General features: G+C 40.2%; 1 protein-coding gene and 2 long non-coding RNA genes across 3 annotated transcripts; 2 read left to right on the forward strand and 1 right to left on the reverse strand.

Annotated features, from left to right (window-relative positions):
• Positions 1-28,980: 28,980 nt before the first annotated feature.
• On the forward strand, positions 28,981-32,705 carry LOC138979940 (uncharacterized). The gene is made up of 2 exons (XR_011460184.1): positions 28,981-30,430; positions 31,377-32,705. It is a non-coding gene; the product is annotated as an uncharacterized lncRNA (long non-coding RNA).
• Positions 32,706-36,272: 3,567 nt separating this feature from the next.
• LOC138979496 (uncharacterized) lies at positions 36,273-48,870 on the forward strand. Its single transcript, XM_070352207.1, has 10 exons — positions 36,273-36,436; positions 37,974-38,178; positions 39,028-39,089; positions 40,862-40,921; positions 43,051-43,162; positions 43,834-43,881; positions 44,259-44,357; positions 44,987-45,031; positions 45,651-45,915; positions 47,552-48,870. Exons 1-10 carry the CDS (start codon positions 36,273-36,275, stop codon positions 47,755-47,757), a joined length of 1,266 nt encoding a protein of 421 aa, XP_070208308.1. The 3' UTR covers positions 47,758-48,870.
• A 14,279-nt stretch (positions 48,871-63,149) lies between these two features.
• Positions 63,150-66,509, reverse strand: LOC138979941 (uncharacterized). Its single transcript, XR_011460185.1, has 3 exons — positions 66,251-66,509; positions 64,096-64,206; positions 63,150-63,214 (listed from the first exon to the last, which is right to left on the reverse strand). It is a non-coding gene; the product is annotated as an uncharacterized lncRNA (long non-coding RNA).
• Positions 66,510-67,571: the final 1,062 nt, after the last annotated feature.

The following is a 67,571-nucleotide window of genomic DNA, read 5'->3' on the forward strand; positions in this document are numbered from 1 at the left end:
GGGAGGGAAAATATTTTACAGTACGGCTACTAACCACAGTAAAGGACAAGTGATTCTCGTACGTAAACATTTTCCATATGAAGTGAACTGCACCCTAAGCACTCAACGCATTGTTGCGATTGAAGTTCATCTGGAGGAGAATAATTTGCACATTGTTAATGTATATGGTCCTAAGGCTGAAGATGAAAAAGCTGCATTTTTTCGTGATGTCTATATTTGTAAAGAAAACTCTAATAACGAGATAATCTGCGGGGATTTCAACTGTGTGCTGGATAATAATTTAGATATTATTAGTGGTAGAAAACATAATGCTAAAGACGTTGAGCTATTTAATAAGACGGTAATTGATTCCAATTTAAATGATGTCTGGAGACTTTCACACGCAGAAGAGAAAGATTTCACATGGTCAACAAAATTTCCATTTATAGCAAGGAGATTAGATTATATGCTTGCCTCCGACTTTGCTCTAAATAAATGTTATGAGTGTGAAAATATCTCGATGGCACACACCGATCACCGACTAATTCGACTGAAGTACTGCATCTCCCCAGTAGAAAGAGGACCCTCCTTTTGGAAATTCAACGACAATCATCTTAATGACCCTGATTTTGTTATAAAAATGAACAGTTTAATTGAGAACTATGTTATCGAAACCGATAATATGGATCCGCAAATAAGATGGGACCTATGTAAAATTAAAATCAGAGAATTTTGTATTGCTTATGGTAAAGAAAAGAAAAGAAAATTAATTTCCGAACGCTCCCTGCTTACGAAAGAGCTTAATGAAACGGACAAAAAACTGGCTTCCAGCCCTTATGATGTACACCTTATGACTCACAGAGGCCAAGTTAAACAAAATCTAGAACTCCACGAATTAAATGAGGCAAAAAGCGCCCAAAAGCGATCAAAGGAAAAATATATTGCTGAAGGAGAAAAGAACACAAGATATTTTCTTGGGCTTGAAAAAATGCGAGCCAACATGAAGATCATGGATAAACTGCAAACTGCAGAAGGTAACACAGTCACCGCCCAAAGCGATATCCTACAAGAACAAGTTAAATTCTACAAAAACGTTTTTAAGAAAACCGATGATTTCTCAGAGGCACAGGCTAATACTTTTTTAGGAGAAGCTGATATCCCACAACTGACACGAGAACAAACTGAAGCGTTAGAAAACCCAGTAACTGAACAAGAACTTCTTAAAGCGTTAAAAAGAATGAAAAATGGTTCTTCACCGGGATGTGACGGAGTGACTACAAGTTTTATTAAATTCTTTTGGTCGAGAATAAGAGAGCTACTAGTAGGCTCGATTCAAAGATCCTTTCATGTAGGAGAAATGTCTCCCTCACAAAAAAGAGCTATTATAACCTTAATCCATAAAGGAAAAGACCTCACAAGAGATAACTTGTGTAACTGGAGACCCATCTCCCTTACAAATACAGACTATAAATTATTAGCAAAATGCCTTGCGCTCAGGATGTCGAATGTTATAAGTGATTTGATCTCAGAGGATCAAGTGGGATTCATTAAGGGTAGAAAAGCTAGTAATATTATCCGATTAATAGATGACGTAATTGAACATATGAATAATGAAAATAAACCCGGTATTTTATTGGCCCTAGATTATACACGTGCATTTGACTCTATCTCCAAGGAATTCATGCTATGGGCCTTCAGAAAATTCGGATTTGGCGAGAATTTTACGCATTGGGTTAAAGTTCTCACAAATGAGACCGAAAGTAGTATTAACTACCTTGGCTGGATTTCCGAACCATTCCCGATTGAGACAGGAATTCGCCAAGGCTGCCCGTTTTCGCCAATGGCCTTCATTCTCGGACTGGAAATTCTTGCAATAAAGATTAGAAACGATCCAAGCATACACGGACTTCGATTACCTCGCTCCCAGATAGAGACTAACAACTCAATTGATATGATAAAATTAGCAATGTACGCTGACGACATTAGCATGCTATTACAAGGAAAACAAGATCTGGAAAATGCAATGAAGCTTGTCACTGATTTCACGAAAATATCACAACTAAAAATTAATAAAAACAAAACGGAAGCAATGTGGCTAGGATCTCAAAAGGACAGCAGAGAACATCTCTGTGACTTAAAATGGAAAAAACAACTAAAGATTTTAGGTATAATCTTTAAAAATGATGTCACTGCATCAGACATAAATGAGAATTGGTCGGTAAGAATCGAAAAAATAGAAAGAATAATAAGCATATGGTCTAAAAGAAACCTTAGTATCACAGGCAAATTATGTATTGTAAAAAGTTTCTTGATTTCACAATTTGTATACCCAATGCAAGCTTTAAGTGCTCCAGCCACTATCCTACAGAAAGTAAATACAATCTTATTTCGATTTTTATGGAAAAAGAAGTACACAAATACGCGAGCCTTTGAAAAGGTAAAAAGATGTGTAATGTGCAACGTAGGGGAGAATGGAGGTTGTAATATGATAAACATAATAGATATGCAAGCCTCCTTTATGATGACATGGATAACTCAGTTAAAAATAGACACATCTGCCAAATGGAAATTAATACCAACCTACATCTTTAATGAAGTTGGAACAAACCTTTGCTGCCTCAATGCTACTGCCAATCCAAAAACATTTTTAGGACTCGAAAAAGTCAAATCTAAATTCTGGAAATCATGTCTAATTAAATGGCTTGAATTCAGAAATATATACCTGTCCAATACTGAATTCAAATATACCTGTCTCTGGAATAGCAAAGAGATAATGTACAGAAACAGACCTCTGTTCTTCAAGAGATGGACAAATGCATACATAAATTACGTCCAAGATATATGGACAGACGAGGGATTATTACCACTTGCACGTATTGCAGAAAAAATCGGGGACTACCCTGCTCTGCTGTTTGATTATAATGCAATGCGAACCGCGCTCATTGCGCAATCAATGCGAGCTGACAATAACCAAACTCAAGAAGCGACTGTCTCTCTAGAACCTCAATCTCTTAAAAACTGGACTCCCAAAAAATTTAGATCACTACTTACCAAACAAAAAGCAAATACTCCTTGCTCAATACATTTTTGGATGAATAAATATAACTATAAAATAGAAGGAAATAATTGGATGATAGCAAACAACTGCACCAAGGAAGAGCGACTAAGGCTACTTCACTGGAAGATATTGCATAATATCTACCCCACTAATATCTTACTACACAAAATGAAAAAACGTGAAAACAATCGCTGTAGTCTGTGTGAAGATATTGATTTCATTGAACATTTTTTCTTTAAATGCCCAAGAATATCACTTTTTTGGAAGAACGTAGAAAAGCAAATTTATATAAAAACAGGTTCACAGATAAAATTAAAAGAAACTGACGTTTTATTTGGTTTCCAACCGAACAAGCAACAGGACCAAACTATAAGAAATATTAACTTTATTCTGCTTGTTGCAAAAATGTCAATAAGTATATACAAATACGGAGAAGGCTTTGACCCAAATTGTATATTTGAAAGAGAGCTCTCCATTCGGCTTTTTGACTGAGAAACCCAGTACTATCATGCTATTGTAAATGACTCGTTGCAAATGTCAATGTATTAACTAAGGTGAACCAATGATGAAAACAATTATGACGAACAGCAAAATATATCATTATTATTAATTCATTTAAACACAAGCATGGTAATAGAGAGAGAGAGAGTGAGGAAGGGAGAGTGAGGGAGGGAGAGAGAGGAGAGAGAGAGAGAGGGAGAGAGAGAGAGAGATTGAGGGAGGAAGAGAGAGAGAGAGAGGGGGCAAGGGGAGGGTGCGAGAGAGAGAGAGGTAGAGAAAGAGCGGAGGGAGGGGTGGGAGAGAGTGAGCGAGAAAGAGAGATTTTCGAAGATTGTCCATGTTAAACGAAAGAATGATATTATTGCTATTTAAAAACCTATCTGTTTATGTTTAAACTGTTCAGCATAGCTCACAGTATCAGAGAGAGAGAGAGAGAATGGTAGGGTTTATGTTTAAACTGTTCAGCATCGCTCACAGTATCAGAGAGAGAGAGAGTGGCAGGGAGGGTGAGAGAGACAGGGAAGGGGAGAGGGGGAGAGAGAGAGAGAGGACGATTAAAGATAGAGAGAGGGAGAGAGGGGAGGGGAGGGAGAGAGAGGATGGGGAGAGAGGATAGAGAAAGAGAGAAAGTGTGCAAATGCCAGTTGACGGAGAGAATTATAGCTAAATTATAATTGATTGAAAATATTGTACATTTTCGAAGATTGTCCATGTTAAACGAAAGAATGATATTATTATTATTTATAACCCATTCTGTTTACGTTTAAACTGTTCAGCTTCGCTCACAGTATCATACTCGTAGCGAGTCATATTGTAACTGAGGTTCAAAAAAGAGGAGAGAAGAGAGAAAAAAAAAAAAAAAACAAAAAAAAACTAGTCTCTATAGGCCACACACACACACACACACACACACACACGCACGCACGTGCACGCACATGCACGCACACACACACACACACACACGCACGCACGCACACACACACACACACACACCACACACACACACACACACACACAAACACATGAGCTAGCTCTCTCGCTATCTCTCTCTCTCACTCACTCTCTTCTGTTCAGTCATTTTGTCATGCAAGTTACACTATTACTTACTCGCGAATGATCCAGGCATCAGGCAAATCAGAAGCATTGCGAAAACCTTGATTGACACTGCCATCTTGTGGTTGTTCTGGAGAGAAAAAAGTTTGTATTGTTCACATTGAAGATTTGATGGTTTTGATTCTCCTATCAGCATCATAAGCTGTAGCTACAGCAGCAACAACAACAACAACAACAACAACAACAACAACGACAACAACAACAATATCAACAACAACAACAAGTAAAGTAAATTGTGAATGAAACGTGTTCATGTGCGTTCTGAACAGTAAAACAAACTTCATTAGTAACACACCAACTATTCAATATATTTCTAGATATTAATAAGCTGGGTTTTCTAGTTTTTTTGTTTTGTAAAATGTACGTGCAATAAGAATATCCCAATTAGGAGGAATAATGCAGTTCTATTGTCAAAACTATTATTATTGTACACGTACAAGTAAACACTTGTGTTCGCCGTATAAAGAACATTGTTTGAACATAAAAGTTATTCCACTTGTCTTCAATTACATTTTTCAGTCTCATCAAATCAAGGTGTAACAGCACAATGTCAAGACATTTGGAATGCATTCATAATATTACACAAAAAAATTAAAGTTTTACAAACAAAAAATACAAAAACAAAAAACCACAAGGAATTGAAAATGAAGCATTTTCTTAAATAGAACATTGTCGTAACAACAGCATAAAATGACGAAAATCAAATATTTACACGAACAGAATGAGTGAATGGTCGAAAACGCTGATATAATGGCGATTCATACTCACAGACTTGTTGACGATCTTGAGAAGACACAATATTGGAGCGAAGAAGCTGAGTTAAGCAGGGCCGGACCCAGGGGGGGGGGGTTCCAGGGGTTCCGGAACCCCACCCCTGGAAAAAGCATGTACCTTGCTTTGAGTGTTTGGTTTTTTTTAAATAAATTTTGTGTGTGTCTCTAACAAATTTTATTCAATGTGAAATCCGATGAGAAAAAGGTAACCCCCCCCCACCCACTCACATTGACAGGCCTTAACCCTCAAAACAAGGCCCAGTATGCACCAGATTGCACAGATTTTAACCGTTTTTCAAAAATGTTCCGGGGGAGCATGCCCCCGGACCCCCTAGTTCGCGCGCCTGCTTTGCAGGCGCGCGCTTGTGGCTTAGCCACTTCGCTGATTTGCCCCCCCCCCCCCCAAAAAAAAAGGAGGAACCTCCCCCTTACAACTCATTTGGTCCGGCCCTGTTAAGTGATAATCGGAACAGATTGACTGCTAACGTTTACTGTATTCAGTGACGATCCTTCCTGTTCATGCTTTATATGCTGAGTTTTCAGAACATTCTTCATGTTTTCAGGCAACGGAAGACGTCACACATCTCACAAATGACAGTTTATGTGACTTCGTGAATCATAACGAGTCAATTTTTGAACCAACGAAACCCCTACTAGTCGGATAAAAGAAATGGATACATACACGCACGCAGACGCGCAGACGCACACACGCACGCACGCACGCACGCACGCACGCACGCACGCACACACGCACACACACACACACACACACAAGCAAGCAAGCACACTACATTAATAGTATCTTTCTGTCTATTTTCTCTCTCTCTCTCTCTCTCTCTCTCTCTCTCTCTCTCTCTCTCTCTCTCTCTCTCTCTCTCTCTCTTTTCAGCATACATATTTTTATTGCAAAAATGTACCAGTTGACCTCTTAATTCAGTCTGTTCTTTTAGCCGCTTATGCTTTATAAAATCTAGCAGGACAACTTCGAAAATAAGTTGAGTCAATGCGTACAGTACAAAATAAAGAGGGATAACACTGATATCACACATGTCTTTGATGGCTACAGTCTGATTTATATGTTTAGTCTTGAATAAGCGCCTTATAACCAAAACAAAACACTCACCATCACTAACCCCACCTCCTCTCCCCTCCTCACAAGCACAGAGTAAAACACACACACACACACACACACACACACACACACACACACACACACACACACACACACACACACACACACATACACACAAGTAATACTTAGAAAAGCGACTGATCGTGTTTGCAGATAAATTTATATTATTTTGCAACCAACTTCAGAAAACTACAGAAAAATGCTTCGGTAACCATGAAATACGATCTGGTAACCATGGAATACGCAGCGTATTCCCCTCCTCCGACGCTGCTAAATATAATCTAGCGCGAAGGACTACTATAAGCATTATGCTTGTTGTTGTTTACTCAATATGCGTTTTTTGTAAATAATGCACAAACGTTGAATAAAACAGTTTAAACCAAGGACTACGTCGAGTGAAGGAGTGTGGGGGATGGGCGTGGAAGACATAGGGGGATGTATTGGGTTGCGGTCGATTTTCTACGGCAGATATTTTGCCAGAAACTCTTCTACTTTATGGTTTGTTGTTCAAGAATTTCCCGCTGCTGCTAGCCTGAATTCGGTAAAACGCGTGCTCTTGCCCAAGCATAGTGTGATGTTGCCGACGCCATTCTCTAAGTCATCGACCCTTTGCTGCAGATGCAGCAGGAGTTCATTTGGCAAGGTATTGTGTGCCGCTCTCAAGTCGTACACATCGTTCTGGAAGCTCTCTTGGTTACCCAGGATTGTTTCTGTGTCAGTCTTCAGCTCGTCCTGTGCGGTCTGTAGCATAATTATAAGGCTGTGGAGTTCTTCCTTCTTGGTTTCCGCTGCAGCGACGATGGCTTTAGTGTTGGCAGCTTGCTTCTGCTTGAGGTTGTGCACTTGGTTGAGGATGGCCTGCTCGGTGCTCTTTATCTGATCCTGGTTGGTTTGAATGGTCTCCTGGTTTGACTTGATATTCGCCAGCGTTATGGCCTTCGCGGCAGCGTCTACTACCAGATCGTCGACGGATCTTTCAAGTCCTGCTTGCGCATCGCTCACTCCTGTTATCGTGGACGAGACAACGTTCGCACTTGTCTGCAGGTTTGCCTGTCCAACTTTCAGAATGTCAAGAATTCCTTTGACCAATGTCTGTCCATCCTCTAGACCTCCCAGCTTCGTGTGTATGTCGGCTTGTCCAGACTTCAAATCATCCTGTCCAGACTTCAATGCGTGGCCCCCGTTTTCCAAATACGTCTGCCCATCAGACAGCGACTGCAGGCCTAGTTTGAGGGCGCCCTGTCCAGCCTTCAAATCACTCTGTCTGATGCTCAAGCCGCTAACATCGTCTTGGAGAGTCTTCTGGTTCTGGAGGGCAACGGCTAAGGTGGTGCTAATGGCGCCTTGTCCTCCCAGCAGGAGATCGTTCTTGTCGAGCAGGGTATTCTGGGAGTCCTTGATCTCATGGATGCCGTTTCTGATAACGGTCTGACCCTTCACCACACTGGTGCACGAGTGGTTCAGCTCCTTTATGATAGACGTCTTAGCTGTGGAAGACAAGAAGGGTAAGGCAAACATAAGAAAAGGTTCAAGGTAAATTATGGTAAACTAAGAGTCAGGTTTGGTAAGGTAAGAATAAGTACGGTGGAGTAAAAATAAAGAGCCGTGAAGCAAAAGTAAGGTACAGTTAAGTAAGATAAAATATAGCAAAGTAAGAGTAAGGTATGGTTAAGTAAGAGTAAGGTGCGATTTCGTTAAAGTAAGGCACAGTAAAGAAAGAGCGATGTACAGGTAAGTAAGATCAAATATGGTAAACTAAGAGTAAGGTATGGTGGAGTAAGAGTTAGACACGGCTAACTCATTGTCTCCCAGGTACGGATATATCCGTACCCATTCATATGGTTCTATCTGACCTGGAACGGATATATCCGTCCACAGAGTCACTTCAGTCGCTTCCTGTAACGTCGATCTAACGCCTGCATTACAATTCTGAGTGACCTGCTGCAGCACAGCTGGTCTCGGCTAAAACAAACTTGGTCAACATAGGTGAAGTAAGAGTAAGTTATGGTAAGGTAAGAGTAAATAACGGTTAAGTTAGAGTAAGATAAGGTCAAATATGAGTAAGGTACGGTAAAGTAAGAGTTAGTTATGGTTACGTAATATCAGGTATGGTAAAGTAGGAGTAAAGAAAGTTAAGGCAAGATTAAGGAACGGTTATGTAAGCGTAAAGCACTGTCAAGAAAAAGTAAAGTATAGTCAATTAAGAGTAATTAAGCTAGGATCAATGTACGGTAGGGTTATAATAGGGTACGGTTCAGTAAGAATAGGGTTCTATAAATAAAGTTCGGACAGATAAAAGTAAGGCACGATAATTTGTTGTTCTTGTTGTTGAAGTACACTGCCAAGATGTCACATTTAGTCATTATTTTTGACAACACATATTCCCGTAGAATGGGAATCGAGACGATTTGTTCAATCAAAATTCCGTTGATTTTTGTGTCAAACAATTTTTTGACCCAGACCGGACTATGGGGTCGTGAAAGCATCAAAGCAGTCTCCGTTGCTGTCATCGCGGTCTTACGGTTGCATCCACAATCAAATATTCCCCGTGGTGATACAGCAGCAAACCATTCTCTCTGTTGCCAGCACAGGAAAGCGTTCTCTCGGTCTGTTGCCAGCACAGCAAAGCATTCCCTCTGTTGCCACTACAGCAAAGTATTTTCCTGTTGCCACCACAGCAAAGCATTCTCTTAGTTGCAACCATAGCAAAACGTTTTCTTAGTTGCCATCCAAACAAAGCCTTTTCTATGTTGCAAAATGAATTTTGCGAACGACAAGAAGATGTTGCCACCACAGCAAAGCATTGTCACCGTTGTCACCACAGCACAGAGTTTTCTTAGTTGTCATCAAAGCAAAGCATTCACTCTGTTGCCACAGTTGTTCGAGATAACACGTCATACTTGTCTGTGACGTCAAAGGTAACTTCTTCGTCGCTTTTCTTCCAGTTTAAAAATGTACAGAGCTGCCATCATGTTTGCGAGTTCCGTAAAGTTTTGGAATATTCCTTTTTTTACATTTTGTCAAGTTTTGACTAAATGTTCTAACATAGAGGGGGAATCGAGATGAGGGTCGTGACGTATGTATGTGTGTGTGTGTGTGGTGTGTGTGTGTGTGTGTGTGTGTGTGTGTGTGTGCGTGCGTGCGTGCGTGCGTGCGTGCGTGCGTGCGTGCGTGCGTGTGTACACCGATTCAGAGAAAACTGCCTGACCGATCTTCATGAAACTTTACATGAGAGTTTCTGAATATGATATCCCCACACAGGTTTTTTAATTTTCTTTTTTATACATGTCTTTGATGATGTCATATCCGCCTTTTTGTGAAAGTTGAGGCAGCACTGTCACGCTCTCATTTTTCAACCAAATTGGTTGAAAGTCTGGTCAAGTAATCTTCGACAATGCCCGGACTTTGGTATTGCATATAAGCATGGAGGCTTAAACATTATTTAATGAGTTGGCTCATTAAAGTTGTCATTAAATCAAATTTTTGCAAACAGATTTGAAATTTATTTCATCATATTTGTTATCAAATTCTGAATCTAAAAATATATGCATATGTCATGTTTACTCTTAAACAATTAATGAAAAAAGGTTAATTAGTACTGCAATGATGATTTAAGAAATCGATCCAAAAATGATTTAATCTTATTCTTTATCATTTCCTAATTCTAAAATCATATAGATATGATATTTTGTATTCAAAACAAGCTCAGAAAGTAAACAAGAATATAACAAGTCGCGTAAGGCGAAAATACAATATTTAGTCAAGTAGCTGTCGAACTCACAGAATGAAACTGAACGCAATGCCATTTTTCAGCAAGACCGTATACTCGTAGCATCGTCAGTCCACCGCTCATGGCAAAGGCAGTGAAATTGACAAGAAGAGCGGGGTAGTAGTTGCGCTAAGAAGGATAGCACGCTTTTCTGTACCTCTCTTTGTTTTAACTTTCTGAGCGTGTTTTTAATCCAAACATATCATATCTATATGTTTTTGGAATCAGGAACCGACAAGGAATAAGATGAAAGTGTTTATAAATTGATTTCGACAATTTAATTTTGATAATAATTTTTATATATTTAATTTTCAGAGCTTGTTTTTAATCCAAATATAACATATTTATATGTTTTTGGAATCAGAAAATGATGAAGAATAAGATGAACGTAAATTTGGATCGTTTTATAAATTTTTATTTTTTTTTACAATTTTCAGATTTTTAATGACCAAAGTCATTAATTAATTTTTAAGCCACCAAGCTGAAATGCAATACCGAAGTCCGGGCTTTGTCGAAGATTACTTGACCAAACTTTCAACCAATTTGGTTGAAAAATGAGGGCGTGACAGTGCCGCCTCAACTTTCACGAAAAGCCGGATATGACGTCATCAAAGACATTTATCAAAAAAATGAAAAAAATGTTCGGGAATTGCATACCCAGGAACTCTCATGTCAAATTTCATAAAGATCGGTCCAGTAGTTTAGTCTGAATCGCTCTACACACACACACAGACACACACAGACACACAGACACACAGACACACACACACACACACACACACACACACACACACACGCGCACATACACCACGACCCTCGTCTCGATTCCCCCCTCTACGTTAAAACATTTAGTCAAAACTTGACTAAATGTAAAAAGAAAAAACCCACTTCCTATTTACTGTGAATAGAAGATAAAACAAGTCGCGTAAGGCGAAAATACAATATTTAGTCAAGTAGCTGTGGAACTCACAGAATGAAAGTGAACGCAATGTAATTTTTCAGCAAGACCGTATACTCGTAGCATCGTCAGTCCACCGCTCATGGCAAAGGCAGTGAAATTGACAAGAAGAGCGGGGTAGTAGTTGCGCTAAGAAGGATAGCACGCTTTTCTGTACCTCTCTTTGTTTTAACTTTCTGAGCGTGTTTTCAATCCAAACATATCATATCTATATGTTTTTGGAATCAGGAACCGACAAGGAATAAGATGAAAGTGTTTTTAAATTGATTTGGACAATTTAATTTTGATAATAATTTTTATATATTTAATTTTCAGAGCTTGTTTTTAATCCGAATATAACATATTTATATGTTTTTGGAATCAGCAAATGATGGAGAATAAGATAAACGTAAATTTGGATCGTTTTATAAATTTTTATTTTTTTTTACAATTTTCAGATTTTTAATGACCAAAGTCATTAATTAATTTTTAAGCCACCAAGCTGAAATGCAATACCGAACCCCGGGCTTTGTCGAAGATTACTTGACCAAAATTTCAACCAATTTGGTTGAAAAATGAGGGCGTGACAGTGCCGCCTCAACTTTCACGAAAAGCCGGATATGACGTCATCAAAGACATTTATCAAAAAAATGAAAAAAACGTTCGGGGATTTCATACCCAGGAACTCTCATGTCAAATTTCATAAAGATCGGTCCAGTAGTTTAGTCTGAATCGCTCTACACACACACACACACAAGCACGCACACACACACGCACATACACCACGACCCTCGTTTCGATTCCCCCTCGATGTTAAAATATTTAGTCAAAACTTGACTAAATATAAAGAGAGAGAGAGAGAGAGAGAGAGAGACAGAGAGAGAGAGAGACTTAATGCATGCAATGCATCAGAAGTGATTTCCCACAAAAATTAACACATGTACCTGTCTCGATACACAAGCGCAAATGGCTTTTTTACATGACACATCAAAACCAGAAACATTCACAAATAATTATCACAATAAAGTCTTGATGATCATGCTTCTGTTACCTGAATACAAATCTGATAATAGAGATTGAGATAGAAAGTGCTTGTTATGCATTACCGTAAAATCCCTAGCAAACGCCCCCCCCCCCCCCCCCCCTCTGCATTTCGGGTACAAGTAAGGGGTGGGCGTTTGCTAGGTATACACCCCTTTGCAAGATAAAGTGTCATCACATTTTCACAAGAAAAAAAAAGTGATACAACATGTGATTTATGCAACTTTAATGAAAAATAAACACACCGTTTGTTTACAGAAATAAAGGTCAACGTTCTGTGATAGAAAAAAAGAAGAAGAAAAAACCGGCGAATCCTCGAACAGTGTGCACAAATCGTAGATAAAGGAGGCCGAATGACTTAAAACAAATTATTTTTAAAGCAAAAAAGGGGTGGGCGTTTGCTAGGTAGTGACCTCTCTGCACAACTTTTCGCCAAAAGTGGGGGGTGGGCGTTTGCTAGGGATTTTACGGTAGTAGCGAATGGTCATAGAATATAACATTTAAAGCTGGTTCATAAAAAAAAAGACCAATGAAGAAGGATGCTCCCCTCAACAACAACAACAACAACAACAACAAACACTCTCTCCATTAAAGGGATACTATTTATCTGACCGTTTAAGGTGAGTTTCTTGCGAATTTTGTCTAATTTGAAAAATGTGGGGAATCCATTGTAGCGTAAGTTAGACACAAATAGCACGGTTTGCTCAAAAAAGCACCACGAGTATGTCAACAAATTAAATGAAAGTGAGTGAGAATTTGTCTAATTTGAAATGTTTGGGGAATCCATTGTAGCGTAATTTAGACGCACAAGGCACGATTTGCACGAAAAAGCACCACGAGTATGTCAACAAATTAAATGAAAGTGAGTGAGAATTTGTCTAATTTGAAATGTTTGGGGAATCCATTGTACTGTAATTTAGACGCACAAGGCACGATTTGCTCGAAAAAGCACCACGAGTATGTCAACAAATTAAATAAAAGTCAGTGAGACAACTTATATTTGTTCAGTATACTGGTTCTTGCAGAATGAAGACAGTCTTGCTGCATGGTAGGGCCTACCATTTATGTCTAACCCTGAACCTCATTGCATACCGTTCAAGGCAATCTGAGAGGGTTTTTACTCAGATATTATCCCTTTAACACGTTAAGTGGTGAAAATAGCATTTTTACACGACGCACTCAAACAAGCTCTATGACGTAGTTTCTCTTTTTTGTGTTCTTCAATTCACATTAACAGGAAGTTATTGCAAAAACCAATTACTGAATAGATATTGGTGTCCGTCTGTGTGTGTGTGTGTGTGTGTGTGTGTGTGTGTGTGTGTGTGTGTGTGTGTGTGTGTGTGTGTGTGTGTGTGTGTGTGTGTGTGTGTGTGTGTGTGTGTGTGAGAGAGAGAGAGAGACAGACAGACAGACAGACAGACAGACAGACAGACAGACAGACAGACAGACAGACAGACAGACAGACAAATAACGATTTCTAAATGACACTTACAGCGAGTTCTCTTACAAAAGCAACATACTTACCATGTTTCGATCCACATATCAAGAGGTGGTAAAGGGATTTTTACATGACGTATTTAAACGAGACCTCTCACAAGTCACTATCTCAACAAAACTTGTGTGACCTGAATACGAACCATTTACGAGAAAGCTAGCTACGTTTGTCGTATGATTGTGCACCGTAAGCGACAACCGCAAAGAGTTTTCCTTCCACACACACACACACACATACACACACACACACACACACACACATACACACACACACATGCACACACCGCATTTCAACCAAGATAAAGTCATGAGACTAATTAACAGTTTTATCGACCTACTGTCACGTTTAGCCAATTTGCTACGAGCAGCCTAAATCACCAAGAACGACTGCACACGTCAGCATCTTTTGATTACACAACATCAGCTTTTATCCTACATACGTGAGAGAGACACCCGTGAGATAATAATCGTTCAAATCACACGTACGTGTGTATATCATGTAAATGGGGTCATGTCAAGCAAGTCTGGCAGGGACCTGTTTTTCCACTGCTTATGATGCCAAAGTCACCGAGACAAACGTCATTATAGAAACAAAAATTGCGCTCGCTAATTAGCCTCGATGAATCTTTAGAACTAACACGTCACGCCACACTTTCAGAGTGACGTTTCTTTGCTTTGACATAATAGATTGCACGAGGCTTTAGAAGAGATCGAGGTTCCAAAACAAGCGTCTTCAATTTAGCTGCCTCGACTGCAAGACATTTTCAGTAAAATACACGTAAGTACAGTATATGTAGGATAAACAGAATACTACATGGTTTGCTGTTTCGTACCAGATTTACACTCGTTGCTTTTTCAAATAGTGAACAGCTCGTTTTCGCTCGTAGTTCAATATTTAAAAAAAAAACTCGTGTAAATCTGGTACGACACAGCAAGCCATGTAGTATTCTCTATTATACCAAGCTTGCATTTTCTGAAAGCGGCGTATGGCTGCCTAAATGGCGGGCTTAAAACGGTCATACACGTACAAACTGTGGGAGTTTCAGCCCATGAACGAAAAGGAAGAATGGAGAAATGGCAGTGGTGGCGATGGTCGTGGTGGTGGTGGTGTCGTTGTTGTCGTTGCTCTTGTTGTTGTTGTTGTTGTTGTTGCTGTTACTGTTTCTGTTGCTGTTGCTGTACCTGTTCTTGTTCTTGTTATAGCTGATGTTGCAGCTGCTGCCACAAAAATCACTCAATTAGCACCGTAATGGAACATTTATATTGCAAATCACTAAATGTGTATCTATTTTACAGCACAGCGAATGTCCTCAGAGCTATCAAAGGTCCAATTCGCCAGAACGTTTTCCAAAATTGGCTCCTCAGATAGTACACCTTTAAGTGAACACTTTATACCTTCGCGGCAAGAAGTGCTGACGATTTAGATGAGTGCATTCCCGAAACACATCAATTGTGCGAGTGTTACATTTCCCTAACAAGACAATAACAGATTGTGATTCTGTCCCTCCGCGGCCCGAGTGAAAGCTTACTCACTTGGAAAATACAGCGACAGCAGGTGATAATGTAGTTGCTCTTGTTTTATATCGCTGCAGATAATGATGGTGGTGGTATTATTGTTGCCCTGGTTGTGTTTTTTGTTTTTGCTTGTTGTCGTCCTCTTCTTCGTAGCCATTGTTGTTGAATTTGCTGTTTGAGCAGGTATGATTTTTATACAAAAAAATATCCCTGACTATTGACTTTCACAACAAAGATAACACGCAAATTGGAGTATCTTTTGATAGACTTATGTCAATACTTTACTGAATGATTCTGTAACTGTGTCTGTTTGTGGAAAGCGTATCTCAAAAGCTACTGTTTGGATGTTTATGAACTCACATATTTGAGGGCATTTGCTTGTGCTTGCCTTCATTAATGACGTAAATGTTGCGTTAAAAAAAGTCGAGACGGCACTGTGGCGACCACATTGTTTAAAGCTATTTCTATGAAATGTCGACCAAGGCTTCAGATTTCAATTCAGGTTGACAACTTTTGTATTCAAAATGTCATTCAAAGATATTTTTTGTTATGCATTTTCTTTCGTTTGTTTCCCAGATTCACAAAAGTAACTTCCTGAATCCAAAAATATATCTTTATGTTGTGTTTTGTTGAAAATACATGATGAGATTTATGAAATAGAAACCGCACATAACATTTGGGTAATCGGTTACGTCGTATTTCTCTCTTTTTTAATTTTTTATTGTATCGCTTTATGTGATGGAGTCGTTTCTTTAAAAAATAAAAAAAAAAGGTTTAGGGGTCACTGTCGCCACCGCATTTTTAAAGATGGTTCATCGAAATATCTTTGGCTCGGTTAGGACCAAGGGATTGCTTTTCAGTTTCCTACTTTGAATATTTGTCAAGAGAACTGTCATTCTAATTTATGTCCGATATTGTTCTATCTCGTAAAGGAGATTAAAATGGTATAACTGTATTTGAAACACAACAAACTAGCAAAACACACCAAAAAAAGCAAAGGTAACAAAATGACAGACTGGTTTGAAAAAAAAATTGACGTCATAAAAGGATACGTCTATTTCAGCTGGCGTGATGAAGAATGTGGATGCAATGCTATCGGAAGGACAAGAAAAGTTACTGACCCACGTACGGGAAAGCGTAATAGGAAAGGGCAGCACCTTCATTGGCCCTTTCGGAAGCAGGCAAGGTAGATATTGTTTGCATATTATACCAGTCATATGATCTAATTATAATGTAGTTCCATGTTATGGGACGGCACCTCTATCTCTACTATATATAAAAGTGTGTGTGTGTGTGTGTGTGTGTGTGTGTGTCTGTGTGTCTGTCTGTCTGTCTGTGGTCGCCACATCTCTGAGATGGCAAGAGGCAGGAACAAAATAGTGTGCGTAGCCCATATAGTGCAAGACCAGTCCAGTGCCTACTGTTCACCTGTAGCAAGCACATAATGCCAGCGATATTAGAGACTCTCTATTGCTCCTATGAGGGGGAGAAATAAAGACAGAAAAATGAACTGGACAGTTCCGGAAAGTTCTAGAAGCTAACTCTTTCTTTATGTTGTTATCCAAACAGTGGGGTAAAGCTGATAATAATGAGAAAGCGAGCGTCTTAAATTGCTTTGGGGCTCCGCTTACACCCGGGCGAAGCCGGACTTAACTGCTAGTTACGATATAAGAACAAGTCCTAAGTTAGACGATATTTTGAAACAACTATGTTGGGAGTCAATGGACAGTGGACACATTTTTCGACAAAGGGGCAAATTATGCCACTGAGTCAGTTGAAGTGCTTTATACGTTTGGCCATTGGTCACGCGCACTGGGCAAGATGCACGTGGTCGGTGATAACTGATGGCAAGCGACCGATATCTGCAGGCTGATTCCGTTGATCACCTTGATCACACTTCATATGACTCAATATAGCTATTCTGATGGACACGTGGGGGAATTCGGGGGCTGTGATTGGATGGTCTCTTCCGATCATCAAAGCATAATGCTACGGAAGTCAGCCATTTTTGCCAATATCCAAAAGCATATTGGCAATAACAAAGACGCATGGTTCCGGTTTACCCATCTGTACCACACGATGTTTTAATCGACAACAGCACACACTGACAACTTGAAATTCTTCTCGGGAATGCTTTTCAGCTTTACAAATGTCGATAGCATACCCTTTTCTGCTAACTTCCCGATGAAACAGGACTAAATCCTTTCTGTCCCTAAACACCACAAAATGCCCAAATTCGAAAGATGTAGTTCAAACAGGGGAGTAAAACGGAACAGCCGTTTTTGTGTGCCTGTGTCAGTTGCCGACTGACACATCTTTCGCATTCGGCTTTTCTTATCTCGTAACGCCACACTAAATACCCCACTTCCCCTCTGAAGTATTGATGTACAACCCATGGCACTAACATTCATGTAGTCGTTTATAACTGAGGTTGAAAAATTCGCTTCATGACGAGACAAGTATAAATGCCATTCACCCAAACTGGAAACTTCGCTGCCGTCTGCTCGCGATTAGCTGTTCTCTTCTCCTTCCCTTGTTGCATCCTAGTTCTTCAGTTGTTTCTAGTTTTCCGTTTATGTTGTGTTTTGGTCTTCTTCACAAGTAGTTTTGTTCAAAATTTTAAAAAATCAAACTTCTTTTTGTTGTATTCGAATGAACTAATAAAAAGCTGTTTAACAGCTGTGTTGTCAAATCGAGTTTTTTTCCAAAGTCAGTGTGGCGCCTGCGCAAAACTAATGCGCATAAGAAACGGGGTCTGCTATCAAAACCTGAGATCAACGCATCGACGCAAAAACTGTCATTTTGTAAGTTTGGAACAACAAATCAAGGTCAGAACAGCTATATAATCGCTATTGTGTTTTCAGCGTAGCAATAGGGTCCAATATTTAGACTCAAACAAGTATATTGCGACTCGTCTTCGACTCGTCGGCATTATACTTGTCTCGTCTAAATATCGGACCCTATTGCTACGCTGAAAACACAATAGCTGTTAGTCATATGTGCCCCATTGTTTGTAAAGAGAGACAACACGTCCACAGCCCATCACTTCCAAATAATTATGGTATACGTTGAACTGCTTTTAACACACACAAAAATTGTTGCTTCTCTAGAGCCTCTCTGTAATTGCAAAAGTTTTTCGCGCTTACGATTCTTTTGCATAAATAGCTTATCACGTCGCAAAACATTGTGAAAGTTGCGAGAAGTGTCCACCCTTGTGTATACATGTTTTTATACTAATGTATAGTAATGTTTAGTAATGTATACTAATGTATAGTAATGTATACTATTGTATACTCATGTATTCAATGCACACTTTTTGTTCTGAAATGCAGTAGGCTAATGGCCTCTTTGGTATAACGATTGTTGACATGCTTGTCGTTGTTTTATTCAGTTTTGTAAATCAAGTTACTCATATATTTTAATATGCTATGTTATCTGTGCGCGTGTGTGTGTGTGTGTGTGTGTGTGTGTGTGTGTGTGTGTGTGTGTGTGTGTGTGTGTGTGTGTGTGTGTGTGTGTGTTCAGTTGTCTACCTCGACTACATAGCGTCAGGAAGGTACGTAAAATGTCTTATTTCTAAAGACATATTAAACGCCCCCCTCCCCCAACACCCACACTCACTTGTTTACCAAGTAGCATAAAATACGGTACCATCGCAAACAAAATGGCTATGAAAATGGCCGGAAAAGCTCAAGAAGAAGAAGAGTTTTATAGAAAGTTCACGACAAATGAACACAGGTACATATATGCTTCAATCAAAATAAATCAAATCAAATCAAACTTTATTATCTCACATAGAGAAATAACAGTGGTGGTACATGTAACATAGAAACAAACGAAACACTACAACATTAGCATTATATTTAAATATATGTACTAAGTAATAACATTGTTATCCAGTATTGTTTAATGTATGTTCAACCCATTTCTCGAGATCGACGCCGTACGTTACAAATGGTTCTCATGCATTCAACTTAGTGATCGACATTGTTATAGGGCCCTGGCGTTCATAGAAGACTACATTCGAGAAGAGGTTCTGCCCTGGTACGGGAACACACACACCTCTACATCAGTGGCGTCGAGGAAGACGTCATCATTGCGGGAAAATGCCAGGTGAGCAGATACAGGTGGAAAAGACGATTTTCGGCAATAACTCTGGTGTGTATGGGTTGGGTTGTGACGGCAATAACTCTGGTGTGTATGGGTTGGGTTGTGACGGCAATAACTCTGGTGTGTATGGGTTGGGTTGTGACGGCAATAACTCTGGTTTGTATGGGTTGGGTTGTGACGGCAATAACTCTGGTTTGTTTGGGTTGGGTTGTGACGGCAATAACTCTGGTGTGTATGGGTTGGGTTGTGACGGCAATAACTCTGGTGTGTATGGGTTGGGTTGTGACGGCAATAACTCTGGTGTGTATGGGTTGGGTTGTGACGGCAATAACTCTGGTTTGTTTGGGTTGGGTTGTGACGGCAATAACTCTGGTGTGTATGGGTTGGGTTGTGACGGCAATAACTCTGGTGTGTATGGGTTGGGTTGTGACGGCAATAACTCTGGTTTGTTTGGGTTGGGTTGTGACGGCAATAACTCTGGTGTGTATGGGTTGGGTTGTGACGGCAATAACTCTGGTGTGTATGGGTTGGGTTGTGACGGCAATAACTCTGGTTTGTTTGGGTTGGGTTGTGACGGCAATAACTCTGGTGTGTATGGGTTGGGTTGTGACGGCAATAACTCTGGTGTGTATGGGTTGGGTTGTGACGGCAATAACTCTGGTTTGTATGGGTTGGGTTGTGACGGCAATAACTCTGGTGTGTATGGGTTGGGTTGTGACGGCAATAACTCTGGTTTGTATGGGTTGGGTTGTGACGGCAATAACTCTGGTGTGTATGGGTTGGGTTGTGACGGCAATAACTCTGGTGTGTATGGGTTGGGTTGTGACGGCAATAACTCTGGTTTGTATGGGTTGGGTTGTGACGGCAATAACTCTGGTGTGTATGGGTTGGGTTGTGACGGCAATAACTCTGGTGTGTATGGGTTGGGTTGTGACGGCAATAACTCTGGTTTGTATGGGTTGGGTTGTGACGGCAATAACTCTGGTGTGTATGGGTTGGGTTGTGACGGCAATAACTCTGGTTTGTATGGGCTGGGTTGTGACGGCAATAACTCTGGTTTGTATGGGTTGGGTTGTGACGGCAATAACTCTGGTTTGTTTGGGTTGGGTTGTGACGGCAATAACTCTGGTGTGTATGGGTTGGGTTGTGACGGCAATAACTCTGGTTTGTATGGGCTGGGTTGTGACGGCAATAACTCTGGTGTGTATGGGTTGGGTTGTGACGGCAATAACTCTGGTTTGTATGGGTTGGGTTGTGACGGCAATAACTCTGGTGTGTATGGGTTGGGTTGTGACGGCAATAACTCTGGTTTGTATGGGTTGGGTTGTGACGGCAATAACTCTGGTTTGTATGGGTTGGGTTGTGACGGCAATAACTCTGGTGTGTATGGGTTGGGTTGTGACGGCAATAACTCTGGTGTGTATGGGTTGGGTTGTGAAAGAGTTAATACTCTTGCTTTTAGTCCCCACGTGATATCATAGGCTAGTAACTAGCAAGGGGTGTGACAGAAACACGTGGACAAGGAGCACGTGTTGAAAGCTTGCCTCACTAAACGCAACAGTACTTACTCTTTCACGAAAGACTGCGGGCCATTATGTACCGACGTACCAGAAACGTAGAGCTACTATAAATAGCTTACACTCAACGCAGGGAGACAACTCCGACAATGCAGAGCAGCTGCCGTTAAGGGGGACTACTGCGTCATCCTGTCACATTCATATCATACTGAAGTTGACTTTGATCTCTGTCTCTTAGAAATGTTATCCGAGAAGCAGTGAACGCAACAAACGATGACGTCGTCATCTTCACCGGAAACGGAAGTACGGGTGCAGTCAACAAGCTTATTCACGCCCTTGACCTCGAGGAGCCGCCTGTGAGTATAATTAGAAAATCACACATTTAGCCTTAAATGATATAATTAGAAAATCAATCCTTAAAGGATAAATGTTGGCCTTGTTGAGCAAAGCTGTGTTGAGGGTTCCCACTGAAGTATGATAATAATAATCATAATTGTTAGTAAGTACTGGTGTCACATGACTGATGTGAACCAGTTGATTGGCTAATGGCGATGCGCTTAAATCTGTTAGCGCACTCTTGGAGTGCGCTAACTTTTCCACAGAGCGTATTCTTACGCCCTTTGCCAAAGCGAGACTGCACTCTCATCCTCAGAATTAATTAATGGCATGTAGCTTATATTCTCCACTTTACCAAAAAATAACCATACATTTCCTGCGGCTCAAAGCAGAAGTGTTATTTTGACAGATCGCAGGCGCCTGTGCCACAGTTAAGCCCACTGATCTAAAAATAGAAGCGGCTGTATCTCTTCCACAAAATGGTCTCTTCTCGTTTTGACTTGCAAAGATTCTTCTCATATGCCGTGTTAGTGGCATGTACCTTATCAACCACATTACTAAATGATGAGTTAGTGTAAAATTCCCAGCGGCAAACAGAAAACACAAGTGTTATTCCGATAACGTACCAGCTAGACCAGCATTTGAAAGTCGACTCTGTTATAGTAGACTACGCTGAAATACGACTGCATCAGTTCAGTAAATGAATGGTTTCCGAATTATTATTTCAAGGCAACAACAATCGGAATCGAAAACGTGTAGGGTTAAGAACGTTCTTACCATGTATAAAACTTATTACCAGCCTGCCTCATGCGTGCAGACGAGCAATTATTGTTGTTTTTGAAATGAGACTGCAGTGCAGTGGTTCGATTGCCCAAGCCCCCAGGAAAATAAACATGTTGAGCAAATGTGAACAAACAAACGATGGGGACATAATACGTGTAGGGTTCACAGCATTCTTACGGTTCATATATAGTACCAGTCTCCCCGATGAGTGAAGATGCAACACGAGAAACATACCACATTTACTTTGAAAATGTGCTAACCGTGGCCTTGGAGTCAATTCAAGGGGCAACACTCTGGACAGTCAATCTGTCGAAGCTCGATGAAGGTTTCGAATCGCAAATAACTAAGAGCACAGTCCTTTCTCCGAGTTTAAATGAGGTCTCTATGAAAGATCATCACTTTTTAGCGTAACGCTACACTGGAATTTACCAACAGAAATTAAAACAAGAGTTTGCGTGTGACGAAAGCACGACACACTTGAGACAGCTCACACAAAAGTAGATCTGACACAAACCTGACCACACAGTTACGCCTATCCAAATCATCAGTTCAGGACTAAAATGAACGGTTTTCGCATATTTCAAGACAACTACGATGTAAACAGAATACGCGAAGGCTTCAAAACATTCTTACCATGTAATCATAGCACCAACCTCCCAGATGAATGCAGGTGCATTGCGAGAAATAACATGCCAACTTTATTTTTTTTGCGAATGAGGGAACGAACGTGTCACTTTGAGTCGTTTGACATCAGGGGACGCAACTGAGTTGCTTGGGGGTCGTTACTTTTTTTGGGAACACAGAACATTTTGGTACATGTTGTTTTTTATACCAATACAATACATAAGTGAAACTGTATGCTAACGGGTACATTTCCCACAACTGTAACTCATACTGTTAGTTGCTACTCGATGAAACGGTACAGAGGGTAATCAAATCGTAAAATGAATGGTCGGCGATGAAACCGTCAATACCCCCGAAATGTGCAAAGCCGACACACACACAAAAGTAGATCTAACGCGACCTGTCCACAATTGATCCAAACGCTGGCAGAAAAATGTGCCTTTTCAAACTTTCTAATCTATTGTCGTTACTAACAATATCGTTATTGAAACAATCACAGTGCACTAAGAGATTTATAGAGCAAATCTTGAAAATAATTATTGAACTCAGCGCTTTGCGCTTCGTTCAATAATGAATTTTCTCGATTTGCTCTATAAATCTCTAAGTGCACTGTGATGTCTCGATAACTTAAATAATAATAATAATAATGAGAGCTTATATAGTGCGAACCACAGTAAAACTATGCTCTCCGCGCTTCACATATTAACTATGAATAAAACCATACTATTTAAACATCAAATACATAAACATCCTACCCTCCCTCCTAGTTCATACTCAGCTGATTCATTCTTAATTTGGGGCGGGGATATAGCTCAGTTGGTAGCGCGCTGGATTTGTATTCAGTTGGCCGCTGTCAGCGTGAGTTCGATCCCAGGTTCGGCGGAAATTTATTTCAGAGTCAACTTTGTGTGCAGACTCTCTTCGGTGTCCGAACTCACCCCCGTGTACACTACATTGGGTGTGCACGTTAAAGATCCCACGATTGACAAAAGGGTCTTTCCTGGCAAAATTGCTTTGGCACAGTTAATAATTGTCTACCTATACCCGTGTGACTTGGAATAATAGGCCGTGAAAGGTAAATATGCGCCGAAATGGCTGCAATTACTGGCCGTATAAAATTTCATCTCACACGGCATCACTGCTGAGCGCCTAGAACTGTACCCACGGAATATGCGCGATATAAGCCTCATTGATTGATTGATAATTTTGTTTTGTTTGTTTGTTTGTTTGTTTTCTTTTTGTTTCTATAACATGATTCAAAACAAAAAAAAGGAAGTCTTTCATTTGCATTTTTTGGCCGACAAAGATGAAAGACCAGATGAGCAAAATTCTCAGATGGCAACGTGCTCAAAAGATCAACACTCAATCAATCAATCAATCAATATGAGGCTTATATCGCGCGTATTCCGTGGGTACAGTTCTAAGCGCAGGGATTTTTATTTTATATTTATCTATTTATTTTTATTTTATTTTTTTTATTTTCTAATTTGTATGCAATTTATATCGCGCACATATTCAAGGCGCAGGGATTTATTTATGCCGTGTGAGATGGAATTTTTTATACACAATACTTCACGCATTCACATCGGCCAGCAGATCGCAGCCATTTCGGCGCATATCCTACTTTTCACGGCCTATTATTCCAAGTCACACGGGTATTTTGGTGGACATTTTTATCTATGCCTATACAATTTTGCCAGGAAAGATCTTTTTGTCAATCGTGGAATCTTTAACGTGCACACCCCAATGTAGTGTACACGAAGGGACCTCGGTTTTTCGTCTCATCCGAAAGACTAGACACTCACACAATGGATAAACGGCATTGGTAAAGAGGGGTAGCAGTGCGGCTGCCAGCATAGAAAGGTATATGAGAACTGTGTAACCACTTGAACGTAACTGTTGACGGTTTAGGTCAAGTGGACAAGTATCAAAGAGAATTTGCGGTCCATAACGAGCACTATGTTTTCAGCATAGAACATGTATAGGACAGGCGTTATATGCTTACACCGGTGTGAAATGTGTTCTTGCTTTTCAGGTTGTATTCATTGGTCCCTATGAGCACCACTCCAACATACTACCATGGAGGGAGTTGGGCGCCGATGTAAGATAAGACATAAGACATAAGATAAGACATAATATTTTATTTCAACCACGTGCATTACACAGGATTATATCTTGGTTTGAGTTCATTCAATACATAGTACATTCAAAGACAACAAACAAACAGAGTGCTAACAGAACTGCATACACACACTCACTTACACACACACACACACACACACAGAGACACATACAGACACACACACAGACACACACACACACACACACACACACACACACACACACACTACATTATACCGCGTTCACATCTTGTCCACTTCACAAAAAATACTCTTATAAGCGTATAATTATTGTTAAATCTACTTTGTGATGGTATGGTATTCTATATCACGCTTTGTTGTGATTTGCTTTGTTGCGATATGCTATGCGGTGAATACTAGGATATGCTTTTCTGTGTGTGTTTATTTAAAGAAAATTTGAGAAATATAATGAATGTTAGGAAAGAAAGGATCGACGTAAAGAAATAATTATTCATGAAACCCTTTAATTGAACATCCTTTACGTTATGCTATGAATTGCTATTTAATTCTGCGCTGAGATTGTGCCAAGCTGTACGTATGCCTATTATGGCTTCGCTGTGTTGGCGTAAACAACATACATGTCTGTGCCATGCTGTGCTACGCTGCGATGGCGTAAAAATGTCTGTGCTACGCTGCGCTCTGCTATCTATGCTCTGCTCCATACTATGTGTTTCTATTATGTGGTTTTTTATGTGTTGCTATTATGTGGTATGTTATGTTATGCCATGTCATGCTAGATTAATATGTTGCATTATGTTCTGCCAAAATGATCGTATGGCACGCTATGCTTTGATTTGTTGTGCTATGCTGCGCTGTGTGTTGCTGTGTACAGCAGAACCCCTCTATCACGACCACCTGCCAACAACGACCATCACAAAGGATCCCCGACGGCCGTTTCCTGTATAATTCACCTTTCCATAGCGACCAGTTTTCTCTAGTGACAACTTTTGGTTTCCGGGGAATATGATATGCAATGGTTGACCATTCTATATTGTGCTATTTTAAGCCTAGTTTTTCTACATGTATATGTCGTGCCGAATTCACGTAATTGCCGATTCCGCGTAATGGGGAAAATGTTTGCCCATTTCGCGGAATCAGCAAAACGCTGCCCAATACGTGAAATCGGCAGCGTTTTGCGGAAATCGCAAAAAGGCTTCTAAAATTTGCCCATTTTGCGAAATCGGCAGCCACTTTTTGGTTTTAAAGTTCTCAAATGCCTGGGATATCATCACACTTAGACAACTATATACTCGAATGGATAGATATTGCAATAATCGATAAGTTATGGCAAGTTATTGCAGAAAGTGTTGTTTTCGTGCATTTCCGGAGTTATGCTCGACACAGACCAACATGACCATAAAAAACAAAGAAGGGAGGTAAAGCAATGTTATTGCAATGTTCTGGTGACACAAAAAGTAACAGACTGGCTGTCGCTTTTGCGAAATGGGCAAATTTTAGAAGCCTTTCCGAATTTTCCGCAAAACGCTGCCGATTTCACGTAATGGGCAGCGTTTTGCCGATTACGCGAAATGGGCAAAAATGTTGCCGATTCCGCGAATTCGGCAATTCCGTGAATTCGGCACGACATATACATTTTGAGAACATACACGTGACGCTATCATTCGTGTTGTGGCTTTTTTTGTAGTAACGTAACCGAACTGTAAAACAAATAACAGATGCTCGTGTATGAGTGTTGTAGTTTATCCATTCATCGAACTGTTTCAGGTGATACGGATACAAACAACATCAGATGGACATGTAGATCTGCTGCAACTTGATGACCTTCTCAAAGTAAGGGTGAACATAATTTATTCACGATAGATGTATGCACAAAAGGAACATTAAATAAAAACAAACAAACAAGCAAACAAACACAGCAATAAATGAACAAAAAAGTGTCACCGAAAGGAAATATAATACGTTATTTGTCATTTTGGCAAGAAATGTGCTGGTTCCAAGACCCGTCCTTTTTAGGTTTGTACGTCGCAGGACCCCCTCCATGACTTTCTGGTACGTTGTTTTTGCTTCCATACAGTTAATACAGCTCAGGCCGATAATCGATATTCGTTCGTTCGGCCTTGCCATTATCATTCTGCAAAATAATGGTAACGCTTGCATTAACGTTGTTATATGATTGTCTACCATAATTCACCATTATTATTTTGACATTATTTCAAACTTGTTATATTACAATCGTCCGCCAAATTTCATTTGCTTTCAAGAGTATGCTCACAAGCCTAGCTTGCTGTGCTCCATGTTCCTTATTTGATGTATGCGGCAATATTCTAATGAAATTTACTGAATAAACTTGTTTAAACCAAATGATAACGCTTCAAAGATGTTCTGTTGTGTGCATGTAGGCGTGGTCTAAAGAGAAAAGACAGATGATTGGTTCATTCAGTGCCGCGTCAAACGTGACGGGCATTTTGAGTGACGTAGACGCCATCACAGTGTGTCTGCACAAATATGGCGCCGTGGCATTGTGGGATTGCGCCACTTCCGCTCCCTACACAACTTTGGATATGAATCCTGACGTGAAAGGGTACGTCATCATTTATGTTTCAGTAACAGCTGCACCAATACAATAACTTGAAATGATATTAAATGCATTCTTAATTGGAAATTACAATTAAACGCGGTCGCAAAGTATCACAGGCTATAGAGTATTTATGACACTAAGTTCAGAGAAATTCATGGGTAGACTGAAGTTACGCTGCAAACAGTGAAAAGCCCACTAAGAATGTAGCTGCATTAGCAATCGTTTCACAATTCAAATTTTTTTGTATATGCAACTTTGCTATTAGATTAGCTTGGGCAAATACAATTAAGCAGTATGACAAATTAACATATCTTATAAACATTCTAGCAAACATTATTGTCAGTCTTGACCTAAATTCGATCAGTTTAGCTTTAAATTGATGTAATTAGCAGGTTTGAGAAGATAAAAAACAAAACAAAAACTTAAAACAGTTTAATTGAAAGACTCATTAAGGAAGGGTAGGCAAAAACGGTAGTTACGGTTGCTGACAACTGCTGAAAATAAAAACGTTGCACAATATTTCTTTTCTCAGAGAGGCTGCTAAGTTTGTCCACAAAGACGCCATGTTCATCTCACCACACAAGTTTGTTGGCGGGGTTGGCACACCAGGTATAGATTAGGCCAAATCAAAATATATGTTGGTTTAGGGTAACCCGACCGACCCTATTTTTTCTCGCCGACCTTAAAACCTTTTTTTAATTTCTAAAAAAAACAACAACTTTTGGAACATTTTGCGAACCATACCGAGACTAAGGGAAAAAAAAACCTCCTTTACAATCGACTGGATTAAAAAAAAAAATAATAATAAAAAGCCGACCTACCGACTCTATCTTTTTTGGTCACGTTACCCTAAACCAACATATATTTTTGTTTGATCTTATTATACGTTATTTGTACTCAAACTGAAATGGATCGATACAGTCATAATTGTTACTTGTATTTTAGACCAAAATATGACATTGTTCACAGATCGAGACAGCCAATGTTCTCCGAGATTATTTCGATCTGTCGGAAGTCGCCTGTTCATTCCAATGCTTCTTATTCTCTCAGGTGCCAGGAGATTGGTTCCGTATAACTCTCGCTTACTCCATTACGCATGTCGTATGCATTTAGAGCGCTTACTTCCCTTTGGTTTTTGGCTCACGTAAGTGTAGCCTATGCGATGATAAACTTTGTCTGTCTGTGCGTGCGTGCGTGCGTGCGTATGTATGTATGTATGTGTGTATGTCTGTGGTAGAAACTTTAACATTTCCGAGTCTATGGCAAACACTGTACATAAGGAAGACGTGGAACTTGCGAAGAAAATGCGAAAAAGTGTTTGTGGGTTATCGTCCCTAGTCACATGCTGACGGCGAAAACAAAATGGCGGATCGCGTAGGTACCGATCGCGTGCGAGGTGGTGGTAAATTGTGCTCGGCTTTTTGTTGCAAGAACGCCCGTTACAAACAGAGCTGCTTCGGGAAAACTTTCCACAAGTTCCCTAAAGAAGAAAAAAGGTGGGTTGTGCAGTGATTATTTCATCAGGTTTACCTTCTTCAGAATGAGAATGCAATGGCTCGAGTCAACTCACTCAGATAAGCCAACTGTCTCTGGGCATTTTTGTCTGCTAGGATACTACAGTATTTATAGAACTAATATGCAAATGAAATATTACAAACATAGCATGGATCGGTTCATCCTGAGATTTCTGTACTAGCTGTACTATGTACGCGTGTGTCTGCGTGTGTACCTGTGCCTGTGTACACTGTACTTACGACTGTGAGTGTGAGTCAGCAGTCAGTACAAAACAACAGTTTACACTTGATGACAAACTACCCGTGGGCATATTTGCCGAAATCTTTATCAAACCTTGCTTACGGGAAAACTACAGTACAAAGGTACATCACTCATCCGTTTTGCGTTCAGGCAGAGCGTTAGATTTAGACTGAAGATCTGATTTATTTTTTGTCTTTCCTTTTTGCTTAGTTTAACAATAACATTGTTGTTTTTATTGTCAAACTAGGTGCAGAATATGGATGCAATTCACAAGGTGAGAGGACTTTGAAAAGCTGCAGCCAGCTGATGTTCAAGGTCTCAAGCTTTGTACTGATCACTTTGAGGCCAACCAGTAAAACAATCCTGCAGAGAGGATCACGTGTGTGGAATGCTGTCCCGACATTGTTTGCAGTGCCCAATCCACCACCGAAGGTTATTTATTTATTGGTTTTAGGTTTTTGCAAACCAATGAAGCACACTATTAAATGCAGGTTGAGTAATGACAAGTTTGAGGCTGATGTAAGAATTGAAAAAAAACAGCATTGTTCCCATCAAATAATGCCTGTTTGCATTTAGCGCAAAAAAATGATAAGGCCAACAAAAAAAAGTTACTTATTTTGGATCGACGTCTTGATTATGATGATATGATGAACTTATTTTGCCAAAAAACAGCCCCAAATGGCAAAAAAAGTATAGGGTCGGCGTCAACAACAAAAAAGGTGTATGTTTCTGGTCACCTGACCCTACCTATGTTTTCCCGACGACCCTAGACTTTTATTTTGCATTTTCAAAAATAAAAGGGGTATTCGAAAATCAATTGTTTTCCTGTTTTTCAACAAAATAAGTTAAAAAGATGGTTTAAAAAAAAAAAAGTTTAGAAAAAAAATCTCCACCTTTAGTCATGTTAGGCCACAAAAAAAGTCTGTTTAAGGTAACATAGGCCCCCCAAAAATAGCGTCGGTAGGTCGGCTTTTTATTTTTGTATTTTAGCCATCTGAATATTTTAATTTCATTTTTTAATGCCCCCAAAAAAGTCTAGGGCCGGTGGGAAAAAAATAGGGTCGGTCCGGATACTGTAAACAGATTATTTTTTGTTTTGCCTTACGAGAAACATACACTTTTTTGTGTGGCCTAAGACCAATGCCATGAAATTGGGAGAATTGTTTCATTGTGACTGGGTGTTGGTTGTGAGTTTGTCAGTTAAAGAGCTGTGCATTTGCAGGTTGCTAGTGGGAGGAAGCCACCATCGCAAAGGGTAGCTACAAATGAAGCCAGCACCGACCTGTCGCCTGATGCACAAATTGTTCAACCAGGTAAGAGATTTTTAACCATGAAGAACACCCTGACATCAAAAAATGTTTAAACCCATCCATTACATAGTTGATAATTGCTGTATAGGGTGACGGGCGCTGTGGCGGGGTGGTAAGACGTCGGTCTATTAACTCGGAAGGTCGAGGGTTCGAATCCCGGTCGCGGCCGCCTGGTGGGTTAAGTGTGGAGATGTTTCCGATCTCCCAGGTCAACTTATGTGCAGACCTGCTAGTGACTTATCCCCCTTGGTGTGTACACGCAAGCACAAGATCTTGTAATCCATGTCAGAGTTCGGTGGGTTTTAGAAACACAAAAATACCCCGCACGCTTCCTCTGAAAGCGGCGTATGGCTGCCTGAATGGCGGGGTAAAAACGATCATACACGTAAAATTCCACTTGTGCAAAAAAAATGAGTGCACGAGCGCAGAAGAAGAAGAAGAAGCTGTATAGGGCGGATGCATGGATGGATGAAATTGTACCTGTAGTTCCAACACGTAAAGATGGGAAACATATCCTGTTAGAGGCATGGTGTAACAAGAAACAATTAAGTGGCTCTATTCCCATCTCCCCCCCCCCTTTCCCCGTCGCGATATAAGCTTCGTGGTTGAAAACGACATTAAACACCAAATAAAGAAAGAAAGAAAGAGGCATGGTGTGTGAGGAGTTTACCTGGTACTGTTGTCCTAATCAATCAATCAATCAATATGAAGCTTATATAGCGCGTATTCCGTGGGTACAGTTCTAATGGCCTCACCCATTCAGTACCAAACAAGGTCAATTCCATCATTGTTCCACATCGTATCCATAGTTGCTAATACACTTCATTTCTGGCCTGCCTTCCTACGCTATTGTTTATTTTCATTTTGTGATTTAATTACACGTGTTTTAATTTCTTCCAGGTTGTAACTTGTTATGGTTATGTTATTTTATGTGTGTTTTCTTTTTTAGATGACATTCAGGCGATCCTGGAGGACATAGGATGTAAAGCATCAAAGTCGTCATCTTCCCCATCCCCTCGTGAAGCGGAACTTTGGCAGAAGGTCAACAAACTGAGGAGCAAGGTTTTCCGATTAGAAAAGAAAACGATGGAACCCCGTGTAAAACGAGCGAGTAAATTAGCCAAGCCTCCCAAGAAAGACTTTGTAGTAGAACAGTTGTCTCATATATTATCAGGCGAGGCGAGCTATTTTGCCATTTATGCCTGTTACATATTTACCGGTTATCTGCTGCTGTGTCCAATCCTGGCAGAGACGGGAACGCATGTTACCAAGGAGCTGAAGGAGAGTCAATGAGATGAGAGAATGTGATTAACAATTGCCAACTCTCTCCGTACAAAGAGGGTCCAAAATTGTATAAAAAAAATAGATGGTAGGCAATTCAAAATTAAAAAAAGGACTCTCGGAGCATGGACTTAATGAGTCAAAAATTAAAGAAGGCTCTATGAGCCGAAGTACATGTTTTGTCTATTGTCTTTTTTATTTTGAATTCCCTACCATCTATATTTTGATACAATTTTGGACCCTCCCTGGTGTGTTGTTTCTGATGTACCTTTTAGTCTGTTTACAGTAACATAGGCACACAAAAAGAGGGTCGGTAGGTCGGCTTTTCTTAAAAAAATTTTATAACCATCTTTTTAAATTATTTTTGCAAAAAAACAGGAACAAAATTGATTTTTTTTTCTTTTTCTTTTTTTCCAAATGCCAAAAAAAAAAGTCTAGGGTTGGTCTAGAAAAATAGGGTTGGTCGGGATACCGTAAACAGGCTATTTTGCTTTGTTTTGCCTAAGCAAAGACTAACAAACTTTCTTTAGGGTCTGACATTGTATATACTATACAATTTTTGGGGTATTAACTAAATACATGTATACAGTTTTCGATTCCTTTTATACTTTTTCACAAATTAGCCCCCCCCCCCCTTTTTTTTTGGTAGTCTGCCCTGGGGGCGGGAGGTCTCCTAATTTCGGTTTCTAGGGTCACCTTATGCTTCCCCATGAGCTGAGAACTTAATTTAAAATGAGCCTCGATTTTTTTTATTTGTATTTTGTAATTGTGCCTTTGTCCAGTCACATGATTTCACTTTGTACTTAAAAACTTGGCGCTGTCATCATTTATTGCTATTTATTGTTCAGTTGTTCAGTATTTATTGCTATTGGGCATCAGTTATTCAGTTGCCCTCTTTCGAATGAGCCATGCATGCATTATGGATGTGTTTAGCAATGTAAAAGAAGAAACAATGTGAAGCAAACATATAGCACCAAATAAAATAACCGAATCAGAATGGAAACTTCTTCAGTGTATGTGTGTGTGTGTGTGTGTGTGTGTTTGCTGTTTTAAATACCGAAAATGTGAAAATAAAGCAAGTCACAGCATGAGAAAGATCGACTGTACTAGTCATGACAAAGCAGGAGACAGCCTGGTCAGCATGTAGAAAAGGGGAATAACTCGTATTTAGCCATTCTCATTTCTAAGCATGCCCAATGAGGAAGTTATCCTTCTTCCCATTGTAGTTTCTTTGTCTATGGATAAAGCTCGCATAAGAAGATTACGTCTCGGTCAAAAGTGTTTGACGTGTGTGATAGAAACTTTAGCATTTGAAGACGTCACATTATGACGTAAGAGGGTTAGACGTCACGCGAAGGAATTACTGAAAGTCTCGGTCATTGTTATTGTGAGCGGGCCGAGACTAGTTGGCAGATCTAGTGTCTCGCTTTCTTGCACAGTTTCACCTATGCTTACTGTGTGTGTGTGTGTGTGTGTGTGTGTGTGTGTGTGTGTGTGTGTGTGTGTGTGTGTGTGTGTGTGTGTGTGTGTGTGTGTGTGTGTGTATGTGTGACGGAGTGATTGAGTTTGTGTTACTGTTTGTCGATTTCTTACGTGAGCCTTGAAGGCTTCGCCTCTTGTTATGATGGTTAAAATTGTCTCGATCTGTGTCAAATTTGATATATTTGTCAAAATAAAAATAACATTAAGTTAGAATTACAATTTAACCCCCAGAAACATGCACTCTTTTACTCAGTTTTTACTTGTACTGAAAGGCAACCCTTTTTGGGGGAATAGGTTGTTTTAATGCGTGGTTGAGCTAGTCATTTCCCGTGTGTTTTGCTGTGTTTTGGTTTGCTGCTGAATTAGTGTCTTGCACGACTCTAGTGGCTTCGAAATTAATTCATTGGAACAAAATCCAACTCTGTGTTGAAAATAATCATAATTTTGATTGTTGGTGTGTCCAAGTAAGGCGATGACCTTATCCCAAGTACAGGTCTAGTCAGATCTGAGATGCTGAGCCGTTATGTGTACACGAAAAAAGACCGGCACGGTTGGCCTAGTGGTAAGGCGTCCGCCCCGTGATCGGGAGGTCGTGGGTTCGAACCCAGGCCGGGTCATACCTAAGACTTTAAAATTGGCAATCTAGTGGCTGCTCCGCCTGGCGTCTGGCATTATGGGGTAAGAGCTAGGACTGGTTGGTCCGGTGTCAGAATAATGTGACTGGGTGAGACATGAAGCCTGTGTTGTGTGTGGCGCACGTTATATAGCACCGCCCTGATATGGCCCTTCGTGGTCGGCTGGGCGTTAAACAAACAAAACAAACACGAAAAAAGATGTGCTTAAATATAACACTTAAAGTAACTGAAGCAACAGCATCAACAGGAGCATTGTCCCTGAAAGTATTTAAATGTCTCAGGTTAAACCGACCAGAGGCGTTCTTGAATATTATTGAGGGAGACCAAGCTTTTATTATTTAAGTTATGGAGACATCCCAGTGCACTAAGGGATTTATAGAGCAAATCGAGAAAATTCATTATTGAACGAATAATAATTATTTTCAAAATTTGCTGTTTCAATAACGATATTGTCAGTACCGCCAGAGAAAAAAGAAGATTCAAAACGCACATTTTGCAACGCGCATTTGGATAGGCGTAACTGTGTGGTCAGGTTTGTGTCAGATCTACTTTTGTGTGGGCTGTCTCAAGTGTGTCGTGCTTTCGTCACACGCAAACTCTTGTTTTAATTTCTGTTGGTAAATTCCAGTGTAGCGTTAAGCTAAAAAGTGATGATCTTTCATAGAGACCTCATTTAAACTCGGAGAAAGGACTGTGCTCTTAGTTATTTGCGATTCGAAACCTTCATCGAGCTTCGACAGATTGACTGTCCAGAGTGTTGCCCCTTGAATTGACTCCAAGGCCACGGTTAGCACATTTTCAAAGTAAATGTGGTATGTTTCTCGTGTTGTATCTTCACTCATCGGGTTTGTTTGTTTGTTTGCTTAACGCCCAGCCGACCACGAAGGGCCATATCAGGGCGGTGCTGCTTTGACATATAACGTGCGCCACACACAAGACAGAAGTCGCAGCACAGGCTTCATGTCTCACCCAGTCACATTATTCTGACACCGGACCAACCAGTCCTAGCACTAACCCCATAATGCCAGACGCCAGGCGGAGCAGCCACTAGATTGCCAATTTTAAAGTCTTAGGTATGACCCGGCCGGGGTTCGAACCCACGACCTCCCGATCACGGGGCGGACGCCTTACCACTAGGCCAACCGTGCCGGTTTCACTCATCGGGGAGACTGGTACTATGTATGAACCGTAAGAATGCTGTGAACCCTACACGTATTGTTTGTTCACATTTGCTCAACATGTTAATTTGCTGCGGGGTTTATGTCGTCTGCTAGGCGGCTTGGGCAATCGAACCACTGCACTGCAGTCTCATTTAAAAAACAACAATTGCTCGTCTGCACGCATGAGGCAGGCTGGTAATAAGTTTTATACATGGTAAGAACGTTCTTAACCCTACACGTTTTCGATTCCGATTGTTGTTGCCTTGAAATAATAATTCGGAAACCATTCATTTACTGAACTGATGCAGTCGTATTTCAGTGTAGTCTACTATAACAGAGTCGACTTCCAAATGCTGGTCTAGCTGGTACGTTATCGGAATAACACTTGTGTTTTCTGTTTGCCGCTGGGAATTTTACACTAACTCATCATTTAGTAATGTGGTTAATAAGCTACATGCCACTAACACAGCATATGAGAAGAATCTTTGCAAGTCAAAACGAGAAGAGACCATTTGTGGAAGAGATACAGCCGCTTCTATTTTTAGATCAGTGGGCTTAACAGTGGCACAGGCGCCTGCGATCTGTCAGAAAAAAAACTTGTGCTTTGAGCCGCATAAAATGTATGGTTATTTTTTGGTAAAGTGGAGAATATAAGCTACATGTCATTAATTAATTCTGAGGATGAGAGTACAGTCTCGCTTTGGCAAAGGGCGTAAGAATACGCTCTGTGGAAAAGTTAGCTCACTCCAAGAGTGCGCTAACAGATTTAAGCGCATCGCCATTAAATCAACTGGTTCACATCAGTCATGTGACACCAGTACTTGCTGACAATTGTTATTATTGTTTTTATATTTGTTTGTGTCTGCACCTTTTTTTCTTGAGATTATACTACTGGTGACAATGTAGTTTCAAGAAAATGTCATGAATTGTTGATAAATGCTGTTGATGATGGTTTTCCAGGGGTACTGGTGGCCAAAAAACACCTGTTCAAGAACCCTGTTCCTCACTGCACCGGGGGAGGGACAGTGCTAGCGGTGAGTCTAGAGAATGCGTCATCACAATCATGACGTCATGTAACATAATATTTACGTCACACAACATAACATTACATGACGCCACATGACATCAAATTACATCACACACAAAAACAATGGTCAAAATCTTGATGATGATGATGATGATGATGATGATGATGATGATGATGATGATGATGATGATGATGATGATATTTAAAGTTGTATTCTGCTCCAGATAAGGATAGGTTTGACCGGCACTATCTGTCTTACAATGCAGGTACGAACAGAAGGCCACAGATACCTGCGAGAGATTGAGGTGAGGGAGGAGGGAGGGACACCCAACATTGTGGGGGCAGTCAGGGCGGGACTGGTATTCCAGCTCAAATCTCTCGTCACTGCTGACGTCATCATGGCACGGGAACACTACTTGTTCAGGTCAAGTGTGATGTAATGTGATGGTTATGTGCTGATCACGTGAAGGTGTGCCAGTTTAAATGGTTCTAACCACTGTTTGCATGTTTTTATGTTATTTACATGGTTCATTTTTCTTGCATTTTAACGTTAGTACGAAAGGGCATTACTATTCTTTGGATTGCAAGACTCCAATTAAGAATGATAGCAACGAAAACGCAACCAACACCAACCTTATCACCAAAAACAACAACACCAACAACAACAACAACAACAACAACAACAACAACAACAACAACAACAACAACAAAAATAACAACAACAGTCACATTTGTCGTTTGTCTATCTCTGCCTATTGGTAAAAATGTTTTTATATCACTGAAGCATTATATTTTTGCTTACAATGGGCACGAAAGTACAACAACAACACGTCAGGCTCATAAGAACAATACCTAACTCAGTGTAAGGCATTTCTGCAGTGAGACTACAGGGGAAGCTACTGGAAGGGTACCTATCATGTGTTAGAGAGTACACACTCTCAGACCATCGGAAATCATTGTCACGATTACGTAAGCAAAACTGCCGTTCTCTTTTCTGAGTTAGGCACTTTTCAGCAGAGGCTGCTGTTTTCATACAGAAAGACTTGTTTGGTGTGCGAAATGGTTTTTTCGTTGCTATGCAGTTGTGCTGATAGAAAACGTTCCTGCCTAGTTCTTTAACTCTCGCTTATCCCTATAGATAGGCAGTTTGCAACTTATTACTACGAAAAAGATAGGCAGATTGTTTAGAAACCAAACACGTTTTTCTCGTGTTTCCCTTTTTTTCAAAGCACCAAAAAAATGACAATGGCAATAATTATCTTATGAGCGTGACGAACAGCGATAACAACATCAGAAATTCATTAATGTCTCAATGTCCGGTGATTCCCGTCAATCTTTGCTTGAGTGGGGTGCTTACTAAATAGTCATCTTCATTACGAGTGTGACAGGGGAGGCTACCGCTCCTTTCACAGCAGACTCTGCACTCGAGTTGTTGGCCTTTAAATGTCAACACCAGTGGATTGTAGAAGTCTGTTTGTGATGGGGTCTGGTGGTTTCCGATTGTCTGTATGTTCATGGAAACCTTCGGGTTTGCATAACAGTTTTTATAGGGCTAAGAAATTAGCCCTAACATTTTCAATCCTGTTTGATTGCACTTCGCTTCCCGAGGTGATCGTAGTGTTTCGGCACACGGTTACACGAGTATACAGCATAAATCATGTTTTCAACACAGATTTCAGGCCAGAATAGCTATTCAATTGCTGTTGTGTTCGACGAGGCGCACAATATTTGTTGGAGTCAAAATATTGGGCACTGGCGCTACGCTGAAATCACAATATAGCGGTAACCGGACATTTTGTCGAATATAATGAAAATGGCAGTGTGGAATCAAGTACATTTCTTTGTCACAAGTCTACCAACTATGAGCTATGATTTCAAGCAAAAAGCAAAGTAGTCAAGTCATTATTTCGTCTAGGTTGCAACACATATATGAGGTCCCCTCGTATTATTTTTTCTCACAGAAAGGCGAAAGAAGCGTGGCAGTTTCAAAGAGACCTTATCATCCTGGGACCACTGGAAGCAGATCGTCTTCCAGTCTTCTCCTTCCTCGTTCGCCATTTTGCTACCGGCAGTCTGATTCACCACAACTTTGTCTCCGTCATTCTCAACGATCTGTTCGGAATCCAGGCCAGAGGAGGATGCGCATGCGCAGGACCTTACGCCATGGTGAGTCCAATCGAGCAAGGATGTGTGCAGGAAGGGTGTTACGTTCTTGCGATGCACAGCCAATCAAAATGCAAGAACAGACTTTCAATTAAAGATAGTACACATAAGGCGCCATTCTGGAACGTTTTATGACGATTTGAACCTTAACACGTCCAAGGGACATTCGCTGTACTGTAATTTAGAAACACCTGCAATGCTTTGCTCAAAACTGCTCCGAAACTATGCCAAATAGTTAAATGAATTTTAATCAGCGAGCGGTTTGCTTCGCCCAGCTCTCCTGTGTCAGGAGTCAGGACGTCCGTTCGTCATCATACTTTATTAAAAAATAAAAAGTGTTTCAACTTTGTTTTCACCCACAGTCATTGTGTTGTTTAGATTTAGAGATTTTATTTAGTTTTGATAGATAACCATTTGTGCAAGCCAAAACGGAAAAGGACGCGAGAGAAAAGTTGCTTCCCTGACATACATTGCGCAGTGCTTAGACAGTACTTAATGCAACAACGTAACACAGGAAAATACTTTCACATCTGATCTTAAACTTAAACTAGTCGAAATGTTTGTGTTGTTGAAGTCATGGACAAGAGTTTTTGTTTTGTTTGTTGGTGTATGCATGTTGTTGTTGTTGTTGTTGTTGTTGTTGTTGTTGTTGTTGTTGTTGTTGTTGTACTGTATCAATAAGTGTATAAATGCGGAGGACGTGACTAGCTATGGCCGTGCTTGACGTCATATGTTCCTTACGTGACAATATTCGTGTACAATTTACCACACAGACAATTTGATTTGACACAACCAGCTTTATCTTCTCTACCGAAGTTTGACCAATTTTTCTGTTGTGTTTTTCATTTTCAGGACTTGCTTGGTGTGCCCGAAGATCTGGCGATTGAAATTGAGCACCTTTTGGCAGAGGATAGGTAAGAACACATTGCTTTATGTATAACAAAATGTACACTTATTACAGAAGGATTGAATTGAATTGAGTTGACTTGAATTGAATTGAATTGAATTGAACTTTATTTAACAAGGATTAAGATTTAAGGCCACGCCTTTTCTTACAATCTGTCCTTGGGACGCACAGACACACAATGATAAAATTGAAAAATTAAAAATTAAAAAGTTAAAAAGTTTACCAACAAAAGGAGGTCAGAAAACTTCAGCACGTGATGATAAAGATGACGATGATGACGATGCTGATGATGCTGATGATGCTGCTGCTGCTGCTGCTGATGATGATGATGATGATGATGATGATGATGATGATGATGATGATGATGATGATGATGATGATGATGATGATGATGATGAGGCATGAAGAGCATACACATGTGGTTATTCATAAAATCAAATGCATATTATGCAAGTAATTATAAGTACAAGCTCGTAGCAATCGAACATGTAGCAATAGTACAACAAAAATATGTTCAGAATATACAATACACAGCATATATTTGGCGTAATACTAAGTGTGGTAAATAAAAACGCGTTAAACTACTCAGACATTAAGGAAAAAATTCTAGCCACCCACAGATAAAGCTGCGCTAAGATTACTCTTTTGAAGATGATAATTATCATTCTTGAAACCGGCACGGTTGGCCTAGTGGTAAGGCGTCCGCCCCGTGATCGGGAGGTCGTGGGTTCGAACCCAGGCCGGGTCATACCTAAGACTTTAAAATTGGCAATCTAGTGGCTGCTCCGCCTGGCGTCTGGCATTATGGGGTTAGTGCTAGGACTGGTTGGTCCGGTGTCAGAATAATGTGACTGGGTGAGACATGAAGCCTGTGCTGCGACTTCTGTCTTGTGTGTGGCGCACGTTATAATATTATGTCAAAGCAGCACCGCCCTGATATGGCCCTTCGTGGTCGGCTGGGCGTTAAGCAAACAAACAAACAAACAAACAAATCATTCTTGAAGTCGTCTGTTATCTGACGATTCTGCAGTTCACGTCGTTCAAGAATTATTCAGATCCATTACAACGTGTTCTTTTGATTCGCGTCGACGTCACAATGCGTTTTGGAGATGTATTATTGTAAAGACAACTCAAAGTTCAAGATATCATTTTATTTATTTATTTATATGGGAGATTTATATAGCGCTTGACGTTCTCTAAGCGCTTTACATATTAATTTCTACCGTGTGAGATGGAATTTTATACACAATAATTATATCACGCATTCACATCGGCCAGTAAATCTCAAGCCATTACGGCGAATATTTACTTTTCACGGCCTATTATTCCAAGTCACACGGGTATTTGGTGGACATTTTTTATCTATTCCTATACAATTTTGCCAGGAAAGACCCTTTTGTCAATCGTGGGATCTTTAACGTGCACACTCCACACATGTTTTCATAATTGAATAGATTGTTATGAGAAACGCTGGCACAACCATAATGCATGATTGTGGGTCTGATTGTGATATTATGATGTACATTATTATGCGTGCTCTGTAATGTTGTTCACAATTATGGTGTTAGGATGTTTGGATGTATTCATAATAATGGGGGTGCATTGGTCCACTTTCATATGCAAGCCTAACTAAGCCTTATGTCTGCGATAGGAGAAATAAAACAATCTTCGTCCATGTTCTTGGTGTGATCCTTATTCTTGTTCGTGTTCTTGTTGTGATCTTTATTCTTGTTCGTGTTTATGTTAAAAGAATGGTGAGTTATATCTTGACCTTTACAGACGCCCGGAAAGCCAGAGAACTGACCGCCACACGGAAGATTGTCATCGAGAAATCTTCAAGTGAGTTCCAATGACTGGAATCATGCATGATACATACAACCACTGTGGCTTTCTTGAAGATTTCCGTGGAGATATTTCCCGCTATTTTAACTTTGTCGTATGACAGAGAGCAGAAGACAATGGTGACTGCGTGTGAGAGTGATAAATAAATAGACCAAAGACACTGTACTCTGATCTCGTGTGTACGAAGAATACAAACAAGTAATGGCGACGTTTCAACACTAGGATCTTCTTCAGGGTGTGACAGAGAGTTTTCTTCCACACGAGACTGTATTATTCTTTTTTTTCCACTTTTTTTTTCTTTTTTTCTGTTTGTACACATACTTTCTCATTTACATGCGGTGCAGAAAAACTAATTATGTTAAATGTTACATTATACAAAAGGACTAAAAATAGTCATTCGTGAAACTATATAGGTGTCAACATGTGTAGCATTAAAATGATCATATGTCATCATATATACTGTAGATGTCTCTCATAAAGATGAAACAGAAGACGATTATGCCCCCCTCGGACCGACAAAAAAGCTGGTCTGTCAAGAAGCCACCAAACGGCTTGTAATGTCTGCCTGCTTGACTGTTCATTTACCTGCCATCTTGTTTATCTGTCTGCTTGTATGCTTATAGGTCTGTCTGCCTGTTGATCTGTTGGTCGGCCTGTCTGATTGGCTGTCTGTCTGTTGATCTGTTGGTCGGCCTGTCTGATTAGCTGTCTGTCTGTTGATCTGTTGGTCGGCCTGTCTGATTAGCTGTCTGTCTGTTGATCTGTTGCTCGGCCTGTCTGATTAGCTGTCTGTCTGTTGATCTGTTGGTCGGCCTGTCTGATTAGCTGTCTGCCTGTTAATCTGTTGCTCGGCCTGTCTGATTAGCTGTCTGTCTGTTGATCTGTTGGTCGGCCTGTCTGATTGGCTGTCTGCCTGTTGATCTGTTGGTCGGCCTCTCTGATTAGCTGTCTGTCTGTTGATCTGTTGGTCGGCCTGTCTGATTGGCTGTCTGCCTGTTGATCTGTTGGTCGGCCTGTCTGATTGGCTGTCTGCCTGTTGATCTGTTGGTCGGCCTGTCTGATTGGCTGTCTGCCAAGCCTTCGTTATGTTTGCCTGTCTGCTCTTATGTCTCTGTGCAAGTAATAATCATAACAATGGACACATTAATCGCCCCTTCTCACTGGAGCTCACAGCGATGTACAATAGCAACAGCGTGCACACACACACACACACACAAACACACACACACACTGTCTCACACACACACACACACACACACACACACACTGTCACACACACACACTGCACACACTGTCACACACACACACAGACACACACTCTCTCTCACACACACACACAGTCACACACACACACACACACGCACTGTCTCACACACACACACACACGCACACACTGTCACACACACACACACACACACACACACACACACACACTGTCACACACACACGCACACACACACACTGTCACACACACACGCACACGCTGTCACACACACACACACACTGTCTCACACACACACACACACACACTGTCTCACACACACACACACACACGCTGTCACACGCACACACACACACACACACATACTGTCACACACACATACACACACACATACTGTCACACACACATACACACACACACATACACTCACACACACGCACCTAAAGTGTGGATGGTTACCTAAGAGGCGGCACTGGGTGCAGTGCCTTTCTAGTGCACTTGCACTACAACAGCACTGGGTGCAGTACTCGCTCCGGCATCGAAGAATTTTGCACTAAAAAATGCACAAAATTTGACCTATTTCGACGCCTATAGGGGACGGAAAGAATGTCATTTTGAACATTGTTATGACATTCTTTCCGTCAAAAAAGTCAATTTAACGGTGTTAAATGAAGCGACCATCCACACATTTATGGTTGCCATCCAGAGTTTAGGTTGCCATCCACGTGTGGATGGTTGCGTTATGGTGATTTAGGCAACCAAACCTGTGGAAACGGGGGTACACACACACACACACACACACACACACACACACACACACACACACACACACGCTATAATACAGTTTGTGGATAACGATACTATAAAGACTATACAAGTGTGTCTGTCTACCTGTCTGTTGCAGACCAGGGTTCACCAGACTCAACCTGCCTTACTTCATGACGGAAGAGGAACTGGACTTTGTCCTGCAAGCAGTCACCATGGTTACCCGACACGGCTGGACTCTCCTGCCTCAGGTCAGATTATCCAGCAGTAACAGTAGTTTCCGTTGTTACAATAGTTCAACTACAGTACTGTTGCTTCCCTTGCTGAAGGTTAGATCATTCAACAGTACCAGAGCATCTCGACCCCGTGTGACTGCTGCGGCACGTAAAAGACATCGGTCAGAAATGCAGGTGGTAGATTGTGTGCAGACTCTCTTCGGTGTCCGAACCCCCCCCCCCCCCCCCCCCCCCCCCCCCCCGTGTACACTACATTGGGTGTGCACGTTAAAGATCCCACGATTGACAAAAGGGTCTTTCCTGGCAAAATTGCTTAGGCACAGTTAATAATTGTCTACCTATACCCGTGTGACTTGGAATAATAGGCCGTGAAAGGTAAATATGCGCCGAAATGGCTGCAATCTACTGACCGTATAAAATTTCATCTCACACGGCATCACTGCAGAGCGCCTAGAACTGTACGCACGGAATATGCGCGATATAAGCGTCATTGATTGATTACGCGCTTACACCTGGGTAGTGCGGCTCTCCTTGCTTTTGTTGACAGCTTGCTTCCGGGAGAAAGCGACCCGAATTTCCCAACAATGAAACTGTTTAAGTATAAAATCCAATTTATTGAAATTATTACATTCTTATCTTGAATACTATGCCATTTCTAATGCGTTCTATTTGCTGCAACATTTCAGTACACCTTTGTGGTGGAAACGGGAGAGTGGAAACACCGCACTGCCGCGGTTAGTGCTGTTCTTATGTTTGTGCTTTGTAATGAATGAATATGTCCCGATGATTCAGTCAATCTTCCTTTATTATCTGATACGTGATCATATCAGTTGTTCATAAGATTGCCATTGCTTCATTTTGCATATCTTTTCATATTTCATTCGTGAATTCGCGCAGACAGACAGGCACGCACATACACATAGCTCGCAAGCACGCACGTGCACGCACGCACACACACACACACACTCACACACACACACACATCCACACACACATGTACACACACACACACACACACACACACACACACACACACAGTGTACACACAACCATACTCATTCAAACATGATCAATTATCAATCAAAACTCACTTCTGCGTTGTGATGTGTAGGAATCCAGTGACGTCAGAGATCTGAGTTACACAGCTGACGTCATAACAGGGAAAGAAGTGACGAACAGCAGTATAACCGACACTGCCCCTTCTCTCAAGGTTTGCTTAAAATTATCACTCAACATCATTGATTATTTTGTGACAAACTGTATCTGGTTTATTTACTTCAAGAACATATTATATCCTTTGATGGGTTTGTTGTATTTTGTTTCTTTGGGTTTTCGTTGTTGCGTCATTCCGTGAGAAATAAGTAAGTAAAATGTTCATTTTCATCAGTGCTTTGTTTGTATTTTACTGTCATTTACTTTAGGCCAAAAAAAAATAGGTCTGTTTACGGTAACATAGGCCAAAAAAATAGGGTCGGTAGGTCGGGATTTTTTTTTTTTTTTTTTTTCAAAAAACCATATTTTTACGTTATTTTGCCAAAAAAACCAAGATTTTTTTTTTTTTTTTTTTCCAAATGCCAAAAAAAAGTCTAGGGTCGCGCGAAAAAACTAGGGTCGGTCGGGTTACCGTAAACAGACCTCTTTTTTTTTGGCCTTATTCCCATGAAACTGTGCCTTTCTTTTCTTCAACTTCGCGCTTGTATGCTAGACAATTATCTTTTGTGTCTTTTCTCCTTATGTTTGTGGGTGGGTGTGTTTTTTTAAATACTTTTGATATTTTTTATTTCTTACTTTCTGAGCATTCATTATAACATTACAAATGCTGTTTTTTCATCTTCTCAGGTGTGTCTTGGAAAGGCGGCTGAGATTTTCAATAAGGCATGGCAGGTATGCGAAATGTATGCTGGGTGTGTTTGTAAGTGTACGTGTGTATGTGTTGGGGGTGGGGGTGGTGGTGTTTTGCATGTCTGTAGTGCGTGTGTGTTTGTATGTGTATGCACATGTATCTTTAATCCTGTTTAATATACGGACACAAAAAAAGCTTTAAACTTACAGCTCATGTATTCGTGAGATTGAACGCGCAGTATAAGTCTTGATACGTAAAAAGAAGAGCGCTTTGTCGGTTAGCCTAAAGCAAGATGTCAGTGCTCTTTCTTGTTGACAGTTGCAGTGTTGTCTTTGACGTATTCATTTTTGATCTGACGCATTTTACGCATAAGTAGATAGATCTGGATGTGGAACTTTTCAGAACGTGTACGGGAACGTGTATAGTAACGTCATCAAATCTAGTTGTTACGTCACGCGTTTGCCAAGATATACACGTCTCGGTGAGAGCTAAACAACGTATGATTTGGAACATTGGAGAGAAAAAAGTGTGTCACGGGTGACGTAATATCTACACGTACGTACGCGTACAGGTCTTTGCTACACGTTCTCTCATCTAGAACTCAGTAGTCTTTCCCCTGGCCGGTCAAATGTTTTATGATGTTGACACAACTGTGGGCAGTACCCACAAGTGGACGAAGAACTGCAGCAGTTTGACGAGACTGACCGACCCTTCATCTGGTTCCTGCTGCCCAGTCAGGCCAGTCGTGTTCTGCGTGGTCAGCACCTGGGGACACCTGTGTCTGACCAGCCCTCTGTGAATGGTCAAGATGTATTCGACGATGAGAGAGACTGGGCTCAAGTGGGAGGATGGTGCGGTGAGGGTGTTGGGTGTCGTGGTCCTGTGATGAGGTTTTCGTTGAAGGCGGCTTTAGGAAATACTACAGGTAGGAGTGTGTGTATGCGTGTGTGTGTGTGTGTGGTGGGTGAGTATGTGTGTGTGTGTGTGTGTGTGTGTGTGTGTGTGTGTGTGTGTGTGTGTGTGTGTGTGTGTGTGTGTGAGTGTATATAAACTTGGCCAAAAAATTATTGCAACAATTTTCGCACGCTAAGAAAAGCATTAAAACGCAATTAATTTTAATTGAACTTTATATGTTCGAAAAGGTAATTATGTCAGCTGGTACATATCATTTGTCTGATTGATGGTATTGTATATAGGCATCCCGTGACAGCCTGTCAAACAAGGTCACCCCTAAAATCGACCTGACAAAAACCGTAGCCCCGTATTTTAAAATCTGCAAAAAAATAGAATATGCACAAACCAAACACTTCTAACATCCATTGGCAAGGCCATTCAATTTCCAGTTCAGAACATTTTGTTGTATGCACCTGACTTCCTTAGTCTTTATGTTGCCTTTTGTCAAAGGCGGTAGTTGTCAACCGTTTCAGAGGCCAATCAAGGCACGTTTTGCGGCCATTTTTGAGGGGGTCCTCCACCCAAAGAGCCATAATTATCTGCTCAAGTTCTCAATGATTTGCTTTGGAAATTTCAGAAGTTCTTACGAATAGGCTGATCTAAATCTGTCTTGCTTTTTGCGAATGTGTATAATAAGCGTGTTGTATTACGTACATTTTACATAAGAACTAAACACATATTTATATTAATTCAGGGTTTTAGGTTAAAAAATCGTGACTTTGCATGCCAAGCAAAAAATGGTTTGAGCAATAGGTACAAAAGTTTGAGGCAGATCCAAGTGCTGGTTTACATTTGCTGGAGATGGGAACGCGCAAGAAAATGTATCGATCACCGTCCTTGGTAATGCGTACAGTTTGCCTTGTTTGGCCTCTGAAACGGTTGACACCTACCGCCTTTGACAAAAGGCTACATAAAGACTAAAGCAGTCAGGTGCATAAAAACATATGTTCTGAACAGGAATTTGAACGGCCTTTCCAATGGTTGTTAGAAGTGTTTGGTTTGTGCATATTCTGATTTTTTTGCAGGTTTTAAATTAAGGGGCTACGGTTTTTGTCAGGTCGAATTTAGGGGTGACCTTGTTTGACAGGCTGTCACGGGATGCCTATATAAAATACCATCAATCGGACAAATGATATGTACAGCTGACATAATTACCTTTTCTGGCATATAAAATTCAACTAAAATAAATTGCGTTTTAATGCTTTTCTTAGCGTGCGAAAATAGTTGCAATAATTTGTTGGTCAACTTTATGTGTGTGTATGTGAGTGTGTGTTTGTGTGTGTATGTGTGTGTGTGTGTGTGTTTATGTGTGTGAATGTAAGTGTGGGTGTGTGTATATGTGTTTGTGTGCGTGCGTGTGCTTGTGTGTCTGCGTGCGTGCGTGTGCTTGTGTGTGTGTGAGTGTGTATTTGTGGGTGTGTGTGTGTATGTGTGTGTGTGGGTGTGTGTGTGTGTGTGTGTGTGTGTGTGTGTGTGTGTGTGTGTGTGTGTGTGTGTGTTTCGTGTTTGTAATGTATAAGCGGAGTTCTCTTTTCTTTGTATGTATTTTATATATTCGTCGTGTAAGCAGATTTTTTTTCTTTTTTAAGGTATATTTCGTGTTTCAGGGAAAGGCGTGAGAAGTCCGGAAGATCACACTTTGAGCCCAGGGATGAAACCTGAAGACTTCGCACGGCGGAAGCGGAAATGGCAAAAGCAGAAAAGACCAGGAAGTGTGGGGAAAGATGGACGATTCAATGACGAATCTCAGTCGGTGCAAAGGCTACCGCGCATGTTTGCCTTCATGGCGCCTTTTCTGCATCACAAATCTTGAACGTCAAGTTGGCCACCTTCATGGACATGTACATTTTGCAAACTGTACACAATTAGAAATGTAACAGACATCTACATTTTGCGAGATAATTGGGTTGTACACAGTTTTCAGCCATTGTGATCGTATTCGGCCTAAAGCGTAGGCTTAAATTGAGCACTTAAAATATGTTCCCTTAACAACCAAGTGCATCAGATTGCTCCGTGATTATTGTAATTGAAAGATTTGATCGGAATTATATCCTTAGCGAGAAAACATTCATCTTGAAGAAATGACCTCAGGTCGTTTAAGAAAAAAGGTGACGAATTCAGACTCGCTAAGCGTTCGAGTGGCGTGCGTGTTATAGACGTTGTTATAGACGTTGTTACAGACGTTGTTGTCTGTGATTTAAGCTGTGTATCAAACGTGCCAGTCAAGTATAAAAGAAGTATGGCATATTTGCTTTGATTTGACCTTCAGGGAATATAACTTGTTCCTTAAATTAAAGGTTGGCATGAAATGTAATGCCGCTTCAAGGTGTAACAAAGCATTTCTTGAAGTCCAACAAGTAAATTACAGGTTATTTAAAGTTACAGTTGGTATTGTGGACGCAACGACGGTAATGTTACGCCAACTTAGTGTCATGACATTATTTCGTGGGTTTTTCTTTTGCTAAGGCTACTTTTGGTTTGATTATCATGTCTTTCTTTTTCTCACGAAAACTGCTATAAATCGCAAAATTTCGCATTCAAACATGCTGAATTTCACACTGCATACTATGTATGACAGTATGTGAATGCTTAATATGGGTGCTCTTGTACAATCGAACCTGTGTATAACAATCACCCAAGCAACTGTCCACAGTGATCGTTATAGTGATCGTTATTGACAGTGATCGTTATTGACAGTGATCGTTATTGACAGGTGGTGGTTGCGGAAAGGTGAATGTTGAAACAAATAAACCTTCGTCGGGGATCCTTACGGGTGGTCGTAATCGGCCGGTGGTCGCAATCGAGAGGTGGTCGCAAAACTATAGTTGTGGATGGTATGTGGTGTTTGTTTAATTTTTTGGTGTGTTCTTCTTGGGTTTTCCACACATTTGATCATCTGCATATTTTGTAAATATCTAAGTTACATGGGTGCTAGTCAAACATGTGTTTATATTGTTTATGGCGTGGGTCTGTGCGTGTTATATTTGTGTGTGTCTGTGTGTCTGTGTGTGCGTGCGTCTATGCGTGACGGAAGATAATATGTTCGTTGGGGTATTTGGTTATTATTTCACGAATTGTGAAGTTTACGCGTGGAATTTGGGTTTCTCTTCTTTTTCGTCTTTTCCTTCTTCGTCTTCTCCTTCTTTGTCTTCTTCTTCTTCGATATCATCAATAGAAAACAAGTCGCGTAAGGCGAAATTACTACGTTTAGTCAAGCTGTGGAACTCACAGAATGAAACTGAACGCACTGCATTTTTTCACAATGACCCTAGTCCGCCGCTTGTGCAAAACGGAGTGAAACTGACGAGCCTGTTCAGCGCGGTAGTTGTTTCGCTGTGCTGCATAGCACGCTTTTCTGTACCTCTCTTCGTTTTAACTTTCTGAGCGTGTTTTTAATCCAAACATATCATATCTATATGTTTTTGGAATCAGGAACCGACAAGGAATTTCTTCTTCTTCTGCGTTCGTGGGCTGAAACTCCCACGTACACTCGTGTTTTTGCACGAGTGGAATTTTACGTGTATGACCGTTTTTACCCCGCCATTAAGGCAGCCATACGCCGTTTTCGGAGGAAGCATGCTGGGTATTTTTGTGTTTCTATAACCCACCGAACTCTGACATGGATTACAGGATCTTTTCCGTGCGCACTTGGTCTTGTGCTTGCGTGTACACACGAAGGGGGATAAGCCACTAGCAGGTCTGCACATAAGTTGACCTGGGAGATCGGAAAAATCTCCACACTTAACCCACCAGGCGGCCGCGGCCGGGATTCGAACCCTCGACCTTCCGATTAAGAGGCCGACGTCTTACCACCCCGCCACAGCGCCCGTCTGTTTTTAAATCGATTTCGGATATTTAATTTTGATCATAATTTTTATATTTTCAGAGCTTGTTTTTAATCCAAATATAACATATTTATATGTTTTTTTAATCAGGAAATGATGTAGAATAAGATGAACGTAAATTTGGATCGTTTTATATAAAAACAAAAAATATTACAATTTTCCGATTTTTAATGACTTTGCGTCATTAAAAATCGGAAAATTGTAATATTTTTTGTTTTTATATAAAACGATCCAAATTTACGTTCATCTTATTCTACATCATTTCCTGATTTTTAAGCCACCAAGCTGAAATGCAATACCGATGTCCGGCCTTCGTCGAAGATTGCTTTACAAAAATTTCAATCAATTTGATTGAAAAATGAGGGTGTGACAGTGCCGCCTCAACTTTTACAAAAAGCCGGATATGACGTCATCAACAGTATTTATCGAAAAAATGAAAAACAATATCCGGGGATATCCTTCCCAGGAACTCTCATGTCAAATTTCATAAAGATCGGTCCAGTAGTTTGGTCAATCGCTCTACACACACACACGCACAGACAGACAGACAGACACACACACATACACCACGACCCTCGTCTCGATTCCCCCTCTATGTTAAAACAATTAGTCAAAACTTGACTAAATGTAAAACAAGTCGCGTAAGGCGAAATTACTACATTTAGTCAAGCTGTAGAACTCACAGAATGAAACTGAACGCACTGCATTTTTTCACAATGACCCTAGTCCGCCGCTAGTGCAAAAGGCAGTGAAAGTGACGAGCCTGTTTAGCTCGGTTGCGCTGTGCTTCATAGCACGCTTTTAATTACTGTACCTCTCTTCGTTTTAACTTTCTGAGCGTGTTTTTAATCCAAACATATCATATCTATATGTTTTTGGAATCAGGAACCGACAAGGAATAAGATGAAATTGTTTTTAAATCGATTTCGGAAATTTAATTTTGATCATAATTTTTATATTTTTAATTTTCCGAGCTTGTTTTTAATCCGAATATAACATATTTATATGTTTTTGGAATCAGAAAATCATGAAGAATAAAATAAAGGTAATGTTGGATCGTTTTAAAAAAAATTAATTTTAATTAAAATGTTCAGATTTTTAATGACCAAAGTCATTCATTAATGTTTAAGCCTACATGCTGAAATGCAATACCGACGTCCGGACTTCGTCGAAGATTGCTTGACTATAATTTTAATCAATTTGATTGAAATTTGAGGGTGTGACAGTGCGGCCTCAACTTACACATACAGCCAGATATGACGTCATCAGAGTTATTTATCGAAAAAAAGAGAGAAAAAAAACGTCTTGGGATATCATACCCAAGAACTCTCATGTGAAATTTCATAAAGATCGGTCCAGTAGTTTAGTCTGAATCGCTCTACACACACACACACAGACACACAGACACACATACACCACGACCCTCGTCTCGATTCCCCCTCTACGTTAAAGATAGAGTCTCCACGCCGCCATCTTGGAGAGTTTTTTGCCGAATTGGGCCGATTTGAAGAGTTTGAGGAATCTAGTGTACCTTAATTAAGACGCACCTGGCTCGGTTTGCTCAATAAAGCACCAGAAGTATGCTAAATAATTAAATCAAAATGAGTAAATTGGCATTTGGTCGCGACCGAGCTCTCCACCATTTGAAGATTAAAATTGGCCGTCAAGACTGGTTTTCGTCGCCTGTGCTCGCCGAGACGGCTGGTGTCATGACAACTGGCAAAACATGGCGGACGAACCGGACGTATCGCAAAGAGCTAGTTCATTTATCAACGAAATTGAGTCGAGAATGAAAAGGAAACCAATGACAGAACCTGAACGGAAGCGATGGATACAGGAGGCTGTAAAAGTGTAAGTGTAACCGTTGGGGCAGAATCCGCCGATGAAGCGCTCGCAGAAATCCTGCTAGATTTGTAAGTACGACAATCCAAGTTCTTGTTGTGTAGATCTATACTTTTTCCTGGCCGAAGCCTCATTACATTTTTAATCAGTAATGCTTGCTGGTCCTGCCATTTCACGAAAATGGACCAGCCACTGTTTGTATCCATGTGCTCTTTCGTAAATTCCGTCACTTGACGAACTCAGAACTGTCATTTTCTTCACCGCGATACACAGTTCATTCATTGCGAAGATCTTCCTTGTGTACACGGGTGTCTGAGACTGTCTAGCGCCACCATTGTTTCTGTTGCTATTCATAAACTATGACGTGGACATCATTTGTAAACATTGCCGAGCAGGATTTGTGCTCGGAACAGCTGATTCTGTGACGGTGTGCAGCCAAGAGGCATAAGTGAAACGGGAACAGTCATGAGGATGCAGACAGATTTTCAATACATTCATCATGTTCTCTTTTAGAAAATTAGAACAAAAAATAACAAGAGGAGAACTTGGAGAAGTAACAGGAGAATGTACGCAACAATAAGCTTTATTTTTAGGGGGATGGGTGTGTGTTGGTGTGATTGTTCCTTTGTATATTTATCATTCATTTGTGTTTATAAAGTGGATCCCACTTTTATAAGACCCCCCACTTTCAGACTCCTTTGACCTTCCATTTTAAGACATTGTTTACTCAGATTTTGTTTTCATAACCTCGTTAATTTACTCCCATTTAAAGACCCCCTCCTGTTCATGAACTGATTTTCTCAGATTTCATACTCATGGATCACATTCCTGTACTTATTTTTCAATATTCTTCCAGTGAGGTAAGCTGTATATAAAAAGGAATATATATTACTCCCTACTTCAATACTTGTATACATTTGTCAAATTATTCAGCCAGGAAGGTGTTACAATCTTTTGAGAAGTTGGCAGGAGGCGCTCCATGCTTTGACTGAAGGAGTTCTGTACCTCCCAACTATTATTAAATAAAATAGCAGGGGGCCTAAAATGTAGTCATACGCTCTTCATGGTTTCTTTGTGTAAATCATGTGGAGAAAATTACATCTTTACATAGCGTATGGTATGTTATGTGTATGTGCACAGATGCATATTTTCAAAAACTCACATATACCTTTTTTTGACTCACATGCGTAGCAAAAGTGAGTCTATGTACTCACCCGAGTCGTCCGTCCGTCCGTCCGTCCGTCCGTCCGTCCGGACGTCCGGACGTCCGGAAAACTTTAACGTTGGCTATTTCTTGGACACTATTCAGTCTATCAGTACCAAATTTGGCAAGATGGTGTATGATGACAAGGCCCCAAAAAATATACATAGCATCTTGACCTTGCTTCAAGGTCAAGGTCGCAGGGGCCATAAATGTTGCCTAAAAAACAGCTATTTTTCACATTTTTCCCATTTTCTCTGAAGTTTTTGAGATTGAATACTTCACCTATATATGATATATAGGGCAAAGTAAGCTTCATCTTTTGATACCAGTTTGGTTTACCTTGCTTCAAGGTCAAGGTCACAGGAGCTCTTCAAAGTTGGATTGTATACATATTTTGAAGTGACCTTGACCCTGAACTATGGAAGATAACTGTTTCAAACTTAAAAATTATGTGGGGCACATGTTATGCTTTCATCATGAGACACATTTGGTCACATATGATCAAGGTCAAGGTCACTTTGACCCTTATGAAATGTGACCAAAATAAGGTAGTGAAGCACTAAAAGTGACCATATCTCATGGTAGAAAGAGCCAATAAGCACCATTGTACTTCCTATGTCTTGAATTAACAGCTTTGTGTTGCATGACCTTGGATGACCTTGACCTTGGGTCAAGGTCACATGTATTTTGGTAGGAAAAATGTGTAAAGCATGTGAGTCGTATGGGCTTTGCCCTTCTTGTTTCATTTACCAGTTACTATGGGAAGACACAAGAACAGCAATCTTCTACATCTATCAAGGCAACTGGCAGACGACAACCAGTGATGCAGGAGTCAGATGTTTCTTAATTTCATCTGTAGAGGAGTCGGTGTAAGTCAATAAATCTATAATTTGCACATTGCTGTCTTTGAACCAAATGAAATGGAAGAGTGAATGTTTTATTGTGTGTGTGTGTCAGAGTGTGTGTGTGTGTGTGTGTGTGTGCCTGTGTTTTCATTTGTTATTTAGACTATGTAATTAGTTTCAAAGAAATACATGCCGTATAATGAGTGCAGGTGAGTGGTCATATTTTTAATTTGTTTAGTTTTCTATCAAGATCATGTGTATATAATATTTATTTGTACTGTATAAGCAAATCGGCCGGGATTGCATAAGCTGCCATTGGTTTGAAAATAACTTGTCTCTTTCTTTATTATTGCGTTTTTGCGGAGAAACAAATGGTTACAGTTCGAGGACAAGACAATTATTATTATTAATAAATGAAACAACAAATGCACACAAATATACTCAGTTGACAAGAGCATTGTTCAATTTTATTTGATGTAAATCTCAAGACCACAGCCACACATTCTCTCTGAACAGTTCAAGGGGGAAAAACATGAAACTAGTGTCTGGATTCTAAATTTCACTGTTTGAGAGATCTCAATAACCCAGAGCCATTGTTGTATTACTTCCACAGCTGCACCATGTTGTCAATGAGCACTCTTGGCTGCTGTCGTATGACCAGGGACCTAGGGTATGCAGTCATGGAGACCTGCTTTGAAGGCTCTACAAGATGAGCAAATACTTCCTGAGAAACATCCCCAACTACTGAAATTTCAGGTACATATAATAACAGTTTTTGATCAGCAAAAAGGACACATTGTAACTCTTTCAGACTTTTTAGACTCGAATAAATGATAGTTCAAATTAAAGTTAAAATAAACATCAGTTCAGTCAAATTGTGGAAACTGTTAAACAAATGTGAGTTGCGGGATAGATTGAATAAAAACTCTAAATGTAGAAAGGCTAGATAAATACAAAGAAAAAACATTTTTCCTGTGCTTCTTCAAAAATTCAAAAGCAGGGACTGTTTGTTCAAATTTGCTATACTCTCTACCATCATCCTGAACTCAGGTCAAAATGAGTTCAGCTCATTCTCTCCCTGACAGGATGCCTTGAGTTTCCTTGTCTGGCAAGGAAACCGATATTTTTACATATTTAGAGCTTTATGTAATGTATTATAATTTACTAGTAATACCCGTGCGGAGAGCACGGGATTTTTTCTTCTTCATTAATTACAGAGTTAATTATGAATAAGCAACAACAAAAACGTGTTCAATGTGCAATGGCAAGCGCCTACAGAACAAAATGCCATACATTTATTGGGAGAGATAAAAAAGGGCACAGTGGTGGATTGGCCATGACTTGTGCAGTGACAACAGTAACATATTAAATTTAGAAGTAATTGTGAAAAAGTTACCCCAAAAAAGCGCTAGCACACACAGAACAACAAAATGTGATAAAACATCAAACCTAAGAAAAGGAGCGTTCAATGTGCAATGAACTGCAAACCATTTACACAGCAGCAAACATGTGACGCTTTCTGAAATTTCGGTCAATGTAGTGATATTTTCTTTTTACCCGGCTCGGCGCTTGAATACACTTTCTTTGTTTTCTTGCATAGCTGCTCGCCATTAGTAATGCAAGAATCTACAGCTTGGTGAAGACAGACAGTTACGAAGGAAAGGCTAAATGCGGCCAAACAAAAAAAGTGGCTACATTGACCGAAATCTCAGAAAATATGACACATGGGAGTGAAACAAACACATAAACACAGCATTAAATGAGCAAATAGTGTGCACAGTACAAAAAAAAGTTTGACACATTAGCAAATAGGAATGAAAAAGTAACCCAGTGGTAAATATACAGTGGGTTCTGTGAACAATAACAAATCATATAATTGGGAAAGAATAAAACAGCGTTAAATTGTGCCCTTTTCTTAGATTTCAGTCAATGTGGACAGTCTGAAAATTCAATCAATGTGACAAAATCATTTTGTCACGCTTCAAGTTCAACCAAGATGATGAATGCTAGTTAAAATGTGTAAAAGAATATATAACACCAATCATATAATTGGGAAAGATATCTCGTCGCAGTACCCCGACAGCTCGAGTCACCCACAATGAAACGTTTGTACGATTGACTGGACTTAAACAAATTAGCGGCTACATTGACATAAGTGAGGGACATAAATGTGCAAAAAAATGTGCCCAGAGAACACATCACCATATATGTCTTGAGACGGGGAAAAAACAGCACTAAATGGAACAAAATTTGTACACTTCAACAAACATGTGAGTGAAAAATAAAATGTTAACTCTTACACTGGTGCAATTCTGTATCACATGTTACATAGCCACTGGTGAATTAACAGAGAGAAAAATAACAAAAAACGGTCATAATATTATAGGTTTTCGCATACATGGAAGGTAATCGGAACCGACCAAACAGACTCAGCCAGTAGCGCGACATGTGTCGTGATAACCAGGTGACAGTATACCTAAAGTAGCGCGACATATGTCGCGACAACCAGCCTCAGGGTTAAAATGTGAAATTGGTTCTGCGTTCTGCGAACAACAAAATGTTTACACATGCATTGTGCACAGAGAACAAAAGTTTACAGATCACCATGCATATATGGCATTATGATGGTTAGGCCTGAAGAAATACATTTGCTTTTGTTTAATATCTCTCTTGGGCTGCAAGCCAGCACAACACAATTAACCTTTGCCGGATGCCGCTTTTGACTACACACTCCCGACGATGCGGGTTTGTCTGAACCCATACATTTGAAAGAGGGTTTTTACCGTTTATTCCTCTAACGACGATGCGGGTTTGTCTGAACCCATACATTTGAAAGAGGGTTTTTACCGTTTATTTCTCTAACGACGGGGTGGGTTCAGGGAAACCCACAGCGCTACTTCAGTGGTTGCATCGAGTTTCTCCCTTCACCGACCTCTTGCAGGGGAGGGAGAGGGGGAGGGAGAGACTGAGAGACTAAGAAAGAGAGAGAGAGAGAGAGAGAGAGACTAAGAAAGATAGAGAGAGAGACTAAGAAAGAGAGAGAGAGAGACTAAGAAAGAGAGAGAGAGAGACTAAGAAAGAGAGAGAGAGAGACTAAGAAAGAGAGAGAGAGTCTAAGAAAGAGAGTGAGAGACTAAGAAAGAGAGAGAGAGACTAAGAAAGAGAGAGAGGGAGACTAAGAAAGAGAGAGAGAGAGAGAGACTAAGAAAGAGAGAGAGACTAAGAAAGAGAGAGAGACTAAGAAAGAGAGAGAGAGAGACTAAGAAAGAGAGAGAGACTAAGAAAGAGAGAGAGACTAAGAAAGAGAGAGAGACTAAGAAAGAGAGAGAGAGAGAGACTAAGAAAGAGAGAGAGAGAGATACTAAGAAAGAGAGAGAGAGAGACTAAGGAAGTTAGAGAGAGAGACAAATAAAGAGAGAGAGAGACAAATAAAGAGAGAGAGAGAGAGACTAAGAAAAAGAGAGAGAGAGAGAGACAAAGAAAGAGAGAGAGAGACTAAGAAAGAGAGAGAGAGAGACTAAAAAAGAGAGAGAGAGACTAAGAAACAGAGAGAGAGACTAAGAAAGAGAGAGAGGGAGACTAAGAAAGAGAGAGAGACTAAGAAAGAGAGAGAGAGACAGACAAAGAAAGAGAGAGAGACTAAGAAAGAGAGAGAGAGAGACTATGAAAGAGAGAGACAGAGAGACTAAGAAAGAGAGAGAGAGAGAGACTAAGAAAGAGAGAGAGAGACTAAAAAAGAGAGAGAGAGACTAAGAAAGAGAGAGACTAAGAGAGAGAAAGAGAGACTAAGAAAGAGAGAGAGACTAAGAGAGAGAGAGAGAGAGAGACTAAGAAAGAGAGAGAGAGACTAAGAGAGAGAGACTAAGAAAGAGAGAGAGAGAGAGACTAAGAAAGAGAGAGAGAGAGACTAAAAAAGAGAGAGAGACTAAGAAAGAAAGAGAGAGAGACTAAGAGAGAGAAAGAGAGACTAAGAAAGAGAGAGAGACTAAGAGAGAGAGAGAGAGACTAAGAAAGAGAGAGAGAGAGACTAAGAGAGAGAGAGAGAGAGAGAAAGAGAGAGAGAGACTAAGAAAGAGAGAGAGAGAGACTAAAAAAGAGAGAGAGAGAGAGACTAAGAAAGAGAGAGAGAGAGACTAAGAAAGAGAGAGAGAGACTAAGAAAGAGAGAGAGAGAGAGACTAAGAAAGAGAGAGAGAGACTAAAAAAGAGAGAGAGAGACTAAGAAAGAGAGAGAGACTAAGAAAGAGAGAGAGAGAGACTAAGAAAGAGAGAGAGAGAGACTAAGAAAGAGACAGAGAGAGACTAAAAAGAGCTAGAGAGAGAGAGAGAGACTAAAAAAGAGAGAGAGAGACTAAGAAAGAGAGAGAGACTAAGAAAGAGAGAGAGACTAAAAAAGAGAGAGAGAGACTAAGAAAGAGAGAGAGAGAGAGACTAAGAAAGAGAAAGAGAAAGAGAGACTAAGAAAGAGAGAGAGACTAAGAAAGAGAGAGAGAGAGACTAAGAAAGAGAGAGAGAGAGACTAAGAGAGAGCCTGAGACTAAGAAAGAGAGAGAGAGAGACTAAGAAAGAGAGAGAGAGAGACTAAGAAAGAGAGAGAGAGAGACTAAGAAAGAGAGAGAGCGAGAGACTAAGAAAGAGAGAGAGAGACTAAGAGAGAGAGAGACTAAGAAAGAGAGAGAGAGAGACTAAGAAAGAGAGAGAGAGACTAAGAAAGAGAGACAGAGAGAGACTAAGAGAGAGAGACAGAGAGAGAGACAGACAGAGAGACAGACAGAGAGACAGACAGACAGAGAGAGAGACAGACAGTCAGATAGACGGATAGACAGACAGAGAGACAGACAGAGCAACAGACATACAGACAGAGAGATACGGACAGACAAACAGAGAGACAGACAGTCTCTTGGAGACAAACAGGCAGACAGACACTGTTCCGCCGCTTTGGTAATTATGGGTGTAGCAGAACCCGCGCCGTCGGCAGAGGGATAGTTACAATCACTACTACTCTTTAAAAGTATGGGTATGTGTGAACCCGCGCCATCGGTAGTGTTTATGTAAATTATCATAATCAATTAATTCTGATGTTTTGTCATGTACACACTAAAAATTTGCAGACAGAGAGCAAATTAGGTGTGTGAGAGATACTTAAAATTTCAAAACGATACCTTTAATGGTTCCAGAGTTACAATGATTTTAGTGTGTCTCTGGGTACAGGTGAACCCAGGAAGCACGGCAAAGGTTAAAACATTTCATTTGCCAAATCAGCGCCACCAAAACTGATAAATAGGACAAAGCATGGAGTATTCATTGCAGGGGCTCTTTTTATATTTAGTCAAGTTTTGACTAAATATTTTAACATCGAGGGGGAATCGAAACGAGGGTATGGTGTATGTGCGTCTGTCTGTGTGTGTGTGTGTGTGTGTAGAGCGATTCAGACTAAACTACAGGACCGATCTTTATGAAATTTGACATGAGAGTTCCTGGGTATGAAATCTCGGAACGTTTTTTTCATTTTTTTGATAAATGTCTTTGATGACGTCATATCCGGCTTTTCGTAAAAGTTGAGGCGGCACTGTCACGCCCTCATTTTTCAACCAAATTGGTTGAAATTTTGGTCAAGTACTCTTCGACGAAGCCCGGGGTTCGGTATTGCATTTCAGCTTGGTGGCTTAAAAATTAATTAATGACTTTGGTCATTAAAAATCTGAAAATTGTAAAAAAAAATAAAAAATTATAAAACGATCCAAATTTACGTTTATCTTATTCTCCATCATTTGCTGATTCCAAAAACATATAAATATGTTATATTCGGATTAAAAACAAGCTCTGAAAATTAAATATATAAAAATTATTATCAAATTTTTTTTTTCGAAATCAATTTAAAAACACTTTCATCTTATTCCTTGTCGGTTCCTGATTCCAAAAATATATAGATATGATATGTTTGGATTAAAAACACGCTCAGAAAGTTAAAACGAAGAGAGGTACAGAAAAGCGTGCTATGCAGCATAGCGTAACCACTACCCCGCTCTTCTTGTCAATTTCACTGCCTATGCCGTGAGCGGTGGACCACGAGTATACGGTCTTGCTGCGTTGCATTGCGTTCAGTTTCATTCTGTGAGTTCGACAGCTACTTGACTAAATATTGTATTTTCGCCTTAAGCGACTTGTTTATTTGTCATGCTGTGTGACACACGCGTTGCAGTTGTCACCATGTGTAGAGTTTAAGATGATGTGATTCCTATTCTTATAAAGACAAAGTCGATCTCCGTTACACCCCGCAAAAATGTACATGATTGCCCATATGGTCTTTGTTGATGTTCTTTGTCTCGTGACTATCGATATGTCGCAAAATGATTCCACAAAATTCAAAACAGGGATCAGATTTTACCCGCAACTACTGACTCGAGTAAATAGTGTGCACAGTACAAAAAAAAAGTTGTACACATCAGCAAATAAGAATGAAAATGTAACCCAGTGGTAAATATACAGTGGGTTCTGTGAACAATAAGCAGATTCGAGATCGTCGATAATGATTTTTCATGTTTTTTTTGGTAATTTATAAATTACAAAGGAATTGATATGTAAGACAGTTTCAAGCGAGCTATTTTTCGCGGCTGTATTTACTGTGCAAACAACTCTAAATATGACAAAAGTGTCACGTGATAATCAACCGTTTGGTTTCGGCGCTCGCTGGAGCAGACGATTTTTGACTCACATGCGAAGCAAAAGTGAGTCTATGTACTCACCCGAGTCGTCCGTCCGTCCGTCCGTCCGTCCGTCCGTCCGTCCGGACGTCCGTCCGGAAAACTTTAACGTTGGATATTTCTTGGACACTATTCAGTCTATCAGTACCAAATTTGGCAAGATGGTGTATGATGACAAGGCCCCAAAAAACATACATAGTATCTTGACCTTGCTTCAAGGTCAAGGTCGCAGGGGCCATAAATGTTGCCTAAAAAACAGCTATTTTTTACATTTTTCACATTTTCTCTGAAGTTTTTGAGATTCAATACCTCACCTATATATGATATATAGGGCAAAGTAAGCCCCATCTTTTGATACCAGTTTGGTTTACCTTGCTTCAAGGTCAAGGTCACAGGAGCTCTTCAAAGTTGGATTGTATACATATTTTGAAGTGACCTTGACCCTGAACTATGGAAGATAACTGTTTCAAACTTAAAAATTATGTGGGGCACATGTTATGCTTTCATCATGAGACACATTTGGTCACATATGATCAAGGTCAAGGTCACTTTGACCCTTATGAAATGTGACCAAAATAAGGTAGTGAACCACTAAAAGTGACCATATCTCATGGTAGAAAGAGCCAATAAGCACCATTGTACTTCCTATGTCTTGAATTAACAGCTTTGTGTTGCATGACCTTGGATGACCTTGACCTTGGGTCAAGGTCACATGTATTTTGGTAGGAAAAATGTGTAAAGCATGTGAGTCGTATGGGCTTTGCCCTTCTTGTTTCTGTAACCAGTTGAGAGTGATGCAACCATATATCACGGTCTCCTTCCGACAGCAGTCCCAAAATACAAAACGTCTCTTTCCGTGGCTGTGTCAGTTTCCAATGCGACACTGTCATTGGCACTGTCATTCTTGTGACGCTCGTCGCGTTTTCACCTGTTTTTGACCGAAACGTAGCACAGGATGCCGTTGAAAAGCCAAAGGTCTTCAGCTTTTGTTGATCTTTGGCAGGCCTATTAGTTTTAATTCGGTGGTATAATTCAATGCGCTTCGTCAAAATTTCTTAAACTGAAACCAAAAGCAGACGCAAGACTTCTAGTCTGTTGGAGTTGTCTCCCGTACTCCTAAACTTTAGTGTGCTGCAGACGGTTGTACCCAAACAGCTCATATCGCAAACGGTTTGGAATTCCCAAAAACGCAAGATCAGCACTACACGACTTCAGTGCACCTGTAGGCGAGAGTGCTCGGTCAATTTTGGACAATGTGTATCTTGAATGGAAAATATCGAATATCACGCTGTCCGAAGGAATGGTGTTCTTATCAGAGAATGAAAGCGCTCAGTTCAAAACGATAGGACATCAGACCGCCATGCTGCTATGTGAATCGGACATTTGAGCCTTTCAATCGGTCTATGCCTGACGCCTAACGACATCCCTGCCTAGGTTAGGAAAGGGGGGAGAAAATTGCTAACGCCCTGACCCAGGGTCGAACTCGCAACCTCTCGCTTCCGAGCGCAAGTGCGTTACCACCCGGCCACCCAGACTGGTTTATGTGATTTTTCTTTGGGGTGATCTAAACCTACGCTCTAAATTCACCTTTTCAACATGCATGACTTTTGACACAACTCTGTACTTAGCACAGGCGACCAGCATATATAGCCTGTGTACTGGCCAGCTGGATCGGTACATTTTTTCCTTATGGCCTACACACATTAACTGTATCTGGCTATTTGGACTCGTTCTCCCAAATAACCATATTTGCACAAAATAAATTGTCTGTAAGCAGCATAGTGTTGTGTTTTATTGATGTCTCCCTCTTCTGCTTCTTCCAGGACGAGGGCGTCGCTTCTCTGGGCCCAAGCAAGTGAAAGGAAACTCTCATCCAGCACCAACCACCAGTGCATCGAAATCCTGGAGTGTAAACAGAAAATCATCTTTCAGTGACAAAACTTGATTCAGATTTAAACATTAAAATTGTTAAAAAAAAAAATGCACCAAATTTAAGAAAATTGGAGAAAATAATGAGAAAGAAGAAATTGTAATTTGGTGTGTGTGTGTGTGGGGAGGGGGGGGGGATATACACCTGTGACCGTACAGGCTTTCCAGTATGATAGAACAGAGTTGAGGCAGGTATATAAAACAGAAAGCAATTTAATATAGATTATATCGAACACAGAAGAAGAAATGTACATGAGTAATGACACTGGTTAGTAAAACAAGACTGTCCTGGGACATTGTGAATATTTGTGTAGAGGCACCTGTAACATATCTTTAGCTTCTTGGAATGAATTGCACATGATTGTCTCTGGAGACACATATATATATACTATATGTCACCCTCTCCTTGAAATAATCTTCTAATACTTGATTATTTAAACATGATGTTTTGCATCATATCCATTTTGTCAGAGGCGAGTTTTGCCTCATTTGTACACATTTCTCTAAGACATTTGAATTCTGGTACACCTTTCCTTTTCATAGCTCGTGCCCAGTGTACCCATGTACTGTACAGAAACCCTCTTTTTTATGCCCCCTTATTTGTAAGGTTACTTTCTCTGATTTATGTTTATAAACTGTTATTTTAACCCTATTCTCAGACAGAATTATTTCAGAGTTTTTTTAAAAATATTTTAATAGTGGCAACTGTCTGCTTGCACTTGCAGAGGATTTAGAGCAAATCTCACACAAGGAATAGGTACTTACTGTCATAAGCGCCTGGAGCCAATTGATGGGACTCGCGCTATAGAAAAGTTATTTATTATTATTATTATTATTATTCAGCTTCACCATTTAGAGGCTAGGGCTTGGAGTTTCTCCTGGCCTGGTTCCTGGATAAGTTTCTGGAAGTGGAAAGATTGTTATTTCACTTTTTAAATCAGTCAATACCCATTTTTACAACTATACCTGCTTGAACCAGGCATAAACGAGTCATAACACACCACTAACCTGAACGATGAGCAAAACTTGCAAAGTATTTCTTATGAACAATGGTGTGTTTTTTAAATTTTAAAGTGACTATTTCAAAAGAAAAGAAAGTACAGTTTTGTAAAGCACATTCATTTTTTTATATTGACAACGTGTGATTTTTCACACTTGCTTTTTTTTTATTGTTTGTAAATTTAACCTCATCTAATGTTCTCATATTACATCTAGCACATTTTCCCTTGAAACATTAAACAATTCAGAGGAGAGAGTTTTGTTACAACCTGTACTTGTGTATTTCCTCACAGGATACATTCCATGTAAATTATAGGAAAGTATTCTGATGAATGTATAATAACAATGAATGGATCATTTTAATGACAGCAAAATAAACAATGATGTCACAAGGGTGTTGTCTATTGCATTTCTGTGTGTCTCACTATGTTATCAGGAATTTTTTTACAAAAGGCATTCTTGCACGTAAAATTATATCACACAACTGTGGTATATTGCTCTTCAGAGGAAACAAAATGTTGGTGGGCCCTTTTGACAGACAGATGCACAGCACACTTCTATCCAGACCTTGCCATAATTATAACTGTGAAATCCCCATTATACTCTTCACCCAAGAAAATAATATCTTCTGTTATTGTCATCAAAGTTCACCCTATTATTTCTTATATAACTATTTGTGCAAGTGCTATTGTCATTCATGATTCTGTGTATACATGCGTGTGTGTGTGTGTGAACCCGTGCATGAAAAGTACTAGGAAAAGAACTAAAACTAATCCTGATTTACCTTCAAATTGGTTCCTCAGCAGATCACTTTCTGTCAGCACCTCTTCCTCTCCTGCCGCCCTCTAGCACTAGTAAGGACAGCATGTTCTGCTGGAAGCGAAACTTCCATAGCCTAGAAGGAACGAGAAGAGTTTACAGTTCTCATACTTCATCCTTACTCAATTTACAGTTTCTGTATCAAACCTATTATCATCAAGAAAAGCTCACTTGACTTTGAAGAGCATGATTCATTCTCTATCGACTGCCCATTGAACAAATAAAATTCAGCTCTCATAAGCTTTACTAGTGCGAGTAGAATTTTTGCTTTTAAAATGGGTGTGATAATTAGTATTTTCTGTTCTACTCACTCTTGCAAGCAAAGCACACTTTTACTTTTAGTTTACTGTTGTGTTTATTCCAGTGGTATGAATTGTACTTGTAGCTAAAAAAAATGCATATATATATATATTATCAAAAGAGTAACAGTGCAAATGCAGAGTCTTATAATTATTTCAGAAGGCAAGTCCTTGATTTTCCAATCCATGATCTACACACATTCACTGATTGAGCTATCACCGTATCGGAAAGATGTCAGCCAAAATTAACTTCAGATTGGATGTTTCTCCACGAATTTCAAGCGTTACAATGGTCCAAAGTTCGATCAGCAGCACTTTGGAGGGGAGGGGAAAAGTCAGTATTAAGTTTGTGTGGGATAAACCATATGCAAAGCCGGCTGACGTCCTCGTTCTACTGCCTCTAGTAGCTGAAAACAAGTGATCTCATCGGCTACCAGTAAGTTCGTCACACGGTAGATTCGTCACGGGTGACGAAGTTACCGGCAGGGTGGGCGGGTGTTTATGCTTAGAGCTTATGCTTTCAGATGTTTGATTTGTGGGAGAGATTCAAGATTCACATTTTTAAGAGAGAGAGAGAGAGAATGAAAATGCCATTTTATATTGTGTACTTCACCTACTCAAAGAAAAAAGAGATACAAAATAAATACGCACAACATCACATAATTATGCTCTGTGAAAGGAGAGAGAGAGAGAGCGGGAGAGAGGGGGAGGGGGAGAGGGGGAGGGGGGGAGGGGGAGAGAGAAAGAGAGAGAGAGGGGGGGGAGGTGCAAGGTTGTATTACCATTACATAACAGCCGCGCTCGGACTACTGTGGCGAAGTTACCGGGGACCGGTGACGAATCTACCGTTTGACGAACTTACTGGTATCCATCTCATCATATAGGTATGTTACAAAAAAATTCAAAATCTTCATTTAACATTTTGATCTATATCACTTGAAAGAGCAGAAAATCAGCATTCCAATGGCATATATAACTTTGAGATTGGATAAGTGTAACCCGAGTTATGAATTTTTAAAGTAATAAAATTCGTAATAGAGGCAAAGAGGATAAATTGAAACCATTTTTGACATTTCTCAGCTAAAATTAACTGTAACCCACACATTTGTTTATCAATATTGTTCAATTTGGTATCAAAAGAAAGGTTCAGAGCTCTATTAAACAACTATAAAAAAAATAAAAAATAAAAATTTATTTTTTTTTAGTAAGTTAGTATGAAACTAAGAGCAGACGAACTTTACCGACCGCCATGTTGGATGGTGACAATCCGGGCGCAAAGCGGCGCATCCGTTAAAAGGTACTTCGCATCGCTTTATCGACTTGAAACTTTGGGAAACAGCAGGAAAATGGTCAAACTAACTGTTCAGAGGGGTCTCATAAGAGTTCAAAGGCTATAAATTGTTTTATAAAAGTACCTCTTGTGTGTCTTCTTCGCCCGATATTCTGGCCGGCGAGCTCGACAGTGTTGGACTCGCCATCTTTCTCAATCTTAAAGTCAAGAATGTGCTCTACGTCTTCGACAGGGTGCCCATGTGATGTAAATTTGGAAAAGAATAGAAAAGAGGACGCCAAAACTGAGCCAGTGTGAGTGATCAGAAAATGGGGGGTCATTTTCAATGACGTCAAAAATTGAGCTGCGTGCGCACTTTGTAACATACCTACATCAAGATCAAGACCAACCAAATGGTTCGAAATGACTCGCCTTACAGATTTCTTTGCAGTCCTGCTGGGATCAACTTTTACACTAATACTGACTGTTGTATTGAAAGCCCTATTTGATTATAAACAACATTTCCTGTGGTCTACAAATCCGACACTTACCTGGTCAGTCTCCAATTCGTCAAAACGTTCCCTGATAGTCGCCATGTTGTCTCGAATCAAGGGACATCACCCACGGAACACATCACAAGAGTGCATTTTCCTTTGATATTACGACAATTGATTCAACTTCCCAAACTTTTAATTCTGCAAAGTTAAGTTTGTCCTTCTGTGTGGTAACATTATTCGTCACGCAGAATCTTATGGTAAAGCTTTTAGGGCGATCTGAAGGCCTTTTACTGGCGGAGACTATATCTTTAACACATTTAGTCAAAACTTGACTAAATGTAAAAATGAACTATCAACAACGTTGTTTCGACCTTTCTGAAGAGCGTCGGAACAGATTAAAACAGAATAAACTAATGTTACCAATAAGTAATTTTAAAAACATTTAAACACACACACACACACTCGATCGCTTAACGAAGGGAGAATACTCCATATAAAGTTATTGTATATATCTCATATGGGTTTCCTCCCTTAGATTGAAAAATAAAAGTGGCAGTGAAAGGCGGATCCAACGTCGGGTCAACACCAGAGACAAAACAAGTTAATATTCATTTCAGTTGACTGATTTAATAACAAGTGAATGTATTGGAGAGGCGAAAATAGCATGCATCCTAAGTTAGGCCAGGAAATATGCACGCGAAAGAAGGAAAGAAATAGAGAAACAATAATGACAAGGGAGACAACGAGGGTAGTTCTGTTTGTCTCATTGATTGAGTTACTTCCCGTCGATGGAGTCATCTGACCAAACAATCAGTGAGTGCCTTGAACGTCAGTTTTTGGAGAGGGTGACTTGTTCCGAGTACGAGTGGAGGTGGGGGGAGGGGGGAGGGAGGATGTGTGCTTTGTATTCTCTCACCCTACCTATCTATTCGCCACGTTTTATTTTGCTCCATTTACAGACACCGTTTTTCATATACCAACGTCGGATACACAATCTCACAAATCTTTTAGAAGAAAACACACAAACACACACACACACACACATGCACACACACACATACACGCACGCACGCACACACACACACACCGACACACACACACACACACACACACACACGCGCACACACACACACACACACTGCACACACACACACACACACACACACACACACAATAACAGATATGCATCCGAGCTTGTGTGTGATTTGAGACCTAACATACAGCAAGGCTAGAACAAGCAAAGACATGCCTTCACCGCACAGCTCAAATCTGATCGATATCATTCTACAGTAACCTTTGACACCGAGTACAATACTGACTCCAACGGAGCACTTTTATCTAGGATTTAGGACGGAATGATGGAGGTTTGGGGGAA

Source organism: Littorina saxatilis, linkage group LG11 (genome assembly GCF_037325665.1).
Source record: "Littorina saxatilis isolate snail1 linkage group LG11, US_GU_Lsax_2.0, whole genome shotgun sequence".
NCBI lineage: Eukaryota > Metazoa > Mollusca > Gastropoda > Littorinimorpha > Littorinidae > Littorina > Littorina saxatilis.

Excerpts from the sequence above, each read along its gene's own strand:
- LOC138979496 (XM_070352207.1), top strand. The coding sequence starts at position 36,273 with ATGCAGGTACGAACAGAAGGCCACAGATACCTGCGAGAGATTGAGGTG. Across the intron at positions 36,437-37,973 it reads CGGGAACACTACTTGTTCAG|AAAGGCGAAAGAAGCGTGGC; the intron begins GTCAAGTGTGAT and ends TTTTTCTCACAG. Across the intron at positions 43,163-43,833 it reads GCTGGACTCTCCTGCCTCAG|TACACCTTTGTGGTGGAAAC; the intron begins GTCAGATTATCC and ends GCAACATTTCAG.